This window comes from Rhodamnia argentea, chromosome 11, assembly GCF_020921035.1.
Source record: "Rhodamnia argentea isolate NSW1041297 chromosome 11, ASM2092103v1, whole genome shotgun sequence".
Taxonomy (NCBI): domain Eukaryota; kingdom Viridiplantae; phylum Streptophyta; class Magnoliopsida; order Myrtales; family Myrtaceae; genus Rhodamnia; species Rhodamnia argentea.
In genome coordinates, this window is record NC_063160.1 from 6,001,723 (window position 1) to 6,073,811 (window position 72,089).

General features: G+C 39.4%; 3 protein-coding genes, 1 long non-coding RNA gene and 2 other non-coding genes across 8 annotated transcripts; 3 read left to right on the top strand and 3 right to left on the bottom strand.

The window, feature by feature from the left end:
• The first annotated feature begins 1,487 nt into the window (after positions 1–1,487).
• LOC115742167 lies at positions 1,488–1,593 on the top strand. The gene has a single exon (XR_004015531.1). It is a non-coding gene; the product is annotated as a small nucleolar RNA R71 (small nucleolar RNA).
• A 9,905-nt stretch (positions 1,594–11,498) lies between these two features.
• LOC115742122 (phytosulfokines 3-like) lies at positions 11,499–12,066 on the bottom strand. The gene is made up of 2 exons (XM_030676236.2): positions 11,812–12,066; positions 11,499–11,706 (listed from the first exon to the last, which is right to left on the bottom strand). Exons 1-2 carry the CDS (start codon positions 11,929–11,931, stop codon positions 11,578–11,580), a joined length of 249 nt encoding a protein of 82 aa, XP_030532096.1. The 5' UTR covers positions 11,932–12,066; the 3' UTR covers positions 11,499–11,577.
• A 5,773-nt stretch (positions 12,067–17,839) lies between these two features.
• Positions 17,840–18,592, top strand: LOC125312797. The gene is made up of 3 exons (XR_007196869.1): positions 17,840–18,133; positions 18,318–18,327; positions 18,474–18,592. It is a non-coding gene; the product is annotated as an uncharacterized LOC125312797 (long non-coding RNA).
• Positions 18,593–18,660: 68 nt separating this feature from the next.
• LOC115730223 lies at positions 18,661–24,749 on the bottom strand. 3 transcript variants are annotated; one of them, XM_048272336.1, is made up of 4 exons: positions 23,977–24,749; positions 22,588–22,775; positions 20,370–21,050; positions 18,661–18,735 (listed from the first exon to the last, which is right to left on the bottom strand). In XM_048272336.1, the coding sequence occupies exons 1-4, from the start codon at positions 24,641–24,643 to the stop codon at positions 18,676–18,678; spliced, it is 1,596 nt and encodes a 531-aa protein (XP_048128293.1). In that variant the 5' UTR covers positions 24,644–24,749; the 3' UTR covers positions 18,661–18,675. The 3 variants fall into 3 exon arrangements, with proteins under 3 accessions (XP_048128293.1, XP_048128294.1, XP_030532094.1); XM_048272337.1 differs by lacking the exon at positions 18,661–18,735 and adding an exon at positions 19,099–19,315; XM_030676234.2 differs by lacking the exon at positions 18,661–18,735 and having other exon boundaries at positions 20,200–21,050.
• A 3,881-nt stretch (positions 24,750–28,630) lies between these two features.
• On the bottom strand, positions 28,631–31,549 carry LOC115742164 (NADH dehydrogenase [ubiquinone] 1 beta subcomplex subunit 9-like). Its single transcript, XM_030676287.2, has 6 exons — positions 31,287–31,549; positions 31,135–31,176; positions 30,550–30,631; positions 30,121–30,176; positions 29,220–29,293; positions 28,631–28,813 (listed from the first exon to the last, which is right to left on the bottom strand). Exons 1-5 carry the CDS (start codon positions 31,443–31,445, stop codon positions 29,252–29,254), a joined length of 381 nt encoding a protein of 126 aa, XP_030532147.1. The 5' UTR covers positions 31,446–31,549; the 3' UTR covers positions 28,631–28,813; positions 29,220–29,251.
• Positions 31,550–40,398: 8,849 nt separating this feature from the next.
• Positions 40,399–40,471, top strand: TRNAE-CUC. The gene has a single exon. It is a non-coding gene; the product is annotated as a tRNA-Glu (tRNA).
• The last annotated feature ends 31,618 nt before the right edge of the window (positions 40,472–72,089 follow it).

The following is a 72,089-nucleotide window of genomic DNA, read 5'->3' on the forward strand; positions in this document are numbered from 1 at the left end:
GGAGATATGGCCGGAACAGTGAAGGGCGTCGGGCTGGTCGGGCGAGCAGGTTCTGCTCGTGAAGAAAAAGGAAGAAGGGGAAGAAGGAAACGTGGAGAGGGAGAGAGAAAGTGGGCAGCTGATCCAAGGAGAGAGAGAGAGACTTGTCCTCCAATTTTGCTTGGTCAATAAGTGAATAGTGAGCACATGGGTCAAATGGAGTCAAAATATCCCATTTCTCTTATCCATCAATTTTGTTCTAGAACCTTTGACCCTCATTGACTCTCTCTCCAACAAATTATCGGCAGCCCTAGGGTAGAAAAAAAAACCAAAATACCCTTTGGATCACTTAGGGCAAAATTACTGCTTGAGGGGTAAAACGGTCATTTTACACTTGTCGTCCGAAATTTCGATTTTCTTTCCAAATCAAATTACCATTGATAAGACGATATCCAATTCATATCCAATATTAGAATTCTTCATTTCCATATTTCCAATTTCGAGATTCCATCTCAAGTCAATAGTCTCAAGGGATCGGAATTCAGAATGTCACAAAGACATATGCAAAAGGAATGTTAAGGTGCAATTTTTTAAATACATCAAGAAATGTGGAGAATTGCTTATCTATTTTGTGCTGCTGAAGTTGTTGAGGGAATGAAACTGGCGGTACGTCTGACTTTGGATTATCTAGAAAAAGTTTGCTCTTGCTTGCCTTCTTTGATTGTTTATTGACTTCCTCTTCTTTGTCCCTGGAAATCTCTTGGCTGGCATTTTCTTCCCCCACTTGTTTACCACTTCTTAGGGTTATAGCTTTTGTATCTTCAATTGGATTTTTCTCTATGTTGCTAGGCAAAGAAACCTATTATCTTCCTGACATTATGTTTGCTAATTGACCCACTTGCATCTCTAGATTTCTTATTGAAGCTTCGCGGTTATGAAATCTCACATCCGTTGATGAAGTCCTGAATGGTGTTAGCAAGTTTGGCGACCATATCTTCCAGATTGGACATTGTCTATTCTGATTAGCAGTTTCGTCACACTTTGATTAGTCCATGAAAAATTTGGATGATTCCGCCATCTCGGATTGTATGTGTTGGCGTAGGGATTATTTTGTAATCTGTTAAAATTCCCAATGAGCTTAGCATTTCTAGTAGGTTATGTAAAAGTGTCATTTACCCGACACTTTGCGCTAACATGTCCTCCATCACAAAAGTAGCATGTAATATTTTGACTTTGCATGACCGAAACACTCATGTTATCTATCTTTTTGTTGAGTACTTTAAGTTGTGCAGCAATTGCAGTGATAGCATCCGCTTCATGAACTCTACTATATTTTTGTATAGATAGCCTCCTAGTAGGCCACTGAAAACTATTGGATGCCATTTCATCTAACATTTTGTAGGCTTCTTATGGTATTTTATTAGTCAGACCCTGCAGTTGCATCAATCACAAAATGAATATTTGCATTATACCCATTATAAAAAGTTTTTACCTATATCCATACTGGGAATCCATGATGTGGGATCTCCTAAGAAAGTCCTTGAATCTTTCCCATGCTTCATAAAATGACTTATTATTCATCTACATACGAATAGTAATATCGTTACGTATTTTTGCAGACTTTGCAGGTATAAAGAACTTACCAAGAAATTTTTGGGCCATATCATTTCATGTAGTGATTACTCCTACAAGAAGAGAAGAGAGCCCTTAGCTTTGTCTCTAAGGGAAAATGGAAATAATCTCAATGTAATAGCATCATCTGTAACTCCATTATATTTAAGTGTGTCACGGATTTCAAGAAAAGCATCGATGTGAGCTTTTGGATCATCACTTGATAGCCCACTAAATTGCACTGATTGTTGAAGCAACTGTATGAGTGATGGCTTGATCTCAAAGTTGTTGCTTAAATTGCAGGTCTCCTTATGTTTGATGTGGTGCCTTGAACTATTGACGCAGCGTAATCTCTTAAGCGTCTACGTTGATCCTCAGCATCTCCCATCTTTTTAGTGTGATTTCTTTGTTCTCTTTGTCGCCTTTTGGATGTACGTTCGATTTATGGATCAAACTCAGCAAGTTTCCCTTATTGGCTACGTGTCATACATCGATTTACACTCTGGAGGAAAAAAAGTTATATTAAACTTAGAATTATCTAGTATCAATAGTAATTAGTATTACATAATCAATCCTCGGCAACGGCATCGAAAACTTGTTCGCAAAAATTCCTAACGCAAGTGTGCGTGTCGAACAAGTAATATAATGATGATAAAAGATATCATTCCATAGAGATTGATGATTAATAAACTAATTAAATACTAAAAATGGACTGATTCTAAATTTATCTAACAAGTAAAAATAGAATTGAGAACAAAACAAAATTGCCAATCTTAAAGCCAAAAGTTTGGGACTAGATGCGGTAAATCAATCAAATAAATACGTTAGAACAACTGATTTCACCATAACCACTAGACATGAATTTAATATCTTTATTCATGCAAGAACGATATCAAACATTTGATAGTGAATTTCTTTTGCTATTTACTATCCTATCTCTAGGTATAGTAAACCTACTCAGTTTATCAATCCACTATATCTTTATGTAAATTTAAATAAACATAAGTGCATTAAAATCTGTGAATATTTTCGGTCTACAATGAATCTTTTGGATCACCTTATCATCGAAAGCTATACAAATAACATGGTATATTTCAATCCGCATTTTAATTCATGGTCATATATTATAATGAGCAATTGCATATTATTACTTCTTAGTTTCGAACATGCACATCAGATCATTCAAATGGTGGATAGTCACTTAAAAGCATTAAGCACAATAATATATAACTCACATGAGCAAAATCACTTGCAAAATATAAACATCATGAAATTCGTATCATCATGGTCAAGCTACATCATAGCCCTAACAAAAGAAAATTAGAACATAATAGAAGAAGAAACAAAAACATAAATTAAATCAAACATCTAAAATCAAAGAACAAGAATTCAGTCACAGCTTTATCTTCTCTTCAAAATACTTGAAAGGCTCCCAACGGAAAATTCATGCATGAAATAGGAAAGTGCATTCCCAAATCTAAAGAGTTGACAGTACTTTCTAAAATTGCCCATCTCTAGTTTTTTTAAATTTTGTAATTTTTTTAAAAACTTTTTATTCTCTAATTTTTTACTTTTTATATTTTTCTTTTATCCTTTTTCTTCTTCTTCCGCCGGTTGTCGGGTCTCGGGCTGGTCACCGGGTCTCGACAACGGCCGTCGACTAGCTATAGATGTGGGCCGCTGAGCTCGAGCTCACCCATGGTGCCGCTGGCCAGCAGTGGTGGAGGGAGAACGAAAAATAAGAAATAAAAATAATAATAAAATGATTTAGAAATTCAATTATTCTTTTTAGCATGAAAAAAAGTCATGAAATTAAAATCAATTTTCAAATGAGATCCAAATACCAAAAAATATTTTCGGTCACAATCACCAAACATATGAAAACTAATCATTTTTCTGAAAAATGATTTTTCAGAAAGCATTTTTATTTTTCGTGGAAATTTTCCCCCACGATAACGCACCCCTAATTTATGTTACTGCTTCTGCTTTCAATACAAACATCACCAGTAAAGAACACGACTTATCGCAAAGACTCAACAGAAACACTACGAACATCGAAGGCAAGGACAGCACAAGCTAGAAGCATAATGGGTTAATCCTGTTCAGGTGAGGAGATGAAATGCAAGAAATAGAGTATCACAGACAGTCATTACAGCTAAGAGAAACTTATGTTAAAACTTGTAGAACGGAATACGCCCTTTCTAGTTTTACACCAATTATCGAACTCCAAATTTGCGCTTTGCTTGTAAACAATAGATGACTTTCCTCACTTCTTTATAAGATTTCTTTTAAACAAAGCATGAACACCCACCTTGAGAGCTACCTTTCTAGTTGCCATGCCAGTCGATATATTCTATAAGTTATGTAGACTTCCCCTAGATATCTAAATGGTTTGGGCCCTAGAATTTCCTCTTGGAGGTAATTTGAGCTTGCGGTCTCTCACCTCATCACATAGCACTAGACCTATCAAACGGGTCGGTTGGGGGATATATGGTCCGACCCAAATTGATCAATTGATCCATTTATAACCCATTTATTCGTAATTCAAATTGCTTGACTCTAACCCCACCCGACATATACCCAATCCATACCCAATCCGACCCGTATTGCTAATACACGTTCATATTTATCCCAACCAAAGAAAACTTGTTTCTTATTATTTTTTAAAATAATTATATTGCTAAAACACTTCTATGTAATACAAATTTAGTGGATAACTTTTCTATTTATCAAATTGATTTTTTTTATTTTTATCTTATAATTTTTTTAAAATAAAATTTTTAATTTCCTCCTTTTACAATGTTTTTATTTTATTTTACTTTTTCTTTTTTGTTATTGCCTTTTCTTTCTTTTTTCTTGCGAAGTATGGCGAGGATCGCTAGTCAACCCTCCCCGACCCGGGTGAGGGTCGGCTAATCCTCCCCAGTTAAAGGCGAGGGTTGGTGACCCTCACCGGCCATGGGCAAGGATCAAGGCCTCGCTGTAGGCTCGGATGGCCTCACCTACAACAAGGGCTTCGAGTATCGGTGAGTATCGTTGAAACCCTTGCCGATCAAAGGCAAGGGCCGGCATATCCTCACCGACCACGTACAAGGGCCGACGTCCGTCACTGCCCATGGGCAATGTGACATCCCGTATTCCGACTCACTTTTGAAGCTTTGAATGAATGAAATGTCTCATTAATGTATTTCAGTCGAATCTTACTCGAAATTGATCCCTCTTGAGCAAACTAACCAAATAGGAATGACTGTCTAGGAAAAAAATCAAATACGTGGACCTAAAAACTTGATCCTGGATCGACTCTTTGGCCATGAAAATTGTCGAGGGAATATTCTGAACCAATATAGACCGATCCTAGAATGATTAAGGAACGATTTGGATAATACCCTATGCTCGGATCACGGGTGATTCCGTTTGACCTCGTATGGGTTCCGAACGTCTCTAAATTATTTTCTAACGATTGTGTCTGTGGGGACTAATGATTGACCCTCGCAATTGAATGACAATCAAAGTCGTCATGGCTTGAGAAATTCTTAAACATGATGTTAATCATGGGTCGATATGCGTAACTCCTAAAGGCCGCCCGTTAGTTTGAGATACACTAAAATTTCAATTGATCGAGATTGATCGCGAATCGAGCTTCAGAATTTGACATCAGACCTTCGGGGGTTTCAATAATTAAATTTTTTACGTTTCCTCATCCGGAGTACGATTACTTCGCAGTTCACCCCAAAGGGTTCGGGGAAAATAAAATTTGGACTGGAAATGGGAAAAGACCCATTTAACCTTGGAGAATACCCAATTTTTCACCTTGGCCAAAGGGCATTTCGGCCAAAACACCCCTTGGCCAAAATTTGACTAGTCTTTATGGGGGAAATTACCTTTTTGCCCTTTTTGCATTCAAGACCCAAAAATATCTAGCCCTAATATTATCCTAACCTTTTTCTAATAAATTTTGTTGCCTTCTTCCTCATAAATTGAAGACAACTTTCTCTCTCTACCTCATACTCCCCCTCTTAGCCGAACTCACCATCGCCATTCTCTCTCTCTCACCGAAAATTTCCAAGCAATCACCGATGTCACCTTGAACCGCCGAAGCTTAATTTTCACCATGAATTGCCCAGGACCGCCAAATCTTCGTGGATCAAAGCCGACCAAGAGGAGTTGCTGGAGCCACCGGTTGGAATCAAAAGTTCTTGCGACTTTTTCGCCGGAAAATTTGCTAGATTTGTGGTAAGTTGGTTCCTAATCTTAGATTAGGTATCTTGGTTGCTAATGGACATTAGGTTGAGAAGATTTGGTGAAATTTTGGTTGGATTTGCTCTTGGATCAAGCTTGGCCGAATTTGATGATGGAGGAGAGAGAAAATGTGTTCTTGAGTGAATAGTAAAATGCAATGAGTAGAATTGGATGGCTATGATCTAATCTAGCTTGATCTTGCTTAGGAAGATTGAACGGACGGCCGAGATTAAATCTTGCTTTATGTAGAATAATCATGTGGTGGAGATTTATTGCACGTGAGGATATTTTAATCATACGGTCCCGATTAATTGCCACGTTAGTATGGTTTATTTGTATGGCACGTATTAATTGCATGTTAGTATAATTTCGATCGAACAATGATTAATAATTGCTACGTTAGCATAATTAATGTCGTGTGGCGTAGATTAATTTTTGTGGTAGCATAAATTAATCGTGCGGCCCGATTGGCCGACGGCTTGAGTGTGATCTAATCGGGTGGTCCCGATTTATTATTTATTCAATGTGAGTGAATCACGTGGTCCCGATCGAGTATTTGTTCAGTATATTTAAATCGAATGGTCTCGATTGGACAGTTGAGGAGAATTAGAAAGATCGTGTGGTCCCAATCTTTTATTGGAGAAGAATCAGAAAGATCGTGTGGTCCCAATCTATTATTAGAGAAAATTGGTGAGATCGTGTGGTCTCGATCTGTTAATCGGGAAGTTTAGCAAGATCACATGGCGAAGATGGATCGATCGGAAGGATTTAAGTGATCGTGTGGTATCGGAAGAGCGATCGAGGAGTTGTTGTTCTTATATGGTCTTTATGAGAACTATTTGAGAGGAAATGTGAAATTTTACCCTGAAGCATTATGACGCGGGATTCGTATTTTATAAGACAATATCTTGCCTAAGGCGTTATGACGCGGGCTTTGTTATTATTATTTTACCCCGAGGCGTTAAACGCAGGGTTGTGCTTATTATTTTATCCCGAGGCATTAGACGCGGGATATTAACCCGAGGCGTTATTACGCGAGTTATAGTGACCCGAGGCGTTATTACGTGGGTCCGAGCTATATAATGGTCTGAGGCGTTATTACGCAGGTTTGGCCATTTATATGTTAGCCCGATGCGTTAAACGCTGGCATTTGAGTAACGTGAAATTTTATATGATAGCCTGATGCGTTAAATGCGGGCTTTGGATCCACGTGGAATATTTATATTATAGTCTCGAGGCGTTAAACGGGGGCCTGGAGTACTTGGATTATTTTTAGGACAGTCCAAAGAGTGGAACACCGATATGAGAGTAACGTGGAATTTTTGGAAAAGGTGTGGCAATTTTTGGAGAAAGAATGGAATATTCTGGAATTTATTCGTGAAATTTTTTATTGAAGAAAGAATTGTTGGAAATTGCTCACCTAGGATGTGTCCGAAGGCACTAGCGCCCTAACATAGGATTAAAGACTTTCTTACTGAGATTTATTCTCACCCCGTCGTAGGATTAATATTTTCAGGTCTCAAGTGATGGATCATGTGAACGCCATGGAGTGACATCAGAAGCCATCTTTGGGAGGACTTAGATATCAAGCTCTATTCGGATGTAACCTTTTGTAGCCTTAAGAAATTGATAATTTTGTATTGTCTACTTTGACTATGCAGCCGGTTTGGTGAATACTAAGAGAGGTACCATCATTTGTCATAAGTCATCTCTGTTTATAATGAAAGGAGTTTTGCATTCGCTTCCGCATGTGCATTTCTTTTACATTAAGCTCGAATTTGATGGCCGAGGGATCCTGGGAGACTAAGTAAAGTCAAACGGCCTGGTGGGATGTTCGCGTGCCTGCTGGGTTCGGGGCATGACAGGCGAGGACCGGTCATGGGCGAGGATTGGACCCTTGCCCAAACAGCCTTGCCTACTGTTGGTGAGGGCTTTGGCGGCCCTTGCTCGGTGGCAACGAGGGTCGCCCGGCCCTCGCCCGTGACCAGCCGGGGTTGTCGGCCGACCCTCGCCGAACTTGGTTGAAAAAAAAGGAAAGAAAGAAAAATAAAATAAAAAATTATGAAGAAATTTCGAAATTTAAAAAATAAAAAATTAGAAAACCTTGTTAATTATTAGGTCTCTTAAATGGGTTAAGAGTGAAAGGGAAGCGGCCTCTTAATGGGATCTTAAGTGGGTTGTAAATGCTTCACAATAGGCCCATTTATAACCCACTTATTTTGGCTTCTTTATTTTGTAAACTCATTATGCTGGCTTGCTAAGTTTGTTATGATCCATTTAAATACTTATGAGTTATTAAATGGATTTTGGATCCATTTTGATAGGTTAGGTTTGCATAGCACACCCACAACGAGATGGGTGAAGCATTAAGGACTATACACCAGCAACTCTAGGATGAGAACACTGTCTAAACACAAATATCCTGAGCATTTCCATATGATAATTAGTGGTCTTAAAGAGTCATCATCAGGATGCACTTGTGCTTATGTATGATAACTAGTGGTCTTAAAGAGTCATTATCAGGATGCACTTCCAATGAGGATTCCCCAAGTGCACTCTCCAAAAGGCTGTTCCACTACCAATAGTTTTTCATGTAGCATTTCCTCTAGTACCTTCAACCACTAGTAACCACTAATCGCTATAAAAATCCATCAGTTACCAAAAATTAAAATTTCTTAAAAAATACACGGCTATTCACGAAAAAAATGACGCAGACTTTTCCGAGTCATAACGTAATTGTGATGTGAGGGCTTGAAGGAGATAAGGTCTGCCATCTCATGGATGGATAGAGCAAGCACTTCAATATTGGTTAATGGACATCAATTTGTTAAACCTTGCAAGGGGTATATGCCCATGCCACGTATAGATAAAGAGGAAAAGGTCACTCAAAGGCTAGAGAGTGCTAACGCTGGACCACGTCGAGGAGAAAGTGAAGGGTACCAACCATATTATGAAAGCCTAAGTTAGAATACTACAAATCTATGGATGTTGTTTTCTTGATGTTCGAAAGATGTCCTCTAGAGGGTCTATGTTTGACTACTAATAGCATGAATCCAAAAACGCCGGAATGAGATTGCGAACTCTCTTTCAGGACGCTAATGGCCAATAGGAGCAAGTGGCCACTTTCTTTCTGCTGGTTTGAATAATTCTTTTTGTGTTTCGTGCCACTTTCTTTTTGTCTTTTGTGCCTCTTTTACCGAAGAAGGCAAGCACGCACAAGGATCCACTAACGAGGGCTTTTTAATGTAGAACTTTGCGTGACTAGTGCTAGAAATTGAGATACCTGAGTTATTTCGTTATGTCTATTGATGTTAAATACAATTTACACTCGATTATTTGGGCCAGCAAATGGTTTATACAATCACATGTCTTTTTTTTTCTTTTTCTTTTTCGAACGAGAAGACCCACATAACTTGAAAAGTCATCGTGTGGTTTCACTCAACAGTGCATAGAGCTGGCTTACTGTACCCATATTTAGGCATGTGGAGTCATCCCTGTTTTTCAAGATTTGCTACGCACAGGTTAAAATTGCATTGCCCGAATATGTGAGCCCGATTGATGTGGTCTGTCATTGTATTTGAACCTTACGAGGTTCATAAAATGTCGTGGTTCACATGTTTTCAGGTCACGCTAGTCCGGTATACGTAATAGTTTGTCTGAACGATTTGATGGGTCCACTCTTAAGATATATAGGCAACAATAATGTCCTAGGCTTGACTCTTGGGGGCATTGTAGAAACTAGAAAGGAACTGATCGTAAGGGGCAAGTCTTTATCTTTGGGGTTCGGTCCCACTCTATAGTTGTTTGTATAGAAAGGAAGCAACGGAAATGAGAAAAAAAAAAGAATTAAAGAAAGTTATAGGTAAGTAATGGGGAGAAAACACTTGTGAAGAAAGCAAATCCCGAGTATCTAGCGCAGGACGCTTTTATTTTTGTCAAAGCCCTTTAGTTGTCTTTATTCTGCTTTCGGTCGCTCAGTTCTATCTATCTTTACTCATCTTACTACTGTCAAAAAACTAATCTCAAATACACATGTGCATACATGAGATGTGTCATGTCATGTCAAAAAGTATGGTGACTCTGGACTTTGTGTGAGATTTGGTGGTCTTTAAAAAAACCAACAAGTAAATTTTATTGCATCGAAGTTGGAACTAGTTAAATTGAGATATGATCATGTAAGTTTGGTTTTCTGCACAATTCGCTCATTTCTTTTGCGTCCAATCAAGTCCTTTTACTTTCTTATGAGCGTTAAACAAGAGTCTCTCCCTAAAAGATATAGATTTCTCATGGTGCTATTGATGACTAGTGATTAGAAAACAGTCAGATTGCATGAATAAGAAGAATCATAAGACTTGATTGAAAAAGTTAAAGAGCAAACTCGCAGATTCACCCAAACTGAAAAAATCAAATGCAAACTTTATATTATTAAAGGCCCGGGTTTCTTTAACACCAATCGTAATGGTACCTCGTCTTAGCACTCGTGCCCCTAAGTTAAATAAGATTTTATTCTATATTTATGGCATGGACCCTTTCCGAGGATGCTATTTTCTTGCACCTAAAAACTAGGTTTTATCTCATCTTATCATCGTCCCTATATTTTCTTGGATTTTACTCCATTTGTTATTGCTAAACTTGTTGTCCCACATAGTCTGACAACGAGTCTTATATATTCTTTATATTCATGTGGTCTCTTTCCACCTGTTAATTTAAATTTTTGCATTGGACTTTCTAACATGTTATTAGAGTCAATGCTATCTATGAATATGCGGCCATCCCCCGTCAGTCAAATTGAGACTCTTTCTGAGAGTTCTCTTTCTCTACATTTATGTCGCAGGCACACGCCGGCCATCCCCCGTCAGTCAAATTGAGACTCTTTCTAAGAGTTCTCTTTCTCTACATTTATGTCGCAGGCACACGCCATCTTACCACGCAATAAGGCCAGCAATCACGTTCACACACAACACAACCGTCAACCGTCTTTCTCTGCGACTTCATTATCTCTTTCCAACCAGAACCAATCCAAGTGGTTGCTTACATTCAATTCGGAACGTATGGAAACAGATGAAACAGCATGAAACCCACGAAAAAGATTGAAATCCATCGACCCCCTTTTGGTTCTGTTATGTCCGGAGACTTTATTCGGAGGTCAATAACTATCGAGCAGAGGATGAGTTGGTTGGTGCGATGAAGCAGCATGTCCCATAACCGCGCTTTTGGAGCGGGCTTATACACGTCACTTTGAAGACCAGGAAATTTCAGTCACATGCTGGCTATGAGGCATTAGCCAGTTTTAGCTATGTTGAATTTAATTTTTCTTGCGAAATTCCGAGAACAATTAATTAAGCACCAACCCAAAAGCTTAAACTGCGGAATAGACAATCAGTGATGCGCAAATATCTCGGCATCGTCTCTTCTCGCGTGTAAATTGTGCCGCAGAATGAGGAATAAGCCATACAGGAAACAACAGAATTTTCATAAATTTCAGTCCAGAAGCTTATCGAACAAGCGAGTCTCGGTAGCTTCAGCCAGAGAGGACCCGAAGAAAAAAAAAGAGCAGAAATCGAACGCTAAATTTATAGAATTGATCCCATCATTGCCACCGAACACAAGGAAACCCGAGAAGATCGCTGAAGAATAAGAACACAAAGATCCAGCTAAACAGGGGGCAATTACTCGATGAAGACGATGTTTTACTTAATATATATACCGTTGTATTACATTATATTGCACAGGATCCAACTTTTGTTTTCAGGGTTTCTGCTTTTGAGTGTAAATATAATCGATGTGAGCAGCGAGAGTCCTCCTCGTCAAGCATTCCTCCTCGCCAACTCCTTCGCAGCTCTCTTCAAACCCCTCAACGTGCTCTGCCTCAACCTTCTGAAAAGAACAAAAGAGGGAACAGGGAAACCAAATATGAGCATCACTCGGTTCGTATCTCCCTTTCGGTTCTCATATGAGAGCTTCTGAACAAAATCAACTAACCTCATGGCCAGATGTCACGGGGTTTTCTTGAGGAAAGGCTGGTTCGGGTCGCGCGCCAAAGGCTAAAGTCGAGCAGAGGAGGAGAGAGATCATCAAGAACAGAGCAACCATCTTCGCCATATTTAATTTCTGGGAGTTGGATGTTTTCGAATTTAAGGCAAGAGCTGAGAGAATCACAGAAGTGAACTACGCATGTGGGGGTATTTATAGGCCAAGGAAGAAGAGGCAAAGACAAATGGTTTACGGGTGTGAATTCAACACAGCCAGGGAAGATACCTGTTGGCTCGAAAAGAAAAATAATAGCTGATTTAGGACGACCACAGGAATTCTATCAAGAAGAACCCGACCCGGAAAGGGCTCTTCCATCAGATGCCCATTTAACACGGCACGAGAGTTTGTCCTGCCTGTCACTTTACACAGAGAGAGAGCATTAGTCTAAGACAGAGAATTGGTGCTTGATGTTTTGTTGGGATAGTGCATTTTCCACCAAAATGTATGTTGGAAGAGACGCGCAATAAGAGAAAACAGACATCTTGTGAATTGGTCTTCCATTTTGGGGGTTCTGGTGCTTTTGTGTTTATTAGCATTGAATCATAGAGAAAGCACATAAATATGGGGGGAGGAAAGGAATGTTAGACAGAGGTTTGACCACATATTCAAAGGTTAATCAAAGCGTAGTTTAAGAGACCAGTACGTCCCATGCTAAAAGAATACGATGGCAATGTCTTAGGTTTGTAGAGAGTAACTAGATGCATCGCAATTCATAGATGGTTGGGCGCGGAAAACTATTAACTCGGGTATTGAAAACCAGCCGTTCAAAACCCACAAAATGCGTGCAAACTGCTATGGATCATGCCACTCGCACAAACCAAAGTCCTGGACTCAACTAGTTAGTAAGGCCCACAGGGTATTAAGTCCTCCGGTCAATCGAGTCTTTGTGTTTGTATCCCTACTTGTGTAAAAAAAGAACTCGATGAACATGCGAATGCGGGTGGATAGTGGCATAGGAAAAACGACAAGTCAGCTTGCAAGTTGATATTCCGAGTTGACCTGAGGAGACTTGCCACCTTCTAGTGCTGAGTGACTTTGATGATGGCAGAATGGTGAAACTTTCTTTATCAAAGTTCAAATTCTCTCCTGGAAGATGACTTGTGTACCAAGACAATTACGTCGACTTGGAGAGTCAACTTCACGTTCTCTCCTTTCTTGTAAGCATCCGGAATAACTTAGTGGCGCAGTGTGTGCATTTTCTACTTTAGTGCCTTTTACTTTCACACTAGTGCGTCGTCAACTTACTTTACATCTATCCAGAAATCCGCAAGACATAAAGAAAGCACCAATTAAATTATCGTACATTCTATGAGGTCCAACACTAAATGTAAAAAGGAAAATTACATAATTGATCCGTAAACTTCGGTTCACTTTGCAATAAGGTCCCTATACTTTTTATTTATTTAGTTTGGTCCCTAAATCATCGATAAACGTTCCATATAATCCTCTTGTTTGTTCAAACAATGAATCAGAAGTTATTTGATGGTGTAAATTGTCATTTTCTAAGTTAGATTTTTAGAAAAGATGAATCAACATGTCCATCTTTTTATGATGATGTGGATTATTGTATTTTGCATTGAGATGAATATCTTAAGTGGATAATCCGCATATAAAATTTTTTTATCCACCGTTCAAACTTGACGAATTAAAAGTCATATTATTAGATTCCATTTAACTTGAAAGAGAGGAAGGACAATATTAAACATTTAGTTTATTGGATTGGATTGAATATTTACCAATACTTTAGGACTACATTGAACAAATTTAAGAGTCTAGGGACCTATACTTAATTTGGATCAAAATTTAGAGATCATTTATGTTGTTTTCCCAATCTAAAAAAATAATAATAATGTGCATGCCAAGTTAGGCTTTATGTTAGGTGACATGTTGATATTTTAGATTTATTGAGTGAAATTTTGTGATTCCGAAAGATAAAGGCTAACTATCATATATGAAAGGAACTGACAGTGGACTCTATTTTATTTAAAGAAAGATTATAACGATATGTTAAATACAAATAGAAAAATGGATGGCCATGCTATTTGTTGCTCTTTTTGTTTAAAGAAAGATTATAATGACTTCCACTGTAGCCTCTTGCTTAAATGTTGATAGGTCCACTCTCCAGTCAAGTGCAATCTACATGCTTATATTAGATTATGAACAATAGTTAAGGTAAGACCTAGACACATAACCGTTGTCCATGCCAAAGATGTCCAAGTAGTCAATCGACAGCTCGATCGGCAGAAGCCAGTTAAGAGGGCGATAGAGACAGACAATCGCTATGTGTTCGAGCTGCTAGTCGGCAAATATGGTTGGTCAACAAGAAGACTCGGTGTTAGTCGACGATGGGATAAGAGGATGGCTCAAGTGCTGGAATGAATAGCCGACAGAGGGAAACCGAGTTTTGATCAATTGAGGAGGAGCACGGGATGCAACCGTCAAAGAAGTGGAGGAGATGTAGCCGTCAGTATGTGGAGTCGACATTTTCTGCTTTTATAACTGTTTAGTATGTGGAGTCGACATTCTCTGCTTTTATAACTGTTTAAAGAGGGGTAAGTACACCGTGAGTGTCATAACTTGTATACGACGTTCACTTAAGTGCCATAACTTTCAAAAATCGTTCACTTGAGTGCTACATCAACTTTTCCGTCGTCCACATGAGCTTTTTTGGCGTGCAACGTCGGCTTCCCGGTGTGCCACGTTAGCTTTTCGGCATGCCACATCAGCTGTTCCTACGTCCACATCAGCTTTTCGGTGTCCACGTCAGCGATGGAACTCAAGTAAACGATTTTTAAAAGTTATGGCATTTAAATGAGCGTTTTGAAAGTTATGGTACTCAAGTGAACGCCGTACAAAAATTATGGCACCGATAGTGTACTTATCCCATTTATAGATTAGCATTGCTAGACAATACGATAAACGTCACTTGGAGCATGTTTAATTTCTTATGTAACTACCGATTTTAGTTACAAAATACCTGAATTGTAATCTTGCAAATGATCAATTAAAGAACACACATTGTTCCCCATTACTCTTGTGACACCCCAAAACTTAGGGCCAATCCAAGCTTAGGACTCGGACTATTTATAGATAACAGCCAAGAGTTGAGATAGGCCACGAAAAGAATAGAGATCGCCTTCGATAAGGATCGTGGCTTAACATGTCAATCGGCTATGCTGTTAATTGAGGATTCGACTGTGTGACAACCTTAGATCAAGCATGGACCGATTGTGATCGGTCTCATTCAGCTGTAAATCAACCATAGGATCACCTTGTAGTTAGCCAGGGATTGATCCATGGTGCGATTTGTGAGCTAACATTGATCGATAACCAAGCTGGCCATGAGTCCAAAGAGGGTCGATTCGTACTAGAACCCCGTACCAACCACGCACTAGTCAAGAACCGATCACCCTAGACTTTGTAACGTGTCATTGGAAGACTACGGATCGAGACGAACCAATCATGCATCAATTTGAATTAGTCATGAGAGGTGATCTCTATAATGCTCGATTGTACTATCGGTTTAAGTCTGGTGTAATACCACCTCAAAAACCATTTTCGAGCAGCTCCGTCACCATCCTCTTCTTCCTCGTCAATCAAAGATAAGGTTTCACTTTTGCCTTCTCTAAGTTTTTCATTGTCTCAAGTAATTCATCAACCGTGTCATCGTAATCCGTTAGTGCAAAGGGTTTCTCTGTTGATCCTAAGACTTATTTTTTTTACAATACATGAAATAATTCTTCATCGATTGAAGTTCATTGACTCTTGCATGCGTACTTGAGAATGCTTTAACTCCTTGTCGTGGCAATATCAATTACTTAAGGGAAACAAAAATTAAATCAAGATGTAAAGAAACTGTTCGACCCTCGCCACGTCTGCATGGACCGAAACCCCAACTGCGACTTGACGCGCACCACTAGCACTGTCAGTGATGACAGATTCAGAGCGATGTGGAGGTCTTGAGCCTAGAGTGCGTGTAAGCCATGTAGAGCTCCAAGCCTTAGAGAACACGTTGCCAGAGACGCGGCTCTTCTCCGCCACATCGCCATCCTCAAGGCAGTGCCATACCGGAGCCAAAGACGGTCCAACGGATCGCAGACTGACACGCCAGAGTGGTCGAAGCAGACGCTGCCTAGGAAGGCCTCTGTTGCTGAGTCCCGAGAGGAGATCTCAAGCGTGGAACCTCACCAACTCAGGCTCTTTGTGGCCTCACAACCCTCAGGATACCACCTTCTGCATCCTCCTTAACTCCACCCGAGGTCACCACATTTTGCAACAAGCATGGAAGGAATATAATTGCCTGCAAGGGAGAAGAAGGAAGAAGATAAAGGAAAGTGGGACTCACAAGAAAAGGAAAAAAAAAAAATCCTAGCTCTCGGATGCTGAATGGTGGGACTCATGAGGGGCAAAACGGTCAGAACACAATGTTGAGGAGTGTCTTAGTCAAAGAAGAAGTGGAAAAAGCACGGCCCTTCAAAATTTAATTATTCTATCGCTTCTCCTCACATTTAGTCTGATTTTTTTTCCTCGTACTATGCGTGGAAATATTTAATCGGGGAGGTAAATGGGAATTATAAAGATTTGAACTCAAAACATTCTACTTTGATATCACGCGAGATTTTGATGCCCGGCTTTTCTGCAGTAATGTGAGCGAAACCTCGCAGCTTTGATGCTGGCTTACAACTTGGTGCTCCCTTCCTCCTACCTGCGTAATTGGGTTTGTGGAGAACAGGAGTATAACTTGAGCAGAGCTGCGGATGAAACCATAACCTCCAAGTTAGTATCTAAGAGTAAAGGTGTGTTTGGGAGAGCTTTGGGAAATGTAAAGCCATTTCCCCCAACGATCTTTAAGTGAAGGTGTATTTGCTGAAAGCAAATAGCGTTTGGATGATTGGCTTTTGGCATACATTTCGTAAAGCAACTTTGAAGTTAATAAAAAAGAAAAAAGAGCGGGAAAGCCACCGGGGGAGCATCGGCAAAGAGGACAGGGATACTGAGCAAGCTTCGGTGGCAACCTGAGGTAAGCATCGAGGACAACCAAATGCAACCGTCAGGCGACTAGATCTCGCACTAGTCAACCCCTCACCACACCCGATCTCCTCCCCATCGACCCTCGGCTTGTCGACCCTCGTTGCATCAGGTCTGGAGCTCGGATGGTTGACCCTCGACAACCGGATTTTGCATTGAACGAGCCTCATCGCACCACATCTCCACTGGTTGACCCTCGTCGCACCAGATCTTGACATTGGCTAGTGGACCATCGGTGGCTGGATCAGTGGCTAAATCGATGGCCGCATGGATCTGAGCTCACACGCAACTGCTTGAGTTTGCATTACCCAATGGGGCATTTGGTGGTGAAAGCGGAATTATAGTAACTTTCTAAGGGCAATAAAGGTAATTGAAAAAATTCATTCATTCTTAAAGTGGGTTTTCTGCTGCAAAGCGATAGCAAGGACACCCGCTTGGGCTTTAGGCTTTGCCGACACTAGCTTAGCTTTCATTCAAAGTAATTTAAGAAAAATTATACCAAGCGCCCAAACTTCAACTCAAGGGACTTTAAAATAATTTAGAGTTCCAAATGCAGAAGACTTCTGAAGCCACAAAGCAGCAACAAGAGGAGTTGACCGTTGTTCAATTACGTTGGCGCCAGATCATGGCTGGACTTGAGAGATAATATTGTTGATGAGAAGCCCACAACCGAAACCTCTTTCATTCGGTCCATTTGGGCCTAAAGGCAAAGGGGTCAGGCCCAACTCTGGATTGGAAGCTTGCCCCCCATGCCGAGGGTAAATGGCGAGGTTCAGTTTCTTGCCGAGCGCGTGAATTGGTTTAGCGGCCTGTGATGTCCGAACCAGTTTTCAGTATTACTACTTTTGAGTGTGCCCAAACACCTCCGATTCAAAATCCCTTTTCCTCGCGTCGCACCACCCCGCATCCGACTTGGTCATAAGAGACAGGAAACAAGTCCCCGGGAAAAGTAGGAAAAAAAGTTCCACGGCCAGTTAAATCCCGTTATTTTGTCCTTCAGAGCACATTCAATTAGGACACACAGAAGGAGGAGCCCTGAAAATCAATGTGGATGGCTCATTCGAAGAAGGATCGGTTGACGGAGCCATTGTGTGCATCTGTTGGGACCACTCTGGAAGACTCATTGCGGCCTTGCTAAATCGATGAAAGTCTCGTCTCAGGCGTAAGCGGAAGCCCTTGCTGTGTTCGAAGCCCTCCACCTCGTTTCCAGAAGCTTTTCTCAGTTCAATTCTATCTGCATTATGTTTGTTCGGTAGAGATACCAAAATGTGCCTAGAACCCATACTTAACTCATTTTATGATGGTGGGCCATAAATGGGTTACTCAAAAACTTAATACACCTAAGTGGATTTCAAATGGGTCACAAATGTATAAAAAATAATTTTCTCTAAACTGAATTTTGAAATTGAAGTATTTCAATAATACAGGTCGGATCGGGTATAAATTAGATTGGTTATAGATCACTAAATTTGTATAGTATGAAAATGGGTCAAGACAGGTTAAATGGATCAATATGGATCGGATCATATTCGACCCGATCCAAACCCGATCCAAACCATCCGTTTGACACCTTTACTGGTCAGTTTGATTTGGTTAATGCCCTGACAAGCCAAAATCCAGATCACTTTAACTGGGAAAGGAGACTTCTCATCGTGGACTACCTAAAGATTATATCAGCCCATCTTCGGGCTCTCCTGGCCCATTTAACTAGGACCTCTAACGCAGTTGCTCACTGGGCAAGAAAGGCTAAATTGTCCTCCGCAAAATTGATCTTTTTGTCCCTCCTCAAAGCTTTTTGGGCTCTGTTATGCATGGACACCCCTCTTTGGGATCTTTCAATTCTGGCTACCAACGAGATAATTTCAAAAAATAAAATTAGGACGTAGAGAAAACTTTTTTGTTGGCAATTTATCGTTTTTTTCTGGATGGTAACTTGATAAAATGCTCTAGAAAGCTAAAGTGCTCTAAATTCTTGCCTCTAGGATTAAAATAAAAATCAAATAAAAAATAAAAAGGCGTTGCAAAACAAAAAAAAACAGGGTCAATTTATAGATTGGACTTATATTTCACTGTATAGCGATTTCCGACGACTTCAATATTTAAGAGATACCCAAACAAGATACAGTAAAATTAACTAGAATCGACATACACCCACGTATTTTCACCCATTTTTTAATCAAATTCACTGTGTAATTTGAATGAAGACGTGAAACGACAATAATAACCGACACGAATATACGATAGCAAACGAGTTACCAGTCAGATTCAAGAGATCTCTATAAAACTTAGGATGGGTCAAAGGAGGACACGATTCGAGCGGCTGCCTCGCAACTTCAGCGTATTTTTTTTCCCTCTTCCTTTTGTTTTGTTTGTTGACGTTCAGGCCAATTAAGCTTCACCTGAACGTCATATCAGCTCCATATATCTGCCAAATTGACGAAGATTGGCACACAAATTTACCAACCGAGAGCTAAAGTGTATCGATCATTTATAGATTTGATGTCCAACGCATTTCTAATCCTCGTTCAATACTCTCAAAGAAAGTGACAAACAAAATTCACTCATAAATTTTTAGATGATTGATCCACGTAATGATCATTTGTATAGATCCAAACATAACAGAATGTGGAATTTCAATGCATGAAGATTTGGAGCTGTGGTCAAACATTACTTATTCTCAAGATTAGAAGAAAACAGACATATTGCGTCATGCCACAAGCTTCAATACAATGAATGGGTTTACTCTCAAATAGGTCTACGGTAAAACACATACATAGGAAAGGTTCTCCATTCTGCTCTAGTATCCTCCTCATATTAAGCCTAGTCCCCAACCAAGTTGTACTATAAATTTTCACTTAAGTGATAAAAAGAGACGCAATTTTCTCCCTAAGGCATTGTCTACATTCTTAACAGCAATCCAGGATCACTGGTAGATGATTAACATGACATGAAATCTCTTAAACAAGATGATAAAACCTGAACAAGCTGTTTCAGTCGGTCAGGTTTACATGAACCACGAACTAGAGCTGATGACACCTATGAACTGGGGAAATGTATCAGTGATTTACCATAATTACAGTGGTTTGCATTTCTCCTCTATCTGTAATATTTAAGAGTGGATTTCTGCAAATGACTGAAGTCTCTGCCCCACACAATCTTGGCCTCTCTTTCAGATAATGTCTTTACAGCTATTTGAAAAGTCCCAACGTTATTAGGCCTTCAATGATCTTTTCTTATTTTATATGACCAAAGTTTGGCAAACAAACGATGGGCTAGCTGCACTGAAATGCAGCAAATGGACTTGGGACATACCATACACAATGATAGATTTCAGACTTGGAATTATGTACAAACATCAGTTTCCAGAGCCTAAATTAGACTGAGAAAACCATAACTGAAGTATTTGACGATAGAACAGGCAACTTGAAAGAAATGTATGAACATATGCATCTTGGAAGTGTACAATTGTATAATCATACCTCGTCGATGTCATCAACATTGAGCCAATCATTTGATTCCTTAATCTCCAGATCACGATCAGTCACCTTCTCGGATTTAGCACCTTTTTTACCACCAGGATTCACCTCTTTGCTAGAGTCATCAGAACTTCCACCTAGCTGAACCCAGTCTCTCGAATCTTTTGTGGAAGAATCAGATCCGTAGGCAACTTTCTTGTAAGCTGTGGGCATGTCTCCATCGTCATCCTCAAGATCACTAAACGACACATCCTCGTCATTCTCTATATGGATAGTGGTTCCTCTGACATCAGCTCCTTCCAAAGTCTCCTCCTCTTTCAACCAATCATCAGCATCTTCAGACTTATCGTCCAAGACCCTCGAAGAGGATCCAGAATGCGAATGCTGATACTCTTCCTGATCGATTATTTTTTCTTCGACAACTGGTTTATCAATAATTTGCATTTCAGTGGTCTCCAATGGATGTTTCTCCGTCTCAGTGATAGCCACGACTGCGAGTTCAGCTGCTCCAGCAACAGATACTTGAGAAGGTGCAGATTCAGATTGAGCACTTGAAGGTATGGATAAATGTTCTTCATGAGATGAATCCGCCGAGTCTGTTCTTAAATCCCTTCCAGACGATTCAACTTCAGCCTTGCCCCGGTTCTGTAATTCCTGCATCAGCATCGCTCTTGCTTCCACTATCTACAACCAAGGAAGGTGACACATGGCATCTCACACTCTTAACACGAAAAAATTAAGACCGATGGCAATAAATTGCAAAACTGAAATCTCATAAAAAACAAAATTTCCATAAGAAGTGACATTTAATTTTTTTTCTTAGGCAAATAAGAAGTGAGATTAAAGCACTCAAAATGGAGAAATCACTGAAAGTGCACTTGAACCACCCAATGCTCAACAGACCAGGCACTATGGTTCAATGGTGCGTATTAAATGGCCTCCGTCTTCCCTGGTCCACGAGGTTAGTGGGGTAACTTGGAATTACGTTTGAACATTGTTCACATATAACGTTTGAACAATGTCCAAATGTTAATTGTTAATGGCATGATTTCAAATGCCGATATTCATAGGTGCTCAACGATTTTGAGTGGTTGATGCAAAAAGAAATTACAAAATTGATGCAAAAAGAAAAGCCAGACCAAACACCCAGTTGTTATAGCAAAAAATTCAGCTAGCAACTTGCTCTTTCTGCGAACGTATTAAATCCAAGTATATGTATACAGCCGGAGGAAGTCACATCTCTAGCATGAAATTTCCATATTGTCATAGTTAAATTTGATCAACAGGCATTTTGTTATAGAAAAACCGTACACAATGTTGTAGAGCTTTTCCTGTCGCATCCCATTGAGCCTTCATTAAAAATAACTTGGGTAACAAAAAACAAGAATGAAAGTACAAAAAGGATGTCAATGCTGTAGCTCTGTGGAGAACTATGATCCTGAAATAACTAATTCTGGCTGGAAGACTATATGAAGAGTAACATCTCAAATTAAAAGAATTGAGGCCACAAAAATATGAACTATCTATTAATTTACGTTAAACCACATTTCATATCACAACACGTTTTATTCTTCCAAAATTACCTTTCATGATATAATAATAAAAGACTAACAACTAAATTCCATCCACCACCCAAGCACCCACTTGCTCCACTCAAAAAATAATAATCCGCACCAATTTTCTCCACTCAAAGCATAACTACCCCATTTGTTTTCGAAGGCAACTCTCAATCTATTTCTTTCTTACATATCTATTCAACTTTGCACACACGCATAGTGCGTCCTCAACACTCGTGACCTATATTAGTCATCATTTGACGTGAATTAGCTGATAGGATCAGGATGACATGCAATTTCATGGTTACCCAATCCATGGAGCATCACAGGCACCTAAAATGAGTAGACATTGTCATAATGTCAGGGAAAACTTTGATCACAGGTATCATGCAATAGAAAAACCATATATACAATAATTTGGGATCTCTAATGCCATACAGCATCACAACCAATAGATAGAAGTGGTGAGATATTGCCCTAAGAAAGCCAGATCATGATTGGACATATATGTAGATGCTCACAAAAAGTAACCTCTATGGCCGAGTGGCTGACAATTTCCACAAGAGGTCATGCATAACTCTCTTTCTTCATAGGAGAGAACCATAACCATCAATCAATAGGTATTATGTACTTCACAATATACTTTCATGCTTGAAACTACTCACTTGTGGTGTTGAAAGTAGTTCAGCTTCTTGTTTGTTGAGTCTGGGATGAATAAGAACAAAGTAAATCTTCCAGAAACAACCATCGCTCATGTATTCTGAGCAGAGTTCCATCCTGAGAGCAGCTAATCTTGGTGCAAGCCGTTCAATAGCTAAAGCATGCTCTTCTTGCGCATCAGACAGTTCAAATTCTACAGAAGCAATTTAGGTATTTCATTACGCAGAACTCCTAAAGATAAGCTTCTTTGAAAGAAAAACAAAAATCTAATCCGAAAGGAGAGAATAATGTATTTAACTGGTATACACTAAGCATATCAAATTATAAACCAAATCAATTATACTAGGAAACGTGCGTGCAAGCGCGTGTGTGTGAGAGAGAGGGGAGAGAATTCCCGTGGACTCTGCCTATGTAAACAAAACCAGTTATTGCTAAAGAGGGCCAAGGAGGCTACTGATTCCAAACTAAATCAATCTACAATGAAGCTTCAACATGACTATATGCAGTCATTATAAATCTGGCAAAAGAATTAAGATAACAAGCACAGCAGATTGAAATAACTCACAACTGTGACCAAGATAGTGCCACCATATGACAAGCATAATAAAAATAAATTATACCCATTACTTGCCACATGTTCGTGTCTCCTCACGCCCTACGTACATTGATTATTGCCAAACCAGGAAAAAAATATCAAGTTCTCATGATTACCCGAAAAATAAAATGATGCTTGCCCATGTTCCAACGAAGCGCTTCTACAACTTAAATTGTACTAATTTAAACAAACACTTCAAAAACACAATTTTGAAAATCTAGTAAAACTACTTTCATCTGGATTGCTCCCAAGGAAGGAGTTAGTGCATACTAATGCAGGCTACCATTGGCATCAATCATCATCCGGTACTAGCTGAATGGGTTGTCAAAGAAGTTTGGGCTACAAAAAGGATAGGAAACTGATTCCATTGTTAAGCTTTGCGACTTCCAGTACTCTTTCCTGGTGTCAAGTGATAGAAAGTGATTTTTTGAAAACATAAATGGTCTTTTTCTTACTCTGAAGAACAAATTGCTGTCGACCCTGCAATGTTCTGGAGTTCAGGCATAGCCCAACTCATCATAGTCATGAAAACAAACTCAGCATCTACTACGTTTTCATTAAGAAAATGTAAAACAGCATCGCCAGAAACTTAAACTCCAGCAAACAAATGAAGATAGAGCCAATGCAATAAATATAACTGACAACACAGTCAAATACCTAAATCAACCTCCACTAAATCGAAAATTTGAATTGAAAGCACGTTGTATGACCAAACAGCAATCCAACACTGATGCAGGAACGACTGATTGCTTGACCCACAATAGCAAATTGACTCCACTGAAACAAAAAGAAACCATACCATCAGAATAACCATCTTCATTATCTGGTAGAGGAAAATCAAGCCAGGTCTCAGGATGCATTGCGATGTTCTTCGCGAACGCCAAGACCTCCTCCGTCACTCCAACTGCATTTCCAACCAAATCCTCATCCACCGAATCCCCCTCCGGCCCGAGCTGCAGAAAATTGGAAGCGATCTTAGTGAACTCCCACACGGTCTTGTTGTTCGACAATTTGGAGATCCCACTCCTGAACTTGCCGCTAATCTCCGCGAAATCGCTTCGTATCCCGGCGATCAGCTCCTCATCGTCGGGATCCTCCCGATCGGACGGCTCCTGAGACGGAGCCGGTCTACCGGGAGGCTGCGGCGGCTGAGAGTTCGGATCGGGATCTCCAATATGCCGTACCGGAGGAGACGGGGAAGGATCCGGCGGAGGCGCGAGGAAGGAGGCGACGCCCCAGAGTTGCCGAGTTAGGGTTTTCTTGAGCTCCGAGAGGTCTTCTTTGACGCCTCTAGGGGACTCATTGGGCGGCGGCGGTGGCGGCGGCGAATCCGACGGCTCGATAGCCGATTTCGGTGGCGGAGAGGGATCGGGGCTGGGAGCGCGAGGGCTCCGATCGGATTCTTCGTCGTCGTCGACGTCGTCGAGCTTGAGCGAATTGGCGATGGATCTAGCGAGCCATGACATGGTCGCGAGTGGGGTGGGGGTGAGTCGGAGACGATGACGATTGAGTATTGAGTCTGAGCCCCTTCTTGGCTTCACCGACTTACGAACTCACCATTCAGCAGTCATGACTTGCTTGACATTGGGATGGTGATACGAAGTTCCTTTAAAACGGTGCCGTTTGGATGTGATCTTTTTCTGTTGCCGATTTCCTGCATCCTTCGTATCCCGGAGGTTGCGATGATAAAATCCAGATCAAGCGATATGAAATATTATTATGTAAAATCTTCTAATTTATTTATATGTCTAATATATGAAACGTTGGCAGCAAATGTTGCATTCCATTCACGTCCGGGAGAGAGAGAGAGAGATCAACCCTACCATCCCATCACTCGAAAAATTAGGCAACCTTAGGTTATCAAAGCGAAGTACAAATAAACCCGGAGTTAACCATTTCAGCTATTAAATTTTCGCACGCTTTAGCTGTTATATTTCATTCTTCATTTTTAGACTCCGCTTGTTTCGCCAAAAACAACTTCTAGAAAAATATTTTCGAGATTTTTATGAGTCGAAGAAAATATTTTCCATTAATGGAAAAAATGCCTTTTAATGTGAGAAAAATGATTTTATCTTCTACTTTCCTTGATGGACTCTTTTATATTTTTTTTCTTCCTTTTTTTTTTTATCTTTTTTATCTTTATTTTTTCTTTTCCTTTCTCCTTCTTCCTCCACCGGCCGCAAGCCTTGACGATGGTCGGCAGCCAACAACCGACCATGACGTGAGTCAAAGAGTTCGAGGCTCGATGGATCCTAGAGAGCTCTCACTCACGCCGGGCCACGCAAGCTTGGGCCTCGCTAGATCCGGGCAAGCTCCGGTTTAGCCGAGACCGGTGAGATCGACGTCACCGAGTCCGGCGAGATGGAGCCTCGCACGAGGCTAGCGAGACTCAAGCTCGCTACAATCGGTCGTCGAAGAAGAAGGCAAAAGAAAAAATAAAACATAAACAACAAAAATAGAAAATCAAAAGATGAAAACAAAATAAAAATAACAACAAAAAATTATCAAAGAATTGTATAGTGGAAAATCAAATGCGATTCTCCGTACCAAATGACGAAAAATATTTTTTTGGTCTTTTTGAAATTTTAGCTGAATACAAGAAAATTTTGTCATTGTTTTGGAAAATCACTTCCTAGAAAACATTTTTCAAAAACGTTAGATTTTTTGCGAAAAGAACGGTGCCTCCCAAAAAATGAGGTGTTCCTAAAAAATGTTTTCAAGGAAAATAATAATATTTTCCTGTGTTCAACTAAAATCTGAAAATGAACTAAAAAATAGTTTTTGTAATTCGATATGGAAAATCAAATATGATTTTCCCTCGTGCACTCCTTTTGATTTTTTTATTATTATTTATGTTTTCATTTTCTTTTTTACCTTTTTAAAATTTGATTATTTATTTGTCATTTATTAAATTTTCTTTTTACTCTTTTACTTGTTTTTCTTTTCTCCTTTCTTATTCAACCGGTCGCTGGCCACGGCGAGCGGCCACAAGCAAGCTCGAACTCACCGGGATAGGATGAACTTAAGGTTGTGGCCAAAGCTCATCGAAGGAAAAAAGAAAAAGAAAACACGAAAGAAAAGAAAAGAAATAATTAAAAAGTAAAGGAAAAAAGTTAAAAAATAAAAAAAAAATTAATTTTTTTAATAATTAAAAAAGAAATGAAGGTGAAGAAATGGAGGAAGGAAAAATGATTTCGTCTCTTCAAAAAGATTAAATCATTTTTCTTTTGGACTTGTTTTTCTTGAGTGAAAAATGTTTTCCATGACTTATCTATTTTTCGTGAAAAGAAAGCCAAAAAATCCAAAAAAATATTTTCCCGAAACTTGTTTACCATGAAACCAATGGAGCCTTAGGCTCCATTTGCTTCGCGGAGTTGAGTTGTTTTTGAAAAATATTTTTCAATAAGTTTTTTTTTAGGAAAATGACTATTTTTCGATGTTCGACTAAAATCCGAAAATGAGTTGGAAATTATATTTCGTCTTTCAGTATGGAAAATATGATTTGATTTTCCTCCATGCACTCCTTTTAAAAGGTTTCTATCTTTTATTCATATTTTATTTTAAAAAATACTGAATTTTTACTTTATATTTTCTTTTTCTTTTCATATTCTATTCTATTATTCTCTTATCTTCTTTTTCTTTACCCTTCTTCTTCAACTAGCCACCGGCGAGCTTGCTCGAGGCCGAAGAGCTCGACCTCGTCGGCCTTGAGCCAGCACGGCTGGCAACAGACAGAGAGAAAAAAAGAAAAAACAGAAAAGGTAAAATATAAAAATATAAAAAAATTAGAATATTAAAAAAAAAAGAATTTTTTAAATTTATAAAAAGAAAATGAATGTGAAGGAGTGGAAAGAGGAAAGATAAGAGAAAATATTTTCCTCTTCTTAAAAAAAGGAAATCATTTTCTCTATTTTTCAAGGTGTTTTTCTCATGGATGAAAAACGTTTCCCTTGACTTATCTATTTTCTGTGAACCGGATACCGAAAAATTTAAAAATTATTTTTCGTAAAACGAAAGGAAACTTAAGCTCATGCTAATCGAGCGTCCAGCGGTTCCCAAAAATCCACCCTGTTGGACTTTTTCTAGTTTGTGATGCGCAGGGCACATGGAGCTACGAGCTTGTTGAGCTTGGAATCCACATGAGGAAGGTAGTGTGTTAACAGTTTGGCTTGTCTATGGGTACCCGCAAAAAGTAAACAAATCATCTTTCTAATCGGACAAGAAAAACAAATACCTAGCGACATGGATTTGGCTAAGCAACGAGATAAATTATAACATTTTACTTAACAAATGCGCTTAAGCATTAACTAAGTCGTTTAATACAAACACGCGATAAGTAGATTTTCTTTAAGATCATAAAGAGCATGGACTGAAATGTTTTGTATATTCCATTCTCTTGCCAATTCTTTTCATTCATATTTTAAGTTCAATATATCATTAAACGTATGAACCATCTAGAAAATACAAATGTGGATATGTAAAATCGATTACATTGAACAATCTTTTGAAGTTCAATATATTTGCATCATGGTCTCAACACTTTTTTTTTATCTATAACAAATAGGCATTACTTCAAAAATTATTTTAAGACACTCATTGATTAAACCCAATATGATGTAAGAGATCGTTTAATTAGAATACAACCCTACTTCAAAAAAGAAAAGAAAAGAAAGAAAGACACTACCATACCGAGAAAAAAAGTAAGTATAATCCTAATTTTAAGAGTGCTAGATGTATTATGTTACACATATTAAAATCTTGTGGCCGCAAAGGCCCGTCACTTGCACAGTATAAGATGATCTTTGGTTCTATTTTTTTTTTTTTACCCTTATTGACCCAATTACTCGAATAGGACAAGCTTTTATAAAGATTGCAACCGGTTGTACAAGTCTCCTAGCTCCCGAATAAATTCTTGTGGTTAAGTGAGATTAATCGTAATTGATATGGATAATCCCAACGCGTCATGTTCTATTTTCCTGTTACGATCGAGTTAATCGTTATAATGCAAACATGTGATGAATACATCTTTTTAATTTTCAAGAACATTAAGACTGTCTGAAATGATTTGTATTTCCCATTCTTTTGCCAATTCTTTTCTTTTTCCGTTAGCATTGGTAAACCCAACTTTTCCCTAGGACAAAATAAAATGACGTTGTGGGGAAATTCGCAAGGCAAATTACGAAGTTTAACGTACTTTGTTAATTATGCATGATCAAAAGACTCCATCTTCAACCCCGGCAGAAATTCTAAAACATGCAACCAGAAATTGAATACTTGGCTTGCGCTTGACCTTGGGCAGTCACTCCGAGTGCTCAACCAGAAGTCACAATGTGCTGTGGCAGGCTTATGTACACTACTGTCGTGTTGATGCCAAATCGACTGAAAAGCTGATCTATCCAAATATCAACATGCACAATGACCATTTTAAAAGAAACTAGAACAGAGCGGTCAGGGAGGCACGTTAATCTGCACTTCAAATCTTTCATCAAAACGTCAAAGTTAGAGAAAACACCCAAATACAAAGCAGTCACGAGTAACTGAACATCAAAGCCAACATTGAGCTTCATCATTATAACCGAAGCAAGATATTGGCCGTCAGAGCCATCTTTCGATCCCATTTCCATGACTCTCTCAGCCTGCAAAACAAAAAGTTACAGGATCTTTTCAGGGATTCAATCAACGACCGGGTCTACCTCAATCTGGGTCAACATGCAGGGCAGCTTATGTGCATGAGTACAGGGGGTGCATATGTGTGTGCGTATGTTCACATGTTTTGATCTGCATACTGCCTACTTATAGCACAGAATCTGTGGCAACTCGTACCAACAAAAAGAATGACTAGCCAAGAAATGGAAGGATTCAGGAAAAGCAAGCAGTCTAATGAGTAGTGGCTTCGTGAAAACAAAATTGAGACACTATCACTAATCAAAGGGGAAAAAAGCAAACAAATTCAACTCTACTAAATAAATCTTCAAAGTAACATCACGAACTGCTTAATGACAATTAAAAGAGCATAATAATGAGAAGGAGACACATGCTAACCTTTATTAACCAACAGGGAGCACTTGGTATTTTCAATCATTATCTTCACGACCATAATCATAAATTATCTCAATCTGCAAAAAGAGGATAGATTCGAAAATAGGGGATCAGTAAGCTTAAGATTTTTGTAGAACAGTTCACCACAATGTTGACAAAAATCCAGCGCTCACATTCACTTATGATCTGGAAAGAAGTAAACACACAGTGAGTACAACGCAAAATTGCTAATAAAGTCCTTTGGTTAAAAAGAGGAAGAAGCAAAAGAAGGGTCAGAAAGCATAACCAAGAGGGAAAATCAGACTATAGGCACTTCTTCAGAACTGACAAGTAGCAGAAAGTAGGCAGCATGCATTGTAGAATTTGAGCCGGAAGAGACGAGATGATGCCACAGGGAAGATAAATCTAACAGACTAGCAATTGATCACAATATGTGCACTAAAATAAGATTAACTGGCCAATCAGCATTTTAAAATCACCATCGAATGCACTGAAGAGCATATAGACCAGAAAAAACCTATATATAATTTGTGAACCCATCAAGATTTACTGACAAAGTTCTTCCACAGGTCAAATCACAGTAATGGAATGTCAATAAAAGGAAAGAGCACCGATGAGAGTGCAAAGCATACTGCATACATCCAGAAAATTGCAAACTGACTTGCACACAAATTGAGATCAACCCTTGTATGCCCTCACTGCTCATACTGTTGACCTATGATGCATAGCACATATAGAGCGAACAAATAGCTTTTCACTGAGATTACTAAGCATGGCCAACATCAGTGAGCAGAATGCCAACTAAAGATGAAATGAACATTCTCTTGCGAAGATCAAAATCATTAGTGGATTCATACATATGGATAGCCACGTATCAATCACTGTGATTATCAAGAACGCTTACCCCCGAAGGTGGTGTTGGGTTCCGAGTAAACTTGCTACCACCAGGAGCCCATGGCACTGCGATAAGATGCACAAGTGAATTGCAAGCCACAAATAGGAATCGGAAGAATACTCAATTCTTGAAAGGAAAAAGAACAACAGAAGAATGGAGGAAGTATAAAGATTTCACATCATTCCACCAATAAAAGAGGGCTAAGTTCAAGAACCCAACTGCATGCTAGGCAGAAACCAAGATGAGAGAATATATATGACAGAATGTCTACACTGTGATCTCATATATTCCAAATAAAACATGCAACCTTCATCTCATAGATTACTACATTTTGTGTGTCCAGTGATGAAGCCTCTCAAGCAGCTAAAAAAGGGGCTTCAGCTCATCAAAAGTAACAGTCCCATATTGAATCTAGTAGTGCTTCTAACCAGTACTTACCAATGTAAGGATCAGGGTGCCGCCACTTATTGTAGCTAGCTTCCGCATCAGCAATCAATCTGTCAATTGTATCAAGATCCTCCTGCATGTTTAAATTATAGCAAGCAAGCATTTTCACTGTACTGTCGTTACATTCATAAACCACATTGTCCGGTTACACCATTAGCTCGAAAGCAAAACAATGATTGGTTTAGGGAAAACCATTACCAAAATCAAAGCCACGCTTAACTGTCAAGGCTACTATTAGCAAATGGAAAGAAAGTGAAATTAACATCTCGAGCTCCACAAATGTATACACTCAGCATTCGCAGACAACAAAACTCTTATCCCTGATGATGCAAGACAGAACAAGCAAGCATGGAAACTTATGAAGATAAGCAGGACAATCAGCCTAAATGGTACACAGATAAAGTGCCCCCCTTTCCCCACTATGCTTTGGGTCTTATGTCATTTCAAATACCAATTTCCTACTTGAATCGAACGTAATCTCCCAGATCAGTAAAGTCACTGGGATCATAATCATCCATTCACAAAGTTAGAGTTCTCAAGATAGCACCGGACTGAGTATATCGAAGCGGGTCGTACCACGTGTTTGTTGGCTTCGAATCTCTCGCGTAAATCTGATGCCTGACGCAGAAAAAAACAATCAAGCATGACGATCAGCAGTCTAATGTTGAGATCGAGCGATTGAGGAAATGAGAAACCCTAAGAGAGAGAGAGAGAGAGAGAGAGAGTACGTCTTGGTAAAAGAGGTGGCGGTGTACGGCCCAGTTGAGAGTGTCCTTGAGGGCACGGCGGTAGAGAATACGGACTCTCTCCTTCTGAGCCGCCCTCCGAGTCAGATACCCCGCCGCCGACGTCGCCACCGCCGCCGCCGCCCCCGCCGCCGTGCTCATTCTTCTCTTTCTAGACGCTTCCCTCTGTTTCTCGCTCTCCGGTGATGAGGAGTTCAGTGTGACAGGTTGACTAGTGAAATCACGTCTTTTACTCCCGGTTCTAGAGCTGGGTTAACTTAACCCGATATTCATTTTTGGGTTTCAGTTACATTCAATTGGGGGAAAATTCCAAAAAAAAAGAAGAAGATCGAAGTACTTTCATTTTTTATAAATAAGAATTTTAAGTAAATTTTATTTTAAATAAGGACTTAGTGCTCTCATTTCTCTCAAATAAGATTAAGTAAACCTTATTTCAAATAAGAGCCCGAAATGGTCAAAAAATTTCAAAAAATAAATTGATTTTGAGAACATTTTCATCATTTTCCTTTATTTGAATTTTTTCTTTTTTATTAGTCTTTTCCTTTTTTCTTAAATTTTTTTTAAAAAACACACACACAGAGACGGGAGAGCGGTGAAGGCCGACGCCTCGACGAGGGTTGGCCACCTCGCCGACTAGAGGCAAGGGCCTTCCCGAATCTAGGAAGGGGTTGCAAGCCTTCCCCTGACCAAGGAGGGCTTGCTACCCCCTCCCTTGTCAAGGCGAGTGATGTCGCCTTCGTGGACCTCGCCGACCCCCCCACCGGAGGTAGGGTGGCGGACTCCCGCTTGTGCGGTTATTTTTTTTTAATTTAACAAAAAATAGAAAAATAACAAAATTAAAATGGAGAAATGACGAAAATGCGCTTTAACTCATGCCATGTTTGAAATTATATGGCTATTTCAAGGCCTTATTTAAAACTCGATATGTCACTTCGGGCCCTTCTTTAATATAAAGTTCACTTGACCCCTTATGTGAGAAAATAAAAGCACTTCGTGCCCTTATTTGGAATTTTCCCTTCAATTATTATCTCCTCCTAATATTATCATGACACTTTGAACCCCCCCCAAAAAAAAACAAGAAGAGTATATTGTCATGATATACTAGATGATTTTTTCTTCCTTTTTTTGTGTGGTAAAATTAGGTTTATAGCCTACGTGATGCGCGAGACGGTTGAAGAATAATTCGTGAATAATTTTAATTTAAAATTTACTTATTATGAAATTTATGAGGAGAAAAGAATATTAGTTTCTTATATAATTAACTTTTTTTTTTCATTTCACGTTGTCGCATTTAAGTACTTTCTTTTTTGTCCGAAATGTGTGCACTATCTTTATAATTTTTTCTTGAGTCCTTTCTCCTCGTTCGCTGACTTAAATATTGGACGGTCCTTTTTCTGGCCAAGCCTAAAAAGCATTTTTAACTTTTTAGTAAGCGGCTAGGTCCAACCCTCTAGAGTTTTGATTCATTTGAAAAGACCTAACGGGACGGAGAAAACTTGCGCATTCACAAGAACTATATCGGCTTTCATAAAATGATACCATATTACCAGAGCTAGTTCCATTATGCGGTAGGGATGTGAAAAAAAAAAGGTTGTTTTCTCCATATAATTCTTGAAAAAAGAAAAGAGAGAGAGAGAGAGAGCATTGTTCGAGGTATAAATGAAGTTATGGACTTACAAGGGGTGTAAAGAGGCCACACGTGAAGGGATTGTCCACTTGGGCGCTATGTTGTACCGATACGGGACACGACACGACATGTCAACACGTGATTTCTCGAAAAATAGAGAATTTTGATACACTGTAATACATGATATATTAAAGCTATATTTTTATATACACATGATAAATTATCTCTTAGACTTTGTTTTTAGTTTCACGACCAATATCAAACCCTACTTTTTCTTCCTCCCTATTCATTTAGTTCCGCATCCAACATCGGGGAAAGAAATAGAGAAAGAGAGGGAAAGCTTCTTATATAAAATGGGGGCTCGATGCATGATGCAACATACTGAGCTGGACGGGGTTGATGGGCCATCAGTAAGGCCCATGAGACTAGGGCTAGATTTGGGTTTTAAAGTATAAGATTTGTCTAAATTGACCTTGGGGCACACAAGTCTTAGCATGTCCCATTCATTGACTGCGTGTCAAAAACTCGGACATGCATGTCGGAGCGTGTCTGACCGTGTCCTAGCGTTTCAGGTGCGTGTTCGTGTTAACATAGGTTAGGCCTGAAAAGACCAGGCTTGGCTTTACTAGTATGCTGACCCTAAGGAAGAATATTGAGCCGAACTAAATTGACTTAGTTTGGTCGGGACAATTCCGATTTTCCCAAAAATAATTTAGCAAATGTTTTTTTTATAAATTCATTTATAAAAAATATTATTTGTAAATGGTCAAATCTTAAATCTAAAACATAAAATCCGGAAAGAAAAGGAAACCTTTAACAGTAAAAGAATTATTATGGAATTTGGAGGGGTAAATGCCACCTCCATTGAATTAACTCCTAGATTGAATAGGATCTATTTATGTACATGTACAATAACATGGTCTTTCTTGGGGTTTGCTTTTAAAAGGGACACATGAGACTCTAATTTGCAAGGGATTGATCATTCTATTTACATCTTTCTTGCACTCTTTGCTCATTCTGCCTCTCGATGGCATGTGTGTTTTGACTCATTCAACACTATGATCATACCCGCGACTTATTTGAATCAAAGATCGGCAAATTCACCATCCTTTTGTTTCTCGGTTGTTCTTTTAAATGGCATCCACACCCTCCTCCAAATCGAATTAATCGGATACAAACTGCAAAACCCCTTAATCCAAACATCGTTTCCACTTTAGTGGATCCAAATCTGCATGCCAATCTCCGAAACCTAACTCAGGCCTCAAAGAAACCCCGAGTGCAGAGCACCCGAAGTCATCAGCCGAATCGGTGACTACTCGGATCGCAAGGACAAACCCTCTTCGGTCTTCCAGATTAACATGGACAGGCAAACCGTCTGCATGCGCGCAGAGTTTCAGTACCGCGATTTCAACCTCGATGGCGTCTCTCTATCCGAGGAGGAAGATCTCGACGCGTTCTCCGAGAATTTCACGGCGATGCAGTTAGGACATGGAGGAACCTTCAATACTTTTGTACCCGAGACGCGAGGGAATCAAGAGTAAGATGAACAAATTTCTACAAATAATCCACCGCCACCATGGTGGCTCTAACTTCCTTTCTTTTTCTCTTTGTTGACTATGTTTTGAGAGAGAGAGAGAGAGAGAGAGAGAGATTGCATTGGGGTGAGGGCGAGATAGACTATAATGATGTTCTGCTCTCCATTGCATGTTTGAGCTCCTAATTTTGCCCCACATTACAGTGGTTCTCAATTCAAGGTTTAAAGAAGAAGCGAACGGTGTTCCCAATTCTTATTTTGGGGCAAAAGTTGCCATACGACATCCTTTAGGGCAATTAAAGCTGACTCACTTGCGAACCATGTCGAATTGTTTCTTAATGCACTTACTCCAAGAGCGAGTAGTCCTTGGGAGCGGTGGCTAGATATAGGGGTGGCTCATCGATGTTTCCTGGGGCTTGACTTGGACGACTTGCTACTAAAACAAAGACATGTCGGATGTCCGCTACCGTAAATCGCTAATGACACTTAAGTAATCATTTTTTTTTTTTATCAAAGTGACATTGAATTGACCATATGAAAAGTTTTGGTACTAAAGCCAGCGTCTTACGAAAGTTATGGTATTTTAATATCCCTTTCCCTCAATTAAAGTATCATATGTGACTTCAAATCAAAGCTAATAGATTCAAATATGCCTTGAAGCCTCAAGGGCTTTGTAAAATTCGAATTACTATAGCTATGCGTAGACAAATAATTAAAAGCAAGTAAGGAAAATAAATGGGATTTTTATCGAATCAGCTTAGATGGCTTACATTCTCGGATATCATTTTTGCTCGATGACTAAATTTGAACATAAACTTCTCAATGGACAGAGGGAAAATTGTCAAAAAAGTCCTACACCTATTGCGCTTTCGCCAATTCAATCCTAAACCTTTAAATTTTGTCAATTCGGTCTTAAACCTTTCGCATTTATACCAATTCAGTCCTAAACCTTTTGTATTTGTGTCAATTTAGTCTATTCGGCCAATTTTGGCCGATCGGAAGTGACGTGGATGCTAGCCTATGCTAACATGGATGTCGGCGCTGACGTGGATAAATTTGATTAAATTTCAAACTATTTTTATTATTTTTCTTTTTTTGTATTTCCTTTTTTTCCTTTCTCCTTCGTCGTTTCTTCTTCCTCTAACAAGCATATCCGACGGTGGCGATCGACCAAAGGCTAAGCCGCCGGTGGCCTCGCCGGCGTTGGGCGAGGCTGGCCATGGAGAGTCGCGACCTCGCCCAGGCCTAGATTTAGGCCGGGTGAGGTTGGCCAGATGCCGTCCTCGGACAACAAGTTGCGGCAAGTGTTAACGTCCACATCAGCATCGGCCAACATCCATGTCATCATCGCCTGGTCAAAATTGATTGGATGGACCAAAATGGTACAAACGTAAAAGGTTTAGGACTGAATTGACACAAAAAAAAAAGTTTAGGACTAAATTAGTATAAATGTAAAAGGTTTAGGATTGAATTGGCAAAATTAAAAGATTTAGGATTAAATTGACAAAAGTGCGATAGATTTATGACTTTTTTGATAATTTTACCGAAAATAATAAAGTGCGAGGTAAAGGTAAAAAGCTTATAGAACATGGCTGGAAAGCTTTTATATCTGAAGGCAATCACTGGAAACTAGGAAAACGAAGCTAATTCGAAGTTGAAATTCAAAACTTAATTAAAACCTAATCCAAATGATCTTCTTCAAATTTTGATGGCCTCCCTGATTGGCGTTGTGCGATTCTTCTCCACAGTTGAGTCTATATTGAATGTCTTCAGAGATGGTCATGTGTAGCTGTTTACGTGGGTGATTCCCGCTGAATTTTTAATGGACCGTTCCCTCGTACATTTTAATCATGCTCCTCTAAAATCTTTAATTGTCTCTTTGACTTGCGTTCTATTTCAAGGATGCTTGTTAACGCTCCCAATCCTTTAATTACAATTATCTCTTGGTCAATGCATCCTTCCCGATTCAGATTTCAAATTCTCGTCATACTTCAAGTTAATCCATCGTTGCCACGTGGCACGATTTTCACTTAAACTGTCCATGTTGGAGACTTCTATGAGATATTCAGCCACTCTCTCAATCGGTTTCATGGGCTAAATGCATTGTTATGATGTTTTATCATGAATGAACTTGTTTAGGAATTTTTTCGAGTGGGCATTATGGGTTAAGTGTATTGTTATGGGTTGGTTTAGGCCATTAGCATTTTATGTTTATTTACCCAGAGTTTTGCCCTGGTGTCGACAATGGTAAATTTTTGATGCGTCAGATGTCTTTCAGTATTTTCAAGTATGATTACATCTATTTTTGGAGTACTTTTTTTAGTTTATATACGCTATTGCTATGGCTTATATATAGTCTTGTGGTTCTGTTGGCCTAACTTTTCATTTTGGGCTTCTAAGCTTTTAAGGCCTGAGTTCCAATTTTAACTTGTATTACATTATATTTCCCTTAAATTTTGGAATTTGTCCTTCCCATATTGTTTCCTTTTTGTATATTTTCTGACCTAGACTCAAACTTAGTATTCTTAAATTTGACCCAAACCTAATTTGCTTACTCTCGAAAAGCTAGAGTCTCTCTTCCCCTGCATTCACCATGTAAACTTTCTTGAACTCTCAATTCGATCAAACAGCCGTTGACACCTAAATTTCGACTAATCTTTTTCAGTCATTTATTTTCATAAAAAATCAAGGATTAATTTTAATTCGTATGAAAAATGTTCAATTCATCATTCATATTTAATTTCTGTCAACCATGCATTGCATCATCATTTAACTAGACCAAGGGCAAGTGGTTAAAGCAAAATGTGATGAGTGATGGACCGGAGCCCGATGCAAAATGTGCATAATTTAGGAACACATGAAAATCCTTACGGGTAAGGTAATATTGCGTTGGAGATAATGCAATATTATCTTATAGGTAAATTAGGCACATTATCTCTTTAGTATTTGGTCTTCTTATTTGAATTTGGTATCTTATCCACTATTTAATGCTTGTCTTATCTTTGTTATTGTTATTTAAAGTTTGCACATAAATACACAATAATGCCCATAACGCATGCTCCCACTTGTGACTTGTCCCTCGGAAAATGTACATTAAGGGCAACATCTAACTTCAATCTTGAAGTATGATTGCGTCAATACAAGCGACTTGTACGTCAAATCCTCGATCTTGAGGAACGGACTGATAATTCCTAAATAGAATTTCAAGATTTACCCTATGTATATAAGGACGACTATAATTCTATATCATATTCACTTATTGGCCCTAGTCTCGGGGAACGTTGTGAATAAAAATCGGAATTTCAGATTTAAAGGTTTCTTTTATGGGCAATATTGTTTATTTTTGTTCAAATATCATGCTTTTCTTGTTTAATTAAATTCCTAAACAATCCCAAAAAAGATGCCTCATTTTCTTAAAGTAAATCACATTTTTTCTTCACTTTATTGCATGAAGATAACATTAATGAAATTTAAGACTATGGGCAATCAATTTCTTAAATCAAATTGGATCTTATTTCACTTTAGGATAGCTTTTTACTATCATTTTTCCTAATTCCGAAAATACACAAAAAATATAAAAAATATCATTCACATTGCATAGCATATAGTTTAGTTTTGTATTGTCATATTTGCCATGTTATTATGCCATGTCATGCATTTTCGCCATGTCATGTGCTACGCCATTCATGCATATCTCATGTTATATCCGTACGTCATTTTGCATACTAATTTTCGCATGTAGTACAGTCTTTGCCATGCCATTACATCTCACATGTCATATAGTTAGATTGAATTAGCATTGCATTTAATAAAAGAAAATCCCTAAAAAATCAATCAATTCAAATTGCCAAATCAAGGATTCTTCGTGAAAATTTGGAGCCGAAAGGGCATTAATTGAAAAATTAATGTAATCAAGTCCTCGAATCCTTTTAATCTCTGGTTTGTATGAAATAAAGTATTTTCTCCCGAATTATTTATTTAGACGTCTAATCTACCTACCACAAACGATTAGTGGCAGCTCCGAAATTGAAAACATCTTTGCATAATTAATCATGAACCTTAAGTCACGATTTGATAAAGCTTAGGAGAACTCGAACTAGGTTAGTTAATTCAATTTAATTAATCTGGTAAGCCATGACTTAATTACATTACAAGTATCAAAACTTGTGTACGGTGCTCACTTTAGGGCTAAAACTTTCAAAACTATCACTTAAGTGTCAATTTTTTTGAAAAACGATCATTTTAGTACCAAAACTTTCAAAATGATCACTTAAGTGCCAATTTTTTTAAAAACGATTACTTAAGTGTCAAATTTTTTGAAAAATACTCACTTCAGTGCCAACTCCAGCAAGCCACGTCAGCACAAATATTAATAAAAAATATGACACGTTGGATTGTCGACGATCCACATCAGTTCAAATCGGAGTTAGCACTGAAGTGATCAATTTTAAAAAATGTTGATATTTAAGTGATCGTTTTTAAAAAAAAGTTGGCACTTAAGTGATTGTTTTAAAAGTTTTGGCACTAAAGTGAGCGCCGTATACAAGTTTTAACACTTATAATGTACTTTAGCCGGTAATCCATTAACCTAAAATTTCCTAATTTTAGGTCGCGACAACAGTTGAAGTGTGGCATCTAAGATCGACCTTGACAACATTTTTTTTTTTTTTGGTAAGTTAAGTATGTATAAACTTTTCAAAGCACTAGGTAACAAAAGGGGCTGAACACAAAAACCTTGACCCAATTAGGACACAAGAAATTGTCCTAGAGGGGTCAAAGGTGATACAACGCAAAACAAGTGTGAGAACAAGGGCTAGATACCCTAAAAAGCCAAACAAGCGGCCAAACCCCAAAAGGGCAGATCGGCCAAGACAACGGCCAAAAAATCTAACATCTAGCAGGCTAAAACAAACTACTAAACGCCTAGGACCGGACCTCAAATATGGCAGAAGAAAGACCCCAGCTTCGTTGTAGCCGCCGATTCGAAGGGAGGTCGTCCACGCTTGCAAGGGAAAGTGCCTTATCCTTGACCACCTTGATGAGGTGTTTGATCAAACTCGGCACAAAAAGAGGCTTGTCACGAAATAAGATGTCGTTCCTGACGGTCCATATAAGATGAACAAGCGCTCCAAGGGAGAATCTGGAAATCCGGTGAGAGAAAGATTGGCCACCTATGTGTTTCACGGCCCAACGGATGTTGTCTTGCCACGGTTGGTTCCTCCAAGTCAAGTGACACTTAGTCGTCCAAAACCGAGCTTAGCTACCCGTGACCAAGCATCCAAAGAATAGATGATCCACGGAATCCGGTCTCCTCCGACAGAAGGCACAAGTACCTTCGGTAATCCTGCGGTAACAAAGCAACAAAATCTGGGTAGGTATGCGGTTGAGAGTAACTAACCCAAACAAAAGAGTGCCAAGGCACAACCCGTCCTTTGCTCCTGATTAATTCCCAAGTTGAAGCTACCTTGACAACATTTTTATGAACGAATATGTCAAGGATTATATGGAACAATTGGACAACTTGGTTTAGACTGCAGATACCATTTAGACGATTAATTAAAAAAAATGTTGTACTATCAAGAAAGCATGGGGTTTGTTCTGCTACAAAAGTAACAAACCAAAGCACATTTACGCCATAAAAGCTTGTACTTTTCCACCACATGAAGAATTCTCTCTCCTTTTCAAATCCCTACATTAATTCTATTTTGAACAGGGGCTAGTCAACTCGCCAATAATATGAGAGAGCATCTTCGATCGTGTTGGCCGACCTTTCTCTGATGAAGTAAAGCAGTGGTAATCTCGTCCTTAAATGTCGCTTTTCGTGACACACTACCACGTTCTTTTGCGGTTTACATCGCCAAGGGGAGGGACGGAGAGTCCACCTTGTCTGCAATTAGCTCCAAAAGCTATGTTATAATTAAGAAAGAGCAAGGTCCGTTGTAGTCTAGTTGGTTAGGATACTCGGCTCTCACCCGAGAGACCCGGGTTCAAGTCCCGGCAACGGAATTCTTTTGCATTTTTGTTTTTATTCTTATATTTTTTGATCCAACAAGAGCTGATCCAACAATTCAAGCTTTGAGACGTTTGTCAACTCCACCTTACCTTATATTTTCTCTCTCAGTAGGACTGCTTTCTACTACGAAGATGTCTTGTTAGATCTGAAAATCAAGGTGGAGAATCAGTTCTTCCCCCAGAGGATACTATCTTGCAGGCATTGAATAATGATCCCAAAATATACAATGTCTTCTGGACACCGAGCGATCATCTCATCATCGGATTTCTGCTACTTGGATTGTGGACATGGCGACTTTCTTGGAAATGATAGTCAACATGAGGGGTGAGCGGTTCCGGGTTCCTTACGGGTTTCACCTGGAATACGGAACCTACTCGTTGAAACAAGTTCCTCATTTTTTATAACCTGGAACCTACCCTATCACAAGTTCTAGGGTCGGTTCCAAGGTACCCGAGAATCTATAAATTTCTTTTATTTTCCTTTTTTTAATTAAGCAAAATAAGAGTGAACGTTACAATATCTAAGAGAAAGTAAATGTGAGTGATTTCGGGTTCTGTACATGTTACATTTAGAACCCGAAACCAATCTATAGGAATACGTTTTTCATTTTTTGGGACTTGAAACCTATCCATTGGAACACGTTTATCATTTTTTGGAACTTGAAACCTAAAAATTTGTTTGGCTCCAGATTATACACTCATTATTGGATGACATAGAATATTGTAGGATCGTGCAAAAATATATACCAAGAAAAATATCAAAATTTACTTCAGGATCTAGGGTCCAAGTTCCACTACCTAGAACATGGAACCTACTCGTTGGAACATGTTCCTCAATTTTTTAAACCTAAAACCTACCATACATACCTTGAAACCCGGAATCGGACCGGATCTTACGGGTTCCGGTTCCGGGTTCTCGGTTCTATTCTAGAACCATGCTCACCCCTACTCAACATGACCAACCGCCAGGAAGTAACCCAGTAAATGGTGGTTCATGGTGTGGACCTTTCCCAACATGGCAAAACTATGTACAGTCATGATGTGACATGCGGTTTAACTGAGGAGGACGCAACAATGGTGCTTGGTGGAGTGGTTGCACTATGGTCAGAGGACAGAGACCCAACTGGCTTTAGATGCTCGCATTCGGTCTAGAGCTTCAGCAATTGCAAAGAGTACGTGCCTAGGGAATCGGGACAAGACAGACATGAAGAAATACGCAGAAGCAATGATAGATCTGAATGAATGGAGGAAATGGTCAGCAGAGGGATTGGCGATGAACCCATTCAGCCACTTTGGTGCGTAAGGAACCGGGGATGTTCAACCCCGTTCATCCATTCGCCTGGTTGCGATTGTTTCCACAAGAGAATGGAAGATGCCAGTTCTTTCATGTTATCTTACTGCATTTATTTTTCCATTGCAGAAGCTGTAGTCCTGTAATGCAGAATCTTCTACGAATCAACATGAAGATAGCAAATCAAGCAGAGAATCCACGAGTTGATCATTTAGAAATTTTATCTGATTTTTTGTTCATTTTCTATGTATATCAAATTGTTATGTTAATTTCAACCAAACTTATAGCTAGTGATGTCTCTATTTAAAATGTACAACGTATTAGTGAAAAGTAAGCTTCATTTACTTATATTCTCTTCTTTATATATATATATATATATGGTATCAAAGCCATGCATGGGCACACTAATCTTCTCTTGTTAACGAAACTAACTTTTACTTTGGGAGATACAGGTATTGTCGCTGATTGAAAGTTAAGACTTACTTGGTTTCCTTACCGGAGAAACAGTTGCACACCAAAGACTTATACATCAGAAAATGCAATCGGAGTCAATAATCCAGACTATGCTTCATGGGTGCGTAGTGACCGCTTCGTAAAGTCTTGGATCATGAGCATGATCTCAGAAGAGATTCTTGGACACGCCGTTGGGCTTCAAACAACAGTAGAAGTATGGAAAGCTCTCACCGATCATTTTAAGCAAAGCTTGGTGACTCGTGAACTTGACCTCCTTGGATAACTTCAACACATCAGGAAAGAAAATAAGCCTTTATGTGACATCTTGAAATTTTTTCATAATAAATTTAGGTTATAAAACTAAATATTATTTACTTTATATCTACGTTGACATGTAAAAATCTGAGTGGGCTGTAAATATTGTGAAGTACAAAAAACGCAGGTGATGATTTTCCGTGATCGTAATCGTTTTGAGTCCGACGTGTTATAATTATATGGATGAACGTTAACTATATGTTGATAGTTAGTGTGCTGATAATTAATTACCGTCATTCGAACTATTGATGGTATCGGATGTCCTTTGAATTATTCGTTTAAGAAATTCCGAACTTTAAGTTTAGTAATTCCACGTTTTCTTAGTGTTTCGTGTTATTTATAAATAATTTCAGTAGATTCCAAAATATATTCTGATTTATCGACGATGGACAGTGATTTTCCTTGTTCACATATTAGTTCGTATGTTCTTAATCTTAAGTTTGGGCCACAATGATTAGTTTCAGCAATCCTAGTAGTCGCCATTTACTGGTTTTGTCAAATGAGAAGGTCTTGTTTTGATAATGCTTCTTTTAACAAAATTCTAGTCTATATTAATGAAGGTATATTCTCCTACGTGGTCAGAAGAAGAATTCCCCTCCAAGTCATGTTTTGTCACGCATTTCATTTAGACACATGTGTAGCACTTGTTTTCTGTCATGAAAGACCACTTGTTCCCTTAAGGTGAAGACACCTAAACCTATAGATTAGGTTATCATTAGTTCTAACATTAGCAAGGCCACTCCTGTACTCTATTCTTACAACACTTGTCAAGGTAATCTAAAAGATGGGTGAGCTCATTACACGTAGCCTCCTATAGCATGCAAGATTACATTTGTCTTCTTACTTCAAAATAATCATATTAACCTTGGTAATATCAAAATCAAAATTATTACGGTAGCCCAAAACTCTTCTTACTATCCAACCTCAGAACGAAGTTTTGTTCTACATTCAACACTAAATCCGAAGGCAAAACTTCATCTTTCAAGAGGCTTCAATGTGAATTGATAAGCTCGCTTCCATTTCATTAACCTAGTTTTGTTAACAAATTTAAAGTTACTGATTTTAATTTCATTTGATGCTTTATAGGTGATTATAGTTTTGGTCGTCCGAATTTCGCTCGAGGTAAGTGAAGTTTCAAGGCGCTAACTTAGCCAGGTCTACTTAGCACTTTGGACTTGGTTGATTGGTGTGCATGACCTTTAGTTGAACAAATCTGCGGGCAAGTATGACCGTTCACTTGTGGTGTGTGGATATGTGGCTATGAGTGAAGTTACTTTGATGAGTGTTTGGACGTTCGACAAGGGTTTCACCAAAATCTATTATGTTTCTGCATCTGAATAGTTCTTAGAGCTTATTGACTCTGATATGTTTGCAAAGTCTAATACGTTTTCTGCATCCGCACAATCTTCAGAACTTACTGTATCTTAGGTTTACAGAGTCCAAGTCGTTTTCAACATCTGAGGTATTTTTTTAGCTTTTGAACTAAAATGTTTTCAATGTGTGAGGTATTTTTCTTCTTCTGAGCTATATTGTTTTCAATGTCTGAAGTATTTTCAGTTTCTAAGCTTATCTATTTTCAACGTTTGAAGTATTTTCAGCTTCTGAGCCAAACTGTTTTCAATGTCTGATGTATTTTCCAGCTATTGAGCTGAACTTTTTTCAAAGTCTGACGGATTTTCTGCCTCTGAACTAAATTGTTTTCCAAGTCTGAGGCATTTTCTGCTTCTGAGCTAAACTATTTGCAACGTCTAAAATATGCTCTGTGTCTAATATGCTTCTAATCGCTAAATTACTACATTTTATTGTAACAAGGAATGCGTGAAGGGATAAGGAAGTGCGTTTATGTGTTGAAATGCATATGAATAATTATCTATTCATGGTTGGAAGAGAATAATGTAAATTTCGTCATCTTAATTAATGGTAACGATACCCTGTGTATAGGGATGCCTCGAGGAGAGTTTTGGGATTCCTCGGAGTGAAAATGCCCCTGCTGAGTGTATTCAGGGATGCCCTGGAGTTGGGATGCTTCGGGAGTCTAGATACCTTGCCCAGTATATACGGGGATGCCCTGGGAGTGCTTAGGAGGAGAAGTAACAAACCTTATGCATGTGTATGAATGAAATAACATTTTGCCATGTCATTATTAGATTGCTGGATATGTCAGAACATGAAAGGTCAAAAGGCTACTCATGCATTTGGGTTACATGTAGGTTTGTTATGTGATCATGTTATTTTATACCAGGTTGAGTGCCTAGCTGATTATAGGGAAAAGTACACTAGAAGTGCCATAACTTGTGTATAACGTTTACTTGAGTGCCATAACTTTCAAAACGTTCACTTAAGTGCCATGACTTTCAAAAATCGTTCACTTGAGTGCTACGTCGGAGCAAAATCGTTCACTTGAGTGCTACAAGAACTTTTCCGGCGTGCTACGTCGGCTTTCCGGCGTGCTACAGTAACTTTCCAGCGTGCCACGTCAGCTTTCTAGCTGCCATGTCGCTTTTTCTGGTTGCCATGTCAACATGGCACTCAAGTGAACGATTTTTGAAAGTTATGGCACTTAAGTGAACGTTTTGAAAGTTATGGCACTCAAGTGAACACCGTACAAAAGCTATGGCACTTCTAGTGTACTTTTTCCCCGATTTTCTAACTTAAACCTTGAGATTTTATTACTAGGTTTTGACTCACTCAATTGATTTTTCAGACGTATAGGATGACATGTCACCATTGTAGTTATGTTATGTGGGTTGATGTGGGATTTGGGAGTAGCTCCTCATTGGTTCGTAGCTTGGTAAGTGGCCATCGATGGCAAGCTGATTGGCTTGCTTGAGGTTTTGTGTGACACCCCGAATTTCGACCCGATTTAGAACTTATGAATGAATGAATGTCCGACGATGTATTTCAGTTATATATCACCCCGAACCGATCACTCATGGGTTAAGCGATCGAAGGGGAAAGGCTACTAAGGGAAGTGCAATGTAGACCTAGGAAACTCAAATAAGAAAAAGCATTTAGACCATAGAGATTGTCGAGGGAATGTTTTGAGCCGTTAAGGACCGATCTAAGAACGATTAAGGCATACATGGCTAGTGTTATATAATTGGGTCGCGGGTGATTCCGCTTACCGATGTATGATTTGCCAAAATTATCCTTAATTCGAACTATGACAATCGAGACCGCTAGAACTAGCGACAAACCCTCGCAACTCTGTGATAGTCGAGATCGCCAAATCTCAAGTGTTCCGAAACATGACGAGAATCACATGGCCGATACATGTGCCTACCTTATAAGCCGCCCGTTAGTTCGAGATAAACTGGAATCGAAATCGAAGGGATTCGGAAATGAGTTTGGATTTGGATTCGAGGATTGAGATTCGAGATTTCCAATTAATAAATTTTGGACGTCGTCTCATCGAAGGTTGTTAGCCTATTAGATACCCTTAAGATTAGGACTTGAGTTTAGACTTAAGCGATTCCCAAATCGCACTCGTTTAAGGCTTAATTACCTAGTTTAGTCTTAAGAGTGATCAAGGCTCTTAATGACCCTTTGGCCAATTATTAAGAGGGAGGTTTTTCCCCATGTGCTCTTGATGAGAAGGATAAAGCAAGATAGGATTTGGTGGGCCACCCTCTTATACCCCCTTCAACCACCCACTAGTCATTCCTTGACACTATTTGACACTATTTGTCTAATTTTCCCCACAATCACCCATCAACTCATTTCTTGGATTTTGGAGAACACTCCTCCTCTTCATTTTTGCAAGACAACTCCTCTCCATTTCCTCTCTCTCTCTCTCCCTTCTACTGGTCGCTCACTACCCACGCCGGTACTGGACCGCCAACTTTGAGCGGGCATATCTCCTTCATCCGGTGTCGTATGACCCTCAAACCACTTCCATTCTCTTCGTCTCTCTCTCCTATTTCCGTGCATACCTGGATCGTCTCCTAACTCAATTGGACGCGTTCTGCAGAAGCCGAGGAATGTAGGTCGCTCACTGCTCCTGCCGGTCGCCGTACCGTCAAGTTCGAACGGGCATAACTCCCTCATCTGACGTCATTTTGACCTCAAACTACTGCATTCTCTTCGTCTTTGAGTACTCTTTCAAACCACACTGATCTTACATTCATACGATCTCTGTAGCTCCTTGAAGACATCCGAGACCATGAGGTGCGCAGACAACCAGTTTCTGCCAGTTAGAGTTCGTGAGTCTTTGAGCCCTTTCACTTGCTTCCGAGGCCTAGGTAAGTGATCCCTAACCTCTCTTAAGGACCTAGGATACTGTTGGATGCCATTGGATTGAGAAATTACGAACTTTGGGAGTTGGTTTTGTGTGCGATGCATTTGGGATCAAAGCTGGAAATTCTGATCATGTGAGGTGCCGGGCTGATCTTGAGTGTTTAATGTGATTTTATGAATGGAATGGGTGATTATATGATATATATTTCATGTGGATGTTTGACCGACCATGCTTGGGTGTTTTCCGGACTCGAATCGTCGAATTGTGATTTTTGAAAGCTTAAATGGCCATGAGTAGTCTTTTATGGGCAATTCTGGTTTGGTGGGGCTGTTATGTGCCGGAAAGTGATTTTAATATGAATTTGAATGCCTTGGAATCCCTTGAGATTGTACGTTCGGCCAAGATATGTTGATGTGAACTTTCGAGCTCGAGTTGAGTTCGAGAATGGTTTTATGTGATATATGGCTCAATTGATTATTGAATTGCGATATTGTGATATTAGGGCATAAAGACCCTTGTATATGAGCTATATATGGAATTATGAAAGTCGTGTTCAATTGAGGCATCCGAGGCCGTATAGTATGCAGTGTTCGTCCAATTGTCCGAGACTTATTCCAGTCATGTTCCTAAGTGTCCGAGACCGTGGAATTGATGGGGCGTATTCCTAAGTGTCCGAGACCCCGGTGTGCACACATGAATATCTATATCTATATGTACAGGTCGTGTCCTAAGTGTCCGAGACCGTGGAATTGATGGGGCGTATTCCTAAGTGTCTGAGATCCCAGTGTGCACACATGAATATCTATATCTATATGTACAGGTCGTTTTCCTAAGTGTCCGAGACCGTGGAATTGATGGGGCGTATTCCTAAGTGTACGAGACCCCGGTGTGCACACATGAATATCTATATCTATATGTACGAGTCGTGTTCCTAAGTGTCCGAGACCGTGGAATTGATAGGGTGTATTTCTAAGTGTCTGAGATCCCGGTGTGCACACATGAATATCTATATCTATATGTACAAGCCGTGTTCCTAAGAGTCTGAGGCTTTATACCGATTAAATGAAATCATAATTCCGTATTATGAAAAGTGATATTCGAGCCCTATGGTACGAAGATAGACTTGTGCATTGTGACATGCTTTTGGTTGCCTTATATGTGACTGTTTTATCTTTGCTCTTTGAATTGGCTACTGTCTGCATACCGGTCCGGGTCGTTTCTACGTCATTGTTTGTCTGGAAGTACTAGAGCCTTGGGTTAGGTTAGGCCTCACTTACTGAAATGTCGATTTCACCCCGTCGTGGGACCCACATTTTAGACCCCCGACTCTGACAGCCAGGATGCCACCGCTTTTTGGGCTACTAATACGGTTTGAGCCGGTCATCACAGAGTATCGAGTCGGATCGGACCAAACATATTATCGGAGGGCTAGTACATTATGGGTTGGCGACACGAGTGACCACTGGATTCCCTATACCTTTATTTCGTGGACGTATAAGGACGGAGACTTTTTTTTTGGACCCCCGAGGGAGGAGGTGATTGCGGAGCATGTCTTGGAGGCCGCCGGACCTAGACATCCAGTAGTTTCGCTTTCTAGACTCCCCGACATTGGACCCGTAGTCGGACCGATCCCGGACCCGAGGTCCCTCGTGCTTGGACACCCTACTATGGACGGAGGGATTGTGGAGCCTGATGGTACCGCTAGCGATCCCATGGTGATTCCGGAACCTGACCCGATCATGGTGTCGCTTGTGGATCCGGTGTATGATCAGGAGATGGATGAACATGCGAAGGAGTCCGAGCCGGAGGAGGAGCCGGAGTTGGAGTTGGATGGTGCTATCGAGACGAGTTTTTCCCCAAAGCACGCTCCCCCTGCCGAGGATACTTCTGATGAGGATGCCCGACCCTTAGGTGTTTAGAGGTCTTTACCCCCACTTTTGTATCCTCGTGTGTCGACGAGTGATTTTGTCTAGGGAGGTTTTTTTTGTGTCCCCGTGTCGTACCCTTGGATCGTAGTTGTTTTATTTACGGTGGTCTGCATGAACCCCGAACCTACTGGTTAGGTTATATGTATGCTTGTATTATGTTCTGGAGTCATTTTGTTTATTTTGTCCGAGTTTGTTCTGTTGTTTTCGCTTGCATTTGCATCTTGCGTATATTATGTCCGTTCTCGATCCTAGTGAGTTCGCGAGTTTTCTCTTGACCTTGTGGGATGTTCGACCGCCGATGAAGATGCAGGGCGTGACATTTTGATTGGTAATGTTGGCGAGACCTCGGAAGATGGAGTTCCCGATCACCGGAACCGATTTTGTCCATTATACGGGCTAGCTTTTGGAATATATATATGTAGTGTCTTAGATGGCTAACCTTGATCTTTGTAGTATTTTGATCTTTTGTATTTTGAGTTGTATGGTTGTAAAAATGGAACATCAACATAATGAAGATGAATGTTAATTAACTTGTGTGGTTTTCTAGTAGAAGATATGCTGAATGTTGACTTACACTTCTGCATGCTAATAACTCAAAGAGTATTAATGGACAAATGGACACGTCTTGCATGACGTTAGTATTAGAGCGAAGGTTTACCCTTGGTGTGATAAGATGTGTTTAGGGATTAAAATAGTAGGATGGCCGCGTGGAACTAAAACACTAAGTGCATGTGATTGCTTTGTTTATGCAGCCTAAGTAACATATGTTACTTATTAGTCAACTACTAAATTAAGTAATACGTGTAGGCTTTGCAATAAAAGATGAGCTATGGTCTTTTGCTCTTGAAGTTTCTCCCTTTTCTAGCCATCTTTCGAAACTTCTTTACCATGAACGAAAGGTCATCATCATCTTCTGCTTCATCTTTAGAATCCGTTAACACATAATCAATATTAGTCTTTAATGCAATTGACTTCTTATCTTTTGTATCCTTTTCTTTATTGATTCGTTATGTCTCATGCAATTGCAGAGTTCCAACAAGTTCATAAATAAATAAAGGTTTGATCTTTGAAATTCTTGGATAGATGGCTTAATGTAGTTCTAATCTTCTGTGAGTCCTAAAAAAATCTTTCGAACCTGCATAGGTTCAAAAACAGGAGCATTATGATGGGCAAGACTATTAATAATCTCTTGGAACCTATCATTCATGTCATCGATTGTTCCGTTTGATTTCATTTTGAATGCTTTATAGTCACTTAGTAGAATACTGAGTTTGGTCTACTTGATTCCGCTAGTTCCATGATAGGTAACATGAAGTCTGTCCCATAAGAAACCATCAACTTTTACTTTTGTCCAAATTCTCCACCATTAGTTTTCTCTGCATAATTACCGTTAATTAATTCTACGTTGCATTTTCACAACGTTAATGAATTACACCTCAACAAAACTAATATGAAAAAATTTCTCAACTTCTCTTCTATTGTCTACTTCCCCTACACATTGCTGGGAAATACATAGCCACTCAAGACGGTGCGTTTCATATTCACCCCAAGACTCATCAGCCTCAAGAATGGCTAGACATGGAAATTTGATTATTTGGAGAAACGATCTCAAATTGCATCGTCCTTGAAACCTGCTATTTTTTGAGTTTCGAAGACTCATTGGTAAGTTTGGCGAGAAAATTCGAGTCATGTAGGATTAACTAACAGTAATTATGGATGGAAGGATAATGGTGGTAAAATTGAGACAAAAGTAAAAATTAGGGTTTTTTATGAGACAAAAGAATTTTTGGATATAATTATGACAAAGCGCTAAAATTGGGTTTTTTTTTTTTTTTTTTGTATTAGGTAGGTAGAAATGGGACAAAAATAAAAGTTAGGAATTTTTTATGAGATAACAAAATTTTTCGATATAATTGGGACAGATATTAAAGTTGGGTTTTTTTTTATTAGTCTCTAACAAGGTGGGTGCATGAGCGTTGTTCTCGTTTCTTGAAGTGGCAATAGGTGTGGTGGTAGCAATATTCTATCAGACACGGTAAGAAGAGTCTAAGTGTAGAGAAAATTGCACATAATAATCATAGTAGTTCGGCTAAGATCAAGCCTACATCCACTTTCCCACTTTGAGAGCTGGATTTCACTAGATGAATTAATGAGGATTTCCAACAAGTGATGATAGTCTCTTATATCGATCACACTATCTTCTCTCAATCATTCTTACAAAGCCTTCAATGGTTGTAGCATAAAACTCATAAAGAAAGGATGTAGAATTTGAAGCTCTTTTACAGTTTAGAATTTTTAATTCTGCATCTCACACCCATAATGGCATTGTTGATCTCCTTTTATACTCCTTCACCTCCAAATTAGCCATTGGACAAGTCTTAAAGGATCGCACTTCAATATTTGATTGGACATCGTCAATCTTGATTGAATGAGGCTGTGTCTAGAAGATATAGTAACCGTTGAGTGTTGAATCTGAATCCCTTTGATTTAGTCGACCATACGACTTAATCTTTGGTTTTCATAAGTAGATGTTTTCATTTATGAAAATTGACTTGTCTCTTAAAAGGTAATATTCAACTTGAGATATTCTACGATACGTTGTAAAATCATCCTGCAAATCAAAAACTACAACTTCCTTTAAAAGAATTTCTTAGCCATATATATCATATGTCGAATATGGAACTTTAAACAAGAATAGTTTTTGAGTATGTTGCGGTTTTCGAACAAGAATTTCAAAACCAATCTTCGGAATCCGAACGGAGAAAACATTGAATTTGAAGCTAATATAATCCTCGTTGATGCTCTCATGTAGGTTTATAGTCAAAGGTATGGTTGAAACTGTTGATGGCTAGTGATTTCACCTAAGGGGGGTGAATAGGTGATAGAGTGCAATTTTAAGAATTTATTGCGGAATTTAGATCATACAGCGTAAAATAGATATCTCGGATGATGAAGTTAGAGTATATCGCAACGAGCAAGTAATTCAATTGATGCGGGAGAGAAATTGCTAGCCATAAAGATCGTTAGCTCAGAAGTAAAAACACTTTACAAAATATGAGCACCAAGCTTTGATACCAATTGTTGATGGCTAGTGATTTTATCTAGAGGGGGTGAATAGGTGATAGAGTGAGATTTTAAGAATTTATTGCAGAATTTAAATTACACGGCGTAAAATAGATATCTCAAATGATGAAGCTAGAGTATATCGCAATGAGCAAGTAATTCAATTGATGCGGGATATGTAATGGGATTGATGTGCGCTGTTCGTGTCCAATTTAACTATCACAAAATATTTAGAGTGATCAGAGTAAGAGATAAGGAAAACTGCACGGTGAGATTATAGTGGTTCGGCTTTGGTCACGTCCACTTCTTCGGCCGACAGCCAATCAGCTGGATTCCACTAGTAATCTACTTAGAGGTTACTGATCCGTGATCTTCTTGATACGTAGGAGTTCAAACCTAGCGCTCAACACTCGTGTGTACACCTCCTCACAATTACAATGGATGGATCAAGAAGTGTGTTTGAAATGGAGTACACTCTATCTAGGAATTATGAACACTTTTCCCTTTTTACGCCGATCTCTCTTTTCCCTTCGTCTTCGAGATGTCTTTTATACTCTTCCGCCTCCAATCTAGTCGTTGCAAGGCATCCGGAAGAGATCTCTCCAAATCTACCCTTTTGGATGAGATGTTTGCCAAAAGAAGATCTCTTAGCCATTGGGGATCGCCAAAGGAAAGTCTTCACTACTTGGATCAAATCGCCCATACAATTATAATCCCGGGTTTCCATAGATGGTTTCTTCCTTTTGGAAAGTCTTTGTTTGTCTTCTTGGTTCCGCATCCTTGATTGATCTCAAGAATCGAGAATCTTCAAGAATGATCTAGCTCGATGGTGTTCGCTGATATGCATCAATTAAGCTCGGTTTGTATTCCGCTTGAAGTTCTGATTCTTGCTCATGAAGTACATCTCTCATAGCTTGATCGTCATTCCAACGTTTGAGCTATCCCCGCTCATCGTCCGAGCTCGAACCAGCGTACGAGACTCTCAGAAACAATATCTGAGCCAAATCCTTTTACCGGATTCAATCTCGTGCATCCCCACACAAAATGATAATATGCAAAACAAGTGAATCATGGCATTATCTCAAAACACAAGAGTACTTAGATTGTTTTGTCAACTTCAAAACCATCTAGGGATTTTTCTCAACAGAAACTACATAAGTGACACTTCACTTAATCTGGATAATATGATTCAACCCCTTGGGAAACAAATATGTGTACTCTTGATTTGTCCGAATATCAACCGAGATCATTATAAGCTCCTTCATTAATGTGTACTACCTGAATAAAATACATTAAAATATTTACCAACTCAATTAGACTGAGGATGTTTTTTTCAATGTCAAAATGTGATAAAGGAGGTTTTCTCAATAATAACCACTAGGCTTTTGTGGTTTACTTCGTCTTGACCATATCTGCTTACTCTAATGTGCGCTATATGACCTCAAACAAGCTCCCAGGGCATGGCTCAACAAGTTCAACAATTTTCTTTTCGGATATCGATTCTTCTGCAGCATCGCTGATCCATCACTATTTGTTTATTGTCATCATAATCATATTTTTACTTTGTCGTTCTACGTAGATGATATAATCCTCACTGCTGATTCTTTGAAATTATTGAATCATCTTGTGTAGGCACTTGGTTAAGTGTTTTCCATGAAAGATGTTGGCGCTCTTCATTATTTCTCGAGCGTTGAAGTCAATTGCTCCAATGATTGACTCTTTCTCGCTCCAATGAAATTATTGAACCATCTTGTGTAGGCACTTGGTTAAGCTTTTGAATCGAGCATCAATGGCACAATGTAAGTCGATCGCTACTCCAATATCTACCAGGCAACCACCACTCAAACATGGTGCCAAGCCTTATGTCGATCTATCTCATTTTCGAAGAATTGTAGGTGCCTTTTAGTACCTTACCCTCACTTGTTCGAATCTCTAGCTTGCGGTCAATAGAGTTTGCCAACATATACATGCCCTAACTATTGCTCGCTATCATATGGTAAAACGTATCTTGTGATTTCTCTACGGTTAGGCTGGGTGCAACTCATCCAACATTCAACCATTGGTTGTTGTACTTTTTTTGGCTCAATTATATTTCCATAGCTAAAGCTAACTAACAAGCTCTTGCTTTCGCGATTATCGAACTTACTTGGATTTCATACATATTGCATGACATTGGGATCTAGTAACATCAACCTTTGTTACTTTTCTCATACAACATGTCAGCATTACATTTCATAACTAATCTGATTTTTCATGCCAGGACAAAGCACAAAGAGATCAATTATCATTTTGTTCGGGAAAAGGTTACTCTTGGTACTATAGTAACTCACTATGTACCATCTTTCTCACAAGTTGTTGATATTTTCACTAAACGATTGACTCAAGATAGGTTTGCTGGTTATGAACCAAACTCAGTCTCTAATCCTCCCCATTGATCGGTTTGAAGGGGAGTATTCAAGTAACATAACAAAAAGAAAACAATCGGAATGGTTGCGGTGCAGAATCTTCTACAAATTAGCATGAACATAACACATCAAGTAGAGAATCCACGAGTTGATCATTTACAGATTTTATTTGATTTTTTTATTCATTTTCACTGTATATCAAATTGTTATATTTTATCTTTGATTTCCACTATAGTTATAGGTAGTGATATCTCTATTTAAACTATACAACGTATCAAGGAAAAGTAAGTTTCATTGACTCATATTCTCTGTTTTCTTTACCTTCTACAAGTAGTCCGCTAAATGGGGTCTATTTAGTTGACTCATATGATCTCTAGTCAAGTTTTTCATGGATTTGTATAGTAAGTTTTCCAATATCATGTATAAAGCCGACTTCGATTACGTTGGTTAATGTATGCCCTAGTATTGCATTTTCTTGCTTGTGTTTTACTCTTTTCATTAGCTGACTTTAGATATGAGTAAAATATATATATATATATATATATATATATATATATATATATATATATATATATATATATACCTAACGGACATATTTTCATAATGTCAAAAGGATAATTCACTGGTTGAGTGATGTGGAGCTTTTGCTCTCCTAAAAGGGGTATGGATTCAAAACCCACTCCAAAAATCAGTTCACTTTTCTGAAAAATTTACAGCTGGTTGAACTAGGTCTCCATTTTTTTCAAATTTGGGTTTTGAGCAAATTGGGGTGTTGAAGAAAACCCCTTAATTGGATTCTCCCGTTGAATAGCGCAGTTCCATTCCGTTTGGGTGTCAACAAAAGGCTGATGGGCACTTAAAAATCCACTTGCATATCGAGTTTTATGTGATGCCATTTTTTTTCAGCTAATTGAGGAAAGGTTGGCTTCTGTCAGAAATTGAAGTGAATTCATAAATATTTTCTTGATTCATGGATAATGTCGATCAACATGTGGATGTCCGTTCAACGCCCAAGATGCATGCACAAACTAGTGCTCGAACCAAGACTTGTCTTTATTGTTGTGTAGTTTTCAAGAGTCTTTATTATAGAGTCATAATTATGTGAGTTAATCAAGAGTTGATTCATGTATCGATGTCATGTATGTACATTGTATCTATTCATGCATCTAGAGTAGATCAAAAGTCGTGTATCAAGCTTATAAATAGGTGTCTTGTAACCATTTTGATATGAATGAATCAAAGTGAATACAGAAGCATAGAAAAAGTCTATCGGTTACCTCCTCCTTTGTGAGTTTATTTGTGAATGTTTGTGAGTGCATCACCTTTGATTTATCCCATCAATTTGGTTTTAGAGCTTTAAGTTTACGATCATGATCGCAACAAACACTCAGCTCTCTCTTCAATATCCTCGTCTTACCAAACATCTTTTGGTAATTGGGCTATTAGAATGAAAGCCTTGCTTGGCGTCTATGGTGTATGGAAAATGGTCAACATTGGCTATAATGAGCCAGACGACAAAGCCACATTGAACCAAAATCAGAGGAATGCCCTAGAGAGGGTTCAAACAAAAGACCAATTTGCCCTATTGATTATCTATCAAGCCTTAGATGATTCCATGTTCGAGAAGGTGTATATTGCCACGACTTCTAAGGATTCATGTGAAATCCTTCACAACATGCACCGAGGTATTGAAAAAGTGAAGAAGATTCATCTTCAAACTCTAAGAGGTGAATTCGAGGTATTCCGTATGAAAGAATCTGAGTTGATTGTTGATTATTTCATAAGAGTTTAGGTGATTGTTAACTAGATGAAAAGGAACGGTGAAGATGTTCTTGATGTTCGAGTCGTTGAAATGATACTTCGATCCTTGGACAAGAAGTATGACCACATCGTTGTTGCAATCAAGGAATACAAAGATCTCTATGCCATAATGATCGATGAACTTTTGGGTCATTACAAACCAGCATGAGTCGATGAACGATTCAAAAGAAACCAGCATGAGTCGATGGAGGAAGTACTCCAAACTCGGTTGTCTATTCAAGATGAAATGGACCAACGTGGAGTCCCTATGCAAGTTCGAGGGACTAATCAAGATCAAGGCTGAGGTTATTTTCAAGGAAGAGGTCGTGGACCCGAGAGGAGATGTGCGCAATGACAACTTAAATCAAAATAAAAGAATTGCTCGGGCAAGAGGATGGAACTCGAGCGGCCAATGGTATGATAAATCCAAAATTCGATGTTATCATTGCTCTAAACTTAGCCATTATCCATCTAAGTTTTGGAGCAAGAAAGTAGCGGAGCCGATGAAAAGGAAAATGTGGTGAATGATGCCGACTAAGTTTTTATGTTGGCCTTCAAAGAAGATGAAGATAGATAAAGTGATACGTGGTACATGGTGTTGCAACCTAAAAGAAATTTGTTTTTAGGTTAATGGATTATTAGGTTAATTAGGTGACTAACGTAATATGGACTCTCCCAAGCCATACCAATCCGCAAGTTTAGTTAATTCATATGATTTAAAGTTTAGAGCCGCCACTAATCATTTTTGGTAGGTCGATTAGAAACCTAAGTAAAATAGCGGAAGAACTATTTTACTTCTACGAATAAGAGATTATGGATTCGGGAACTTGATTACACTAGTTAATTAAAAATAATGCCCTTTCGGGGATCTTAAATCTCATAAACATCGTAAGTTTGGCAACTTGATTGAAATTTTTTTATCGGATGTTAAAATAAGGTGTTTTATTTTTATTTTTATGTTTTCAATTATTTAGAATGAATGCAATGGTATGGATGATTGAATACAATGAAACTATCTAAAATGACAAGAGATATGTAAAACATGCAAATTTAGAGTCAAGTTACCCTATATCCAAAAGTTAATTACTCAAATTAAAGCATGCAAATGATATATGACCGATATACAATATCAGTTGATTCCTAGCATGCAAACAATCCAAGAAACAAATGAACTAAACTTGCCAATTGAATTGATTAATTTAAGATGCGTGAAGACCAAACATGATTTCTACATAACATAAAAAAATGACATATCAAGTAATGCAATGCATGATTTTCGAAAATAATGATGCATGAATATGTAATTTATCAAAAATATGGTAGGCAAGATGGGTAATATTTGAAAACATGATATGTAAAATATGGGATAGGAAAAATATGATAATGCAGACATGGATAATATGCACGATATGGATTTTCAAAAATCATGTATGATGATGTTCAAATGATATTTTTTATGACATGCAAAAGATAAGTTACGCATGGGAGATAAAAAGATATGCAAATGTGATATGCAAAAATATTCATGGATGACTTGAGATATGCAAAATATACGAAGATGACATGAGATATGCGAAATATGACGTGGGATATGGCAAATATGCACGAACCAAATTTTTTTAATTTTTCTCTTAAATTTTCGGCAACGTAGAGATATGCATTGAGATTCCATTATCTTGATTTCAATTAGAATAAAATTAATAAGATAAAGCTTCTAAGAAGCTTATCTTTCTAAAAAAGTTTAATTAGATAGAACTTTTAAGAAGTATCTTACTAAATATTTTAGAAATTTTAAACAGATTAGGAAATCGAACAAGATTGATACAATTAGAATATCCACAAATCATAGACAAACATGATAAGTAATCAAACAAGATCACAAATATCCACTCTTTGATTTTTCCGAAAACTATGATTCCCAAATCTAAAATTTGCTTATGAAAATAGCAAATCGGATCTAATGGTCATAGATTAAATTTACTAAATTCTCATTTTTACTAAACTAGAGGATTGTACCGAATGGCCACGGGTAAGACATGTCCAATTTAGTAAAAAAAGTTACCTATTAGGAAAGTAACTTTCCTAATTTAGATTTAGGTTTGCTTTTTAATTCAGAAAATTGTGCCTAAATAACAATCAATCCATTCCAAAGCAACAATTTTCGAATTTCAATAAAAATCATAAATTTTTTTATCTTGTAAGATTGTTCTCTCGTTTTATTTGTGACAAAAATTTAAGAACGAAGTTTATCCATCAAGAAGAGAATGACTCACCTAACTCACTGTGGTGGCATGAGGCGGCTATGAGAATAGGTGAGGACAATATGACATAGCATATCACACCCCGATTCTCGGGCACGCCACAACCCTATCAAATCGTCTCGGGTCATAAAGGACGACGTCTTAGGCATGTCATCCACCCATACATTTTATTTTTTTAATAAGCGCATGCGAAATGTACAACTCCCAAATGACAATTCAAATAATAGGGACAAGAAAGCGGGATAGCCAACAATAACAATCAACTCAGCAAAAGACTAATTCATTTCCATTAGCAAATAATCTTTAACCCTACAGAGCTAAACATATACAACCCCATACTTCGGGGCGGCTCCCTAAGACCAGCAAAAAGATAGGTGGGTCGGGGTAGGGTTAAAGTCACATCTACTATAAAAGAGGGGTCACGTCACCTTCATCCACACGTCTCCCAAAAAGGTCTCCATAACTACAGCAGCTCATCAAAAATACTTGGGCGTAGGTGTATAATTCGCATCGTCAAATATCGGGTTGTACTTAGGGTCCACTACCTCATTGTTTGGAGTATTGATGTCTATCGGATCCTAGGTTTCCATCCTATGGGTTGCGGTAGGCAGCCCCTCGAATCCACAGATCGGTATATAGAGAGTATCACCATAGCGCACAAACCAGGCTTTGAAGCGGTGGGGTCCATAGCGCACAAACCAGGCTTTGAAGCGGTGGGGCACTAACTGTTCCAACCCCTCCTCTACCCATATGGTCGTCACGTGATGCTCCTAGATCCGATCCGTCTCCGAGACTAGATGGTACTCGATATGCAATGACTAGTCAAAGGAGACTCCGAATCGAACCAGATGAGTCTCCATTACTTTAGTCCTGAAAAGAGTCAACAATAACGGGGTGAGAAAAAAATCTCGGTGAGTCAATGGCTAAACCCGACTATGGCGTTGATTCGCTCGGGATGGCCTAAATGTGTAGCACAAGTCCATAATATATCAATAACGTGCTATCTACTCCACGCTCTAACTATCACATGAATAGGCACAACCCAGCAATATATCCACAACCATATCCAAGCTTACTACATCTTGATTTACACGTAATACTTAACAATCACTCCAATCGAGATATACAATTAGAACACCCAAACAGCTTGCATGCACAGAAAACCATACGTGTTTCGATTATTAATGGCCATTTGGCCTAGCACACTAAAAGTTGGTGCATGCACACTAGATAGTTGGTGCTCTACCGGCATGACTAGGCATTGTCCCATTACTTCGGCAATGGCGACTCTTAAGTCGAGTGATTCCGATCGACATGGCAGGCATAACAGGCATTCTTGTAAGGAGCGTCGGTCTATCATAAGCTATGACCGGTATGCAATTAATCCAGAGTTACGGATTGACGTGCATCCGACAAGTCGTGTGATTTCGATCGACATGGCACGAACTTGTCAGGAAATTATCATATGACCACACGAGCACACCAAACAATTAGTTAATTCTTATCTTTTGCATTTAGTCAAATGCTCACACGATCGTGCTTAAAGACTTGGCCTAAGGCCATTTTCATGCTCAAATATGTAATTTGATCCACACGTGGTCACATGAATGCACAATTTATCCATTAGCCTTTGTATCTGATACAATGTAACTAATTCTCATATATATATACAACCAATGCATATAGCAACCAACCAATAATCTTCCATCAATCAATCGATAATAATAGTTAATTAATAATAATTAATTCTTTCGGCTACGGCTAATTAGCCTGACCACAATTAATTAATCAAATTACAGTTAATTAAGTCTGTCTTAATTAATTAACCCGACAATCATTGGTCCACTCGGCTTCAACTAACTAACCCACTCGTGATCAATCAATCAAGCATAGTCGGTCCCTCAAATATAGTCTAAAATCAACTAGCCACAGTCCACCTAAACTATCCAGGGCTAACCTAATTAAGTGTGGTCATTTAACCTAACCAGAGTTACTAACTTAAACTGACCATAGTTAATTACAAAATCAGGATTAATATTAATTAACTATTCCTAAACGTAATTAGCGACCTAACCGAGAGTTAGGGTTAACTCACAATAGTTTGGGTTGACGGCGGCGGCGACACGGGCAGCGACGGCATGGCGGCGATGGTCCTCGGCGATTACGGGTTCCCGTAAAGGCACGTAGGACCGACAGGCTGGGGTTCTCGGGCTCTAGTTTCAGGATGGTGGCAGCGAACGGCGACTAGGCTTGCCGAGAGGGCAGAGCTCAGGCGAAGGGGCTGGACAGCGGCTGACGACGGCAGCTTGGGGCGGCTGAGGTGGAACCGAGAGAGAGAACGCGAGGTGGGGGGCGACGGACTGGCACGGGGTCAACGGTGGCAAACAACATTTCTTTTTTTTTTTAATCAAAATTTGTGATTTTGAGCTCAATTGCCAACAAAAAAAAATACGTGAACTCTGCACAAGCCAATCAACATATGCGGAATCTCAGCTGACAAAAATCAAAACAAGAAGTTTACAAAAAATTTGCCTCTTTTTTTTTTAACTTGGATCGTTCGAGACTTGCACCCTGAGTTTTGCACTCCCCGGACCTGTTCGACTGAGGATCTCCACGGATCAGCTCGGGCAGTATCGTCGAAGGGCTTTGAACGAGATGCAGCGGCAAACGGGTCTAGCGATTATACCGAGTTCAGCAGCCGTTTTGTGTCGGTGGATCGAGAATAAACTCCGCAGGACTCGTGCACGAATGGTAGCAGAGACTAACACCAGGTGGAGGCAACGTGGAAGTGGCAGCACGAGCGGTGGTAGCAGTCCACAACTTGACCGAGCAGGAACAACAAGCGGTAGGTTTCAGCGCTGGGATTGATGCGGAGTCAGCCTTGCATTTAACACAGAAACGCCGGGGATTCGTAGCCCTTGATAGCAGAACCCACCAGCAGAGAAAATCGGCTTCATGAACACACGGCGGGGTCTGGGATGAAGTCTCACCAAGAAGGATGAGCAATTCAAAGAATCCGAAGCATCTCTTTCTCTCTCACGTATTTCCCCTCAAGCAATTCTGAATTTTTTCTGAGCCGAATGTCGATCGTCCATGGCCTAAAACCCTAGACAAAGCTATGTATTTATAGGGTAAAGCTTTGCAAGCTTGGGGCCTAAGTTTTGTTAAATTTTGCAAAATATGTCCCCGATATCGAAATATTGTGTCAATTGAATCTCAAAGGGCCAAATTGCTTAAGTTGATCCAAGACTTGCAGCTGATTCTAATGACATGGAAGTGCCGAAAATTTCATGTGCTCGTGGGTCTGATGTGTATATTTTGGGCTCAATCGATGAATTAACAACCAATCCAAGGCTTCCCGATTTTTATCGTGAATGGATTGAATTTAAACCCATGGACAGTTCCCATTACCCCACTGATTTTCGGTACATCTCCCATGTGAATTGAGGTGGCCGAACATTCCATCTAACTGTGGATTTACTCATACCTTCTGGGCTTTTGATAACAGAGGGCTTGATTCCAATGGACATCCTCTAGTTAAGCTCGAGGCCTTCTAATAATTAGGGGCTAAAAAGCTCATAATCCCCATGTGCCATGCCATTATAATTCGAAAGTAGGTTCATTGAATTTGCTCCATCCACAAGCCGAGTCCGACTAAACTAATCCAAGTTTAGAATATCTGCTGGTCCAGATGAATGTTAACGCAATGCGTGAATGTTAAAAATAAACATGAAAGATGATTTTGTTATTTTTGTTTAGAACTAAAATTAGTTCTAATTTTTTTTATGTAAAAATGACTGAAAATAGATCAATCAAAATTTAGATGTCAACACTTGGACACCGGTGCAAGTAACCACATGTGCAGGTGAAAGGAGATGTTTTTCGAATTGTATGAGACATTCAAAGGAAAAGCCTCGTTTGGTGATAATTCCAATATCACTATTGAAGGAAAAGGTACAATTCTGATTTGCTTGAAGAATGGTACACATCAATTTATTACTAATGTGTATTATGTACCAAAAATGTCAAGTAACATTTTAAGCTTGGGACAACTTCTGGAGAAAGGCTATACTGTCCACATGAAAAATCTTAGTTTTGTACAAAGAGATCAGAATAATAAATTGATTGTGAGCATGAAGATGTCGAAGAATAAGATGTTCATTCTCAACATAAAAAATGAGATGGCTTGATGATTAAAGGCATGTGTTGATAACCCTTCATGACTGTGGCATTTGAGGTTCGGACATCTCAATTTTGGTGGACTGAGTTTGCTTTTTCTCAAGAAGATGGTATATGGCTTACCATATATTGATCATCCTAGTCAATTATGTGAAGGGTGTGTTCTTGGCAAGCATTCTACAACTAGCTTTCCGAAAGAAGCAACTTATCATGCGAAGAAGCTGCTTGAGTTGATACATTCGATGTGTGTGCCCTAATCACTCCTCAGCCCGATGGTCATCATCGATACATTGTCACTTTTATTGATGCTTTTACTTGAAAAACTTGGGTGTTTGATACTTTCAAGCAATTCAAGCACCTAGTTGAAAAAGAGAGTGACTATTTTATCAAAGTCATGAGGATTGATCGTGGAGGACAATTTACTTTAGCCGCACTCAACAAATTCTATGCTGATAATGGTATTCGACATTACTTAACGGCTCCATATTCTCCCCAACAAAATGACGTGGCAGATGTTAGGAATGACAAAGCAACCTAGAGGGGGGGGGGTGAATAGGTTGTCTCGAATTTAATTTTTATAGATTTTACGGAAAACCAAAGGTGATAAGAAAAAGATCGAGTGAGCAAATGTTTCGCTGAATAGTATTTGGCTATGTGCAAGCAGATATATAAGCAAGAAAAGATTGGCACACCGGATATATAGTGGTTCAGCTCTAAAATAGGCACTGACCCGTTGCTTCTCGCCGACGGTTCCGCATTTTCTCTGACATAGAGAACCGTTCCCAAGAAATTAAAAAACTTCTCGTTGGCCATTTCTAGCTCATGCAAGCGACTTCAGCAAATCTTTTCAAAATATTGGCATGTGGGGACTTTATACTCCTCATTTCTCCCGATCTTTCAAGCTCCAATATCAAATATCCGGTGACCAAATCTTTTGAGGATGCCAGTGAATGTTTTCACGAAACCGCTTCAATCCTCATGCGATTTTACTCAATGGCCATCTCGTGATCATTTGCCATAAGTGATAAACATATGGACATCAAAGGTAAATAAAATACCAAAGGACAGTTTGGAAATCATCAAAATGTTTTATGAGATGTTTCTTCAATAATCTCCCCCTTTTTTATGATGACAAAACTATCTTGCAGATGTAGTGTGAGACAGAGTTTATAGGGTGCAATAAAGTAAAGATCTGCATATCTGATGTTTTGATTATAAGGCGCAATTATAGATAAGTGATTTTTTCGAAAAAGATTTGGAATGGAATCCGAAGAAAAACTAGCTAAGCTGATATTTTGAGATTGAAAAGAGTTGATCTACCTTAAGTAGTCGCAATTTTCAAGATGTTTTGGATATAAACAGTTCAAAGTAACCATCTTGAAAAATACTTAAACTCTTAGGCATTTTGCCTTAGCTCCCCCTGTTTCATTGGCTTAAAGGCTTTACGCCTTTGGTTTTACTCTTAGCTCCCCCTGTTTTGCATATTCCTCTTGTTTTCAACTTTAGCACTTCCTGTTTTCACATAGAGGATGTAACTCTCCCCCTTTTTGTCATAAACAAAAAGAAAGATAGTTCGTAAAAGTAATGCACGTAATACTAATAACTGTACTTCATTTCAAACGGGACGGGTGGTGTAACAACGGGAGTACATAAGATGCGGCATAAAAACATCTTCAAAACCACAAAACATCAGAAGTAAGCGGTGACAAGCGCAAGTAGTAGGTGTGATTATTTTGTGCTCGGGCGCTTTCGTTTATGAGAGGGTGGTGAATGAGATGGATCGGGAAGGGGTGTTGATGGGGTTGTAATAATCCAGGCTTATGATGGTCCGTTCCAACTAGACCAGATACTTCATGATATTTGCCATGGTCGTCTTCAACTCCTTAACATCAGCTTGAATACCAAATAGGACGTTTGAAGACACATAAGCAGATGGTCCCGCTGAAATTGATGCTTTTTCAAGGCGAAGGGGATGCGAGGCCTTCTTGGCAGCCACCGCCTTACCTCTCTGCTTGGTCCTGGTTATAGGTTGTTCAGCATACCTTTTCTTTAGTAGTTTTTTAGCTCGCTCATCATCACTGTGGCCAATCTTCACTAACTCATCCTTCGAGTTCATCTATCCTTCAGGACTAGGCCTTAATATCATCTTTTCTAGTTTCTTCTTCCCAATGACAATCTGTGTTAGGCGCTCCTTGGAGACTCAAGAAACATCAATCCCTTTCTTCTTGAATATTTATCCGATCGGTGCTCCATAGGGCAACTCTCCTCTTTTCCTTCTCACGGTCCGTAGCATGTGTAATATGATGAGGTGTGGGATTGAGATTGGAAAACCAGTAAGTGAGGCCTAAAGCACTTTGGCCTCGAATTGAGATACATCATTTGAGGACGAGGATTTGGGACGCAGGGTGCAAGTCAATAATTTCTTAAGAAAGTTCACTTTAAGGAGTAAAATATTTCTCGGCGCAATCCCTCTAAAATCCCAGATAAAGCTCGGGGTCTCAAGTATGTATCCGTAAGCCTCATTGGAAGAAATTTCCAATTTCCTATTAGCAAGGAAGTTGGTCTGGAGAATTTTAGCCAATTCCTTAGCTATAACGATATAATTCTTGTTTTTGAAAGTGAAAATTAGCGAGTGGAGATCCGAAAGATGCAAGTTTGAGTAAAACATTGTGATCACGTTTGGCCACGAGGGATCTTTCATTGTACAAAGTTCTATAGGCTTGTGTTTTTCCAAAACTTCAATCAAAAAGATTTCGTGAGAATTGAGATATTCAAAATCAACAACACGAGGAAAAACCAAGGTACAAAGAGAGAAGTTTTTCCAAGATTCTCTATGCTCTTTTGACAAAAATAGTGGGCCGAAAAAATTTGGATCAAGTTCAAAACCAACTGTGGGCTCGAAGTTTTCAAAAAACATTGTCATCATCATCCTCACGATGTTTGTCACTCGTGCCATCATTAGTATCGGGTATTTCTTCACTAACCTTGACTTGCTCTTTAGCGTGGATATGAGATTCTCGCCGATCAAGTAAACAGACTTATCTATGGTGCAGAAGTTCCACCGGATGTTTCTTTGGGTGGGCTTATTTCCTCGGGTTCCTTCGGCAGTGCAGCTACTTCCTCGATCGTTGACTTCCTAGGTGATCTTTTGACTAGAATTTCGGGAGCATCTGCGGAGGATCCTTGTTGACACCCGATTTTTAATCGGTTTTCCTTTAGTTTTATTTTCCGAAATTTACCAAAAATTCACAAAAAATCAAAAAAATTAAAAAATCAACATTGGAAGCCTTGGCCAAGCTTAAGGAACCAATTTGGAACAAAAAAATAATTTTTCATATTTTTCGTTTTTTTAATATTTTCGAAAAATAGGAAAAATCTTTGAAAATTCATAAAAAATACTTTTCGTGGTCACAAAAATACATAAAAATGTCCAATATTTTTCTTTTAATCCCCTTTTAATATTGACCTCAAGAAAAATTGAAAATTGAATCCAATTTTAGGTGTTTCTTCATAATACCTAAGGTTGAATTTGCATAAAAAAATACCAATTGAGTCTTTTTATTTGCAATTTTTGCACATTTAGAGTCTAGACATTCAATTGCAGTCCCTTTGAACTTCAATTTGATTAATTGCACCTCCAATTGCACGAATTGCACGAATTAGGCCAAATCCCCAAAATGTTTGCAATTTAGTCCCTCAATTGGCCAAAATTTTTGAAATTACTTTTAATTGAGGGACTATCTTAGTAAAATTAGACCGTCCCCCTATGTTTTCATGCATTCTAAATCAATTGGCATTGGTCCCATGGTCCAATTTAATCGAATTGACACTCAATTGAGTTTTTCCCCAATTTGCCGATTTAAAAAAATTTGGGGTTTTTGTGCAAATTGATGGGAAATTTTGGGCAAAAACACTTTCTTAGATAATATTCAGGGTCCTAAGTCCAATTTTGAAGTTTAATTGCGAAAATTCCCACTCAATTTCAATTAATTTTGAAAATTCTACGTGATTTCTTGTTCGAACCTGGTTTAGTTCGGACCGGGTCGGAACCGGTCCCGAACAGTATCATCTTCTTCACCGAGCTCGTGCATTTTGTAGGTTTGCGAGCTGGATTTCAATGGACAAATTGGAGGTCAATCTAATCATAATTGAATCAATTAACTTGGGGTTTTTGATCCTTAGGTCTAGGGTTGTCGATTGCCACCGGCGGCACGGCCAATGGCCGCCGGAGCACGGCGAAATCGCCGGTCAAAGGTACCGGTATCCGAAAGTCAACAAATCCCCAAACCGTGTCAAATCTATGCTCGTTTGTGGCAAATTGGAGGACTAACGGACGGGGACGGAATCCTAACCGATTCCGTCACCGTCCGGCGACCATTTGGCACGTGTTGCCACGTGCGAAGCATCACCGACTCAAGCACCGGACGCGCGCAAATTCAAATCCGAGTATAAAAGGAACAAGAAGATTCCAGATCGGGGAGGAGGCTCATTTGCTCGCACAAGCCTAACATAATAGGGAGAGAGTGAGGGAAATAGAGAGAGAGGCTCTCGTCGTCCACCATCGACGAGAGTTTGAACGAAGATCGTGAGCTCCCGGTTCGACCGACCCGGAGCGAATCAAGCTTGCAGACCAAGTTCAGAAGCTCCATCTCACTTCCACGAAGCGATCGTGCCGCCTGGATTGACCCGATACCTCCTATATTGGTAAGTTGAACTGCGAGCTTTTGTACCGAGCTACTATGGCATCTCGTGTTCTCGCGTTCGATTCTTAAAATTGTTTTGTGCCTTTTGATCCTCATACACCTCTAATCACGATCGCACCTTCATTTCGCATTGATTACGCGTGAAAACCCCGAGTCGAGCCTTCAATACTTCGCGACCTGGTCGGACTTCGGCCAAGCGAATTCGGCCGCTGCGGGTTCAATCTGAACCCGAGGTAAGTCTTCTGAACTCACTCTGATTGTGCCTGAAGCTTTAATTAGATAGTTATGCTCCGTGTGATGAGATTGTATCCCGAGATGTCGAACCTGTGATAGCTTGATTTTTGGTGATTCCATGGATGAAATTGCATGATTTTTAAGTATGTTGATCCGGCTATTCTGGCGAGTCGAATGGAGTTAGTTTCGTAAGATTTCGTCAAGGTTTCACCGTCCGATGAGGTTGAGAAGCTCTCGGCCATCCGTGCTGCGTCGTCGCAACGAGGAAGACGATGTCGACGTGTCGGGGTCAACGTAGTCAAAGGTCCAGGTGTCATTCCCCCATTGGTCCGGTTCGAGTCTGAGTTGGCATGGCCGTTGGCGCGGTTAATCTGACTCGGCTTTGATCCGACGGTCGAAATAATTAGGTTAGCTTGATTTTAGGCCGTTAGATTAGAATTTTCGAATTTTAGATAATCGGTTTATATGTTAGAAAATAAAAATTCTGACAAGCGACGCCGTTTAGGTTAAGTGGTGTGCGACGACGTTTAAGGCATGGTCAAGTGCGTCGTCGTTTAGTAGTATAAGCGAGTCAACGGCCCGGATCGAGCCTCAGATTCCAATCGTGTCCGTTCGTGTATTAGCTAGACACGGCGTCGTTTCGTTTAGCAGAGGATCGACGGTCGAGATTGATCCGGAGCTTGATCTCGGCCGTCCATTATTTTCTTTTATAGTCAAATATTAGGAATTAGTATTAGAAAATCAAAAAATATATTTTAGAAATTAGAATACGGTGCCGTTTTGGGTGCCGCGGGTCTGTGGGCGGTCGGACCGGGTTGACCGGTCGTTGACCGGGTTGACCCGGTCCGGTCTAATAATAAAAAAATAAAAAAGAAATTTCCAAAAATTCAAAAAAAATTGCAAAAATACTTAGAAATTTCGGTAAAAATTCCCGGATTTTCACAAAAAATTTCTAAAAATTCCTAGATCGATTCGGGACTTATAAAGTCTGGATCGAAAATTTTGAGACTTCGAGGGTCGATCCGTATCGATCCGGAAAATTTCCAATATTTTTGAAAAATAAATAAAAATTCCAAAAAAATAGAAAAAATTAGAAAAATTCCATAAAATCACAAAAAATGGGAAATAGCCACATTCAACTGGCCCGATCCCAATTTTGTGATTTTCGGGTCCCGAACTCTCAAAAATGACCATTCTACCCTTCCGGGCCTTTCGCCCCAAATTTTCACAAAATCATCCCGAAACCCGAATTTGATTTTTGTGTGAGCCGATAGGGCCATTTTAGACATGCCAAACCTTGATTGATTGCGATTATATTGATTGCGCATTTAATTTTCATGATTGTGATTGTTAGGAATAGTAAAATCCCATCTGCATGTATACCTAGAACTGTTAGGACCTACCTCACCCGATATCGCATCTGCATGAAATCCTAGGTTAGAAAAACACCGAACATCGGTAATCGAAAGGACGTCAATATGAAATTTGGCATAACCAAGTCCCCGGACCCAAAAATCTCTGGTTTTCGCGGAACCGAACGGTTTCTCCCGACCGCTCGGTAAGGTTTTCCGATCGTACCTTCCAATAAATCGATCGGTGGCGACTCCAAATTGCATGTACACCTCGCACATGCTACCCAACCACACTAAGGTCGATATCGATATTTGTTAAATTTTACCCGACATCGCGATTCGAGTAATGGGTCTTGGGAGAGACCCGCGATCCTCTATATAAATAATAGATATCGGCTCGTTAACCCTTCTCACCCAGGACCTTATGGGAAAATTTTCGACGAAGAGGGTCGCGACAAACCGGCGACTCCACTGGGGACATATAAGAGGACTTAAGCCGATAAAAATGTTGATTGTTTTCTAACCTCGTTTTCTGCAGATGCTCTTGAAGATGAGGTACGCCCACTAACAAAAAGTGTTAAATGTTGATGCAGATGGGAGTTATAAGGGGTGGCGTCTGTGCTAACCATTTTTTGATGCAGATATGGAGTTTTGGGTTGTTTGTTTATTTATGCAAATTTTGAAGCGGTGTTTTGAATATAAATTGTGGTGCATGTCCTGCATATTTTGAGGATCACGACATCGCACACACAAGCGCCTAAACCCGAGCCGCGAAATCACCTTTTAGGTCGCCATAGATAGGGATCGGTATGCGAAGCTCTTGTGATTGATTGCACTTGGGTTGACCATACTTGATCCCGCTTGCTATGCAAGATTGATGGTTCTACCTACTTGTTGTTTTATTGCGCTTGTGGGCGGCCCATCGATTTGTATAGCGGGAGCCTTTTAGGTCCATACCCGAGCCTTTTTGATTTCTTTAGAGTTGAACCTCACTTGTCTCATGCGCATGTGAAATGGACGGTTGGTATACCTAAAACCAAAAACCAAAAAAAGAGTAACATCGGTTGGTAAGGCTTTTTACCCTCTTTATTTTGAACTTGTAAATTTAAATTTTGCATATCATGCATTTTCACGACATATCATCACAATTTGTAAGATCGTTTAAGTGATTGGGGTTTGAAGGTCAAATTTTCTTTTTTAGATAGATGACGCCCCGAGGTCGTGTTGATGTACCCGATGTATTCACATGGGAGCGGAGGACCATTCGACGCGAGGACCGAGTATCCGCTACATTCCGAGTCTTTGGATTTGTTCATGGACGAGAGCTCAATGGACGGAACCGCATCCGTAGCGAGAGTTGCGATCATACCCGATGTGGACGATATTTGGAACTCGAGCGCGAGAAAGAAAGAATTTGGGAGTTGTACATGAAGTTGGCAAGGAAGCCACGTGCGACCAAGACGGCCCCAAAACACTCCCCGATTAAGAAGAAGGAAGTCATCACCATACCCTCCGATGACGAAGAAGATATCAAGCTTCCCGAGATAGTGGAGATTTCATCCGATGAGGATACCGTTCCGATTGTCTAGATTAGTACGACTTTGGGGCATTTTCTAGATTTTATTGTATTTTGAGTCTATTATGTACTTTCATCGACATTTATTGTCCGAACATCTCTAGATACTATCATGTTCTATCTCTTTCGACTTTATTGTATTAGACTTGTAAATTTCATGAGTTGTCAATTTGTGAGCGACTTTTTACCCCGATTACGCTTAAACGATCCTAATCAAATTACATGCCATCTTTGGGTGAGATTTGGTTCATAATTACCCTATTTGGCTTATTTGGGTCAAGTGGGAGTAGTTGACCCTCATGTTACCAAAAGATGACATGGAATTTGGTTAGCACATTTGCATCACATTTCATGCATATGCATATTAAACTGTGGTAATTGACTTTAGGATCATCATTTTTGCATTTTTAGATCATGGGGAATGGAGACATCAAAGTCATCCCAATACCGCGCAAGGAACTCGCTATATGGTGGGATCGCCTCGACATCGTCAACAAAGCCTATGTGGAAGGACGTTTGGGACGACTTGTAGATTTGATCAAAGTGGAATACCAACCGGCGCTCATTCAAGCACTAGCCAAGGCATGGGACGCGCGCACAATGACATTCAACTTTCGAGGATTGGAGTTGACTCCTACGCTCGAGGAGTATACCGCTATTATTGGGGCCAAATTTGAAGAACGAATAGCTCAACCCCCTTTGGACATGGACTCCACTCGTTCGTTATCGAGTTTTCTCCGTCTTAAAACTTCTGAGATTGAAAATGTTTACAAATCCAATTCCAACAAATTCACCTTCTCGTTCCTTTTCGACAATTATTCCTCTTTACCCACCGAAACCGGTCATAAATCGGGAAATGTGTTCATCTTGACTTTCTTTGCATTTGTCATATTCCCGACTTCTAGAACTACCTTTGACCCCTCCATAACCCATATAGCTAGACAAGCATGTTGTCGCTGGGATTATTCGTACATGATCTTAGCCGAGACCTTCCTCTCCCTAAATCGTTCCAAATCTTCAAAAAAGGCTGTTTTCCAAGCGTCTAGCGGATTACTCCACTTGTGGTTCACCTCTCATATAAAGACTTTCCAACTTCGAGTGGGGTGCTATGAGATCAATGAGCACGTCCACCCTCTTAGATCCTTCCTTAAGTGTCAATCCCTTGTACCCAAATATTCATTTAAAAAGTGGGTTGAGCTATTGGACAATTTGAAACCCGAACATATTAGGTGGCGTCTGACTTGGCCCAAGATCGTGGAGGCTCGCATTTCGGGTATTGAAGATAACCCTATTCCCTTATTGGGATGTACCGGCGCTGTGGCGTATTACCCCATTCGAGTGGTGAGGCAATTTGGAGTTCTACAAGAGATACCACCGGATGTTTGTCCCGGGATTTTCTCATTTGATATGACACGAGGAAAGCTCACTAAGGAAACAAAGGAGTTGTATCGAGCTCGGATCAAGCTTATTCTTCATGCTTTGAAGAATTCCCCACTGCAACAAGTTAAATGGCCGGACTATTTGGACGACGAGATGAACGTTCACGGGGCCTCCAAGGAGTATATCCAAAAGTTTAAGGAGTATCGCCAATCAACGGTTGAGCCATATGTACCCGAGTGCGTATCTCCTCGGATTGAAGAAGTGGAGTCATATGAACCAGAGTACATAGTACCGTACGTACCGGGAGTAGAGCCGTACATCCCCGAGGATCCGGAGCAGTGGATGTCGGAGGAAGGAGAAGACCCATATTTGTGGGATTCCGATGGATCGGAAGAGCAAGAAGAGTGGAAGCGTCCCCGACTTGGATAGATCCAT

Coding starts and splice junctions, on each gene's coding strand:
- LOC115742122 (XM_030676236.2), bottom strand. CDS start 11,931: ATGGCGAAGATGGTTGCTCTGTTCTTGATGATCTCTCTCCTCCTCTGC. Junction 11,707..11,811: donor CCGTGACATCTGGCCATGAG/GTTAGTTGATTT, acceptor TGTTCTTTTCAG/AAGGTTGAGGCAGAGCACGT.
- LOC115730223 (XM_048272336.1), bottom strand. CDS start 24,643: ATGTCATGGCTCGCTAGATCCATCGCCAATTCGCTCAAGCTCGACGAC. Junction 22,776..23,976: donor TGAAGATGGTTATTCTGATG/GTATGGTTTCTT, acceptor TTGCTTCTGTAG/AATTTGAACTGTCTGATGCG. Junction 21,051..22,587: donor AACTACTTTCAACACCACAA/GTGAGTAGTTTC, acceptor CCTTGGTTGTAG/ATAGTGGAAGCAAGAGCGAT.
- LOC115742164 (XM_030676287.2), bottom strand. CDS start 31,445: ATGAGCACGGCGGCGGGGGCGGCGGCGGCGGTGGCGACGTCGGCGGCG. Junction 31,177..31,286: donor GCCACCTCTTTTACCAAGAC/GTACTCTCTCTC, acceptor TTTCTGCGTCAG/GCATCAGATTTACGCGAGAG. Junction 29,294..30,120: donor ACCCAACACCACCTTCGGGG/GTAAGCGTTCTT, acceptor CTCTTTTTGCAG/ATTGAGATAATTTATGATTA.